General features: G+C 31.5%; 7 protein-coding genes across 7 annotated transcripts in view; 5 read left to right on the plus strand and 2 right to left on the minus strand.

Moving 5' to 3' along the window:
* Positions 1-290, plus strand: part of LOC122601631 — a 717-nt gene extending 427 nt beyond the window's left edge. The window contains exon 2 of the mRNA XM_043774378.1: positions 1-290. This exon is cut by the window's left edge and continues 247 nt beyond it. Within this exon, the coding sequence (XP_043630313.1) occupies positions 1-290 (290 nt within the window).
* A 26,613-nt stretch (positions 291-26,903) lies between these two features.
* LOC122600104 (probable protein phosphatase 2C 66) lies at positions 26,904-29,912 on the minus strand. The gene is made up of 5 exons (XM_043772764.1): positions 29,495-29,912; positions 28,471-28,833; positions 28,114-28,231; positions 27,805-28,028; positions 26,904-27,636 (listed from the first exon to the last, which is right to left on the minus strand). The coding sequence occupies exons 1-5, from the start codon at positions 29,771-29,773 to the stop codon at positions 27,112-27,114; spliced, it is 1,509 nt and encodes a 502-aa protein (XP_043628699.1). The 5' UTR covers positions 29,774-29,912; the 3' UTR covers positions 26,904-27,111.
* Positions 29,913-31,143: 1,231 nt separating this feature from the next.
* On the plus strand, positions 31,144-31,782 carry LOC122601632. Its single transcript, XM_043774379.1, has 2 exons — positions 31,144-31,416; positions 31,525-31,782. The coding sequence occupies exons 1-2, from the start codon at positions 31,144-31,146 to the stop codon at positions 31,780-31,782; spliced, it is 531 nt and encodes a 176-aa protein (XP_043630314.1).
* Positions 31,783-31,815: 33 nt separating this feature from the next.
* Positions 31,816-32,388, plus strand: LOC122601633. Its single transcript, XM_043774380.1, has 2 exons — positions 31,816-31,950; positions 32,038-32,388. The coding sequence occupies exons 1-2, from the start codon at positions 31,816-31,818 to the stop codon at positions 32,386-32,388; spliced, it is 486 nt and encodes a 161-aa protein (XP_043630315.1).
* Positions 32,389-37,129: 4,741 nt separating this feature from the next.
* LOC122599275 (50S ribosomal protein L12, chloroplastic-like) lies at positions 37,130-37,948 on the plus strand. Its single transcript, XM_043771759.1, has one exon. The coding sequence runs from the start codon at positions 37,237-37,239 to the stop codon at positions 37,798-37,800; it is 564 nt and encodes a 187-aa protein (XP_043627694.1). The 5' UTR covers positions 37,130-37,236; the 3' UTR covers positions 37,801-37,948.
* A 1,943-nt stretch (positions 37,949-39,891) lies between these two features.
* LOC122598863 lies at positions 39,892-45,501 on the minus strand. Its single transcript, XM_043771343.1, has 8 exons — positions 44,806-45,501; positions 42,956-43,675; positions 42,487-42,567; positions 42,292-42,390; positions 42,091-42,204; positions 41,932-42,015; positions 41,741-41,812; positions 39,892-40,383 (listed from the first exon to the last, which is right to left on the minus strand). The coding sequence occupies exons 1-8, from the start codon at positions 45,127-45,129 to the stop codon at positions 40,117-40,119; spliced, it is 1,761 nt and encodes a 586-aa protein (XP_043627278.1). The 5' UTR covers positions 45,130-45,501; the 3' UTR covers positions 39,892-40,116.
* Positions 45,502-55,401: 9,900 nt separating this feature from the next.
* LOC122600291 (renalase) lies at positions 55,402-60,583 on the plus strand. The gene is made up of 9 exons (XM_043772994.1): positions 55,402-55,489; positions 55,627-55,726; positions 56,519-56,699; positions 57,245-57,317; positions 57,406-57,585; positions 58,479-58,576; positions 58,729-58,817; positions 58,928-59,101; positions 60,229-60,583. Exons 1-9 carry the CDS (start codon positions 55,447-55,449, stop codon positions 60,398-60,400), a joined length of 1,110 nt encoding a protein of 369 aa, XP_043628929.1. The 5' UTR covers positions 55,402-55,446; the 3' UTR covers positions 60,401-60,583.
* The last annotated feature ends 11,506 nt before the right edge of the window (positions 60,584-72,089 follow it).

Consider the following 72,089-nt stretch of genomic DNA (forward strand, 5'->3'; position numbering starts at 1 on the left):
TTGAAGCCGTTGCTTCACAAGAAATGTGGATTTGGCATGCTTTTTTTGGTCCTCCAGGGTCGCTCAACGATATCAACGTTTTGAATCAATCGACATTGTATATGAGGGAACGAAATTCGACGGCTCCTGACTTGTCTTTTACCGTAAACAGTCGTCACTACAAATGCGGACACTATCTTACCTATGGAATCTATCCTAGGTGGTTGACTCGTGTCAAAGCAATGTCATATCCGATTGAAACAAATGTCAAGAAGTTCAAGAAAGTCAATAATCAGCAAGAAAGGATGTAGAACGAGCTTTTGGTGTTCTTAAAGGATAATGGGGATTTTTGAGTCGGTCAATGCATGCGATGACGGTCGACAAGATTACTAACATCGTGCACGCATGTATTATATTGCACAACATGATTATAAAGGATGATGGAAGGACAATATCACCGGTTCATATTGTGGATACAAGAATTCAAGTGGTTTATAACCACGATGCAGTGGATGAGATACAATTTGAAGATGTCCTTCGATATGATCTTGCAGAGCACGTTGGGAGACAAAATTTAGCCCATCTCGACGACCCGATGGTTCAACCAACACCGATTGCCGATTTATTTATGTAGTTTTAATGTTATTTTATGTTTTCTATCTTTAAATTTTTAATCGCTAATAAAATGTATGTGTTTTTATGTTTTGTATCTTTAATTTTTTAATCGCTAATAAAATGTATGTGTTTTTCTTTATATATTTGTTGAGTTCTAATTAAAAGGGTGATACGTCCCACAGTGTATCAATATACCAAAGTATATTGTACACATGATAGTTGTAGAGGGAGGGGTGAATACAACTTTTCTTGAACTTTACAAACTTTTAAATCAATCTTTTAAATAACTTTAATTCAAAAATAAAGAAAGTAAAGAAAGTAAAGAACAAGAATTAATAAAACAGTAAAGCAGAAATAAGACATTCTTGAACACAGATTGTGGTTTTCAAATGTAATCCTTTATTAAGAAATAATCTTTACAATGAATTACAGGGTTGTTGCGGAATAAAGATAGCCTACAGATAGCTAAACAACCCTATGGAATAACAAACAACAATCAATAAGTTCTAGCTTAAGAGAATCAGCCCAAGCTGATCTCGTACAGACTAAGTTGTGTGTAAGAGTAGAGAAACTTGTGTGAAAAATGATTCTCAGGAATGCCACACATATGCATACAAGGAGTGTAGCTTTTATAGGCGAAAGCTCCTTCTTCTCTTGGTATCTAATTCAGCCATGTATTCTTCTATTGTTGGACGATCAAGGAATAATCAATCGTGCCTTCATCGTACTTGTGGTCCCTCACGTACAGCTGCACATTCTTCATCGTCCAATAAGAGTATGGACACGCATATGTATATCTAACCACCAACCCGGATCCTAGGATTTTTCCTAGTCATGTCATTTATCCTTATCTTCAATTCAGATTGTTATCTTCACTTGATTGTCAGACACAGATTGGGCTGTTTGTCAAAGCACCAATTTGCCTAAGTGTTCCAAGCTGACTGCTAGTCCCAAGCTACCTTCCACTACCAGTTTGGTTCTCTATCTTCAATCCTCCTCTTCGATTTGGATTGAATGCTATGTACTTGTTGATGCAGCTTGAAAAACACTTGCTTCCATAACATATTACAATACAACGTATAAAGCAAGATCTGGGTCAGTTATAGATCGCAAGTTGTGTCAGCTTAGTCTGACACTCTGACCCAGATCAGATTACAAGAACCAAAAGATTACTAAGTGTTTATAGGTCAGATTTATCATCATTAAATTTACATTTGTCATTGGGACTCAACAAATTAAAGGGTTAATTACGTAAAGTTTATAAATGTTAAAGATAAATTATTAAAATGTGAAGAAATTGTTGGAAGTGATGGTTGCCACTAAAAAAGGTTGAAAAAGATTAAAGGGTTGAAATAAAAGACTGTTAGTGAAGTTTAAACAAACTCCCTCCACCCTAATTTGGAGGGATGAAGAGTAATGACTCCCTCCACCCTAATTTGGAGATAACATAAAAGACTGTTAGTGAAGTTTAAACAAACTCATTTATATATATACTAAAAACCAACTGGTTTTTTATAAGTTTTTATGCACATGATACAACTATACATGCATGCAACTTTGAACTTTTTACCTTTTAACCCCTTAAAGATTTTACCTTTTACATTTAAGCCCATCACCTTTACTACTTTACATTTTAACTCCCTAAAGTTTTCTCTTTACTTTTTAACCCCCAAAGTTTTTTCCTTTTATAGTTTAGCCTATCAACTTTTACGTCTTTACCTTTTAACCCCCTAAAGTTTTTATCTTTTACATTTTAGCCTATCAATAAAATGCATTATTGTTACAATGTCAAATAAATGTTTTTTGGTGACTTTATCAAATTTGTACCAAAACATTGTCATCTGAAAAGGTAATCTACTTGAGTCTCGCCGCAAGGTGTGTAATATAATCTGTGGCAGCGTGTTTAAGTTTAATGAATCATTGTCCACGACGTTACTATAAAAGTTCTGCGACAACGCGCAGGTGTTTATTTCTAGTTGACTACTAAATAATAAAGTGGTCTTGTACGTTTATTTTATTTTATTTTTTATTATTATTTTTTTTTTGTGGTCTTGTACGTACGAGTTTACTTTATGTGGGCCTCATATTCTTTTGGTGCCTTGAATTTTTATTATTATTATTATTTTTTTCCGCAGTTCGCAAAATGATATTTTGAACTACAACAATTGCTTGGGTTTCTTTAGATAAAAAACGAAGTAGCTGACGCGAATTGAGCTGGATGGATTGGACAGTAATGGCTCAAGGGTAAAGCAAGTGAAGTAAGGGCTTTAGGCTCCAGATATCCGAAAGTCTCATATTTTTCTAGTTATGCATATGATTATGTAGTAATGAGAATTAGATAACTTAAGTTTTATCAATTAGGTGATAGTTGTTTCGACGGATACAAATTTTTAAAAGTTCAACTTATGCGAAAGATTAAATGAAATAACAATTCTATCGATTAGGAGTAATTTATTATTTTAAATTAGTGTTTGAAATAAACTCTATTTAGAATATCAATAGTTTTGTCACTTGAAAAAGGCCCCAATAATAAAAACTTGATTTAGGTCTCCGATTTAATTGAGTTACCGAAATTGGAAGAATTTTAGCATTCACTTGTTCACTTCGATGTGGGACACGTACAAATATAATTAGTGAATGGAATAGTTCTGAAACCCAAATGGGGATATGGAAGCAGGATTGGAGTGGATTGAGGAACGTGTCCAGAGTGTTTGTGAACTATACAATTTATTTTTACTTGATTTAAAACAAGTATAATTCGAGCCCGTGTTACAGGTCATCAATATTTGTTTTAAAATGGTTGTGTTATTTTTAATTATTTGTGCTCAAAACGGTTGTGTTATTTTTAATTATTTGTGCTGAAACTTCGATTGCTTAATTAAAATCATTTTATCAATAGTTTATTTAATATATATATATATACACATTTAATGACAAAACCACATTAACTTTCATCTGAGTGTTGCGGAATTTAGTTATTGCGAGATTACATTTTGTTACTTATAATGTATCGATATATATGTTAGTTTAAAACCATCTAAAAGTTTATAGTATCGAACTAGATTTTAGACTCGTTCCAACACTGGACACGGAATTTATGATATTATCAATATTAGATCTTCATACATTTAAATCATAAAAGCTTATAATTTTGAAGATATATGGTTTTAAGTGTTACACTTTGCAACTTGTAGTACAATAATCAAATGTTCGTCACTGTCATTATTAGCTGAGACATATTGATGAAATTGTTTGTCGTATTCATTCCACAAGACACATGTTATAATAATTTCTCTATTATATAACTTTTTGAAACCAGTTGTACTCATAATGTGCTATTATTATAAAAGATAATTAAGAATTTAAATTATAAACATACTTTTGATCATGTATTTGACATTTGATGCGTGTTTTTATTCTTGTCTTTAAATTTATGTTGTACAAGTAACTATCTAACCTAAACACACGTAACGAGCAGAGAACCCGGTCAATGTAATATAGCCTAGTGGTAAGTTACATGATCGTTCGCAGGGACGCGTTGCTTTACCTAATCTAGTAGTACGTGTAAGTCTAATTTGTTTGGGGGTTTGTCACTGACTCCTAATAAACTATTACCAAACAATATCTATCTGGTGTTACCGGGGCAGGCCATGTCAGAAGACACAACGTAAATCAGATTAAAATGAGGAAACGCAAATAATAGTAATAAAATTAAAATACTTGTTTGGCATCTTCGATCTCATGGTACGACCAAATACTATCCTACTGGTTTGTTAGTCTGTTGGAAACTTAATCACGGTTCAGATTCTCGTTAGATTCACTTTACCTAAGTAGTATTGCTGTCGCTAGACTCACACTACCCTTTAAAACAAATTCTCGCTAGATTCATTGTTTTAAGCATTAATGACCTAAAGTTTGTTTTACTAATTCATCTTTTAATTATCTGGCTCTTAAACCATGACCAGATATAATTCCCTCCGGTGACCACAGTGCTCGGTTACAAGTTAAAGAATCGCGTCTGACATTGTTAAGCTTCATGTTCAATTCATCCTAGTTACTATGGTTCTAGATCCCTCGGCTACAAGTGAATCACTTTTTACTTCTAGTTATAGACCGACTAGTCGTTTTCTGTCCAAGCATATTAGTCCTAGTGTATGATCATAGACAACCATTAGAATTAAACTAATACGTTCAGATATAAATCCAATAGTAACATGAATTACTAATAAATATGGATCTACGATAAACAGTAAAGCACATTCCAACAAAATCTAAACAAACACAGTAAAACAATAAACGTCTACATGATCACATCGATCCAAACAAGTATTCAGCCTACTAGCCTAGCATTATTAAAGAAATAACAAAGTCTGTCAAGATAAAAGACATTGTTTGATAAATAAAGTAAATAAAGATGAAAGATCTACACCAAGAATGAAGATCGAAAGGTGTTAAAAGCTCCAAAACCTCCATGGAATCTGCAAAGTCGATCTAGGGTTGTTGCTGGGCGGCTATGGTTGCTGAATCGGCTCTCTCTTAAGGTTTTGAGGGTTTATCGGTTGCTGAACTAGGCTGACCAGCGGCGCTGGTGGGCCGACCAACGGCTCTGATCCTGGGATTGAGTAGGCTAGCGGCGTTAGTGACTAAGGGAGTGGCGCTCGTGGATGGCCAGCGACACTGGTGGCTCCTGCTGCAGCTTTCGCTTATTCGTTTAGCTCTCGAATCACTTCCTTGTGTCTTGTAACTTTATAGGCTTCCTTCTTGAGTCTCTTGATGTCATTTACCCTCTTTTGCATCTTTGTGAACCTGGACAAACACATTATTCATTAAGTACCAATAGTTCCGGAATAATAACTTATTTAAGTATAGAAATGAAGCCTTTCATTAGGGGTTTTTTATCACAAAATGGACGCTCATCAACATTCAACTATATGTATGTCATATGATAATTAGATGACAATTAAGATTGTTTTCATACTCTTTGATAACAATTAGATTTCTTCATTTGAGTGACAATTGTAACTTTAAACATTAATACGCAAACCTAATATACAAAAAAAAAAGAAAATTATGTACCTTTTTGATTTGAGAGATGCAATGAATCTTGAATAGAGTTCATATTGACTTCGATTTAGTATTCAAGTAATCATGCGTTGTAAATCGTGTTTTGTTCAGTGATTGTCTTATGTTTTGTGATTCCTATTGTGTTTAGGATAAGAATGTTGTATATCGTCATTTGTTATTATGTTTTGGATATGTATCTATAGTTCAAATTGTGTTTATATTATATGTTAAACTAAATATTAATATTTATAATATATAAAAATTTAATCTAATATTTGTTAATAAGTCATTAGGTCTTAAAATAATTTTTTGTAGACAATATTTAATATATTGAAAATTTTTCTTAACTAATTAAATGATTATAAAATTTCTCAAGTTTATGGTTAAAAATAAATATAAATTAAGTATTCGGGGCTAAAAAGTGTCAATTATTAATGGAAAATAAAAAAGTGTAAATTAATAAGACTTTTTCAACAAAATAATATTAATACTAATATAATAATATATTTGGATAATGATTATTAGGATTTTTAATTTATAGTTAATCTAAATGATGACATAAGCAAAAGTTAATTTGATGAAATTGAGCGATTTAATTGGTTAATAAGTCATTAGTTCAAATGTCTTACAATATATATTAAGATATATATATATATATGGGGAAGTGAGTATGGGGTTGTCCCCCATCTAAGCTTAAATGGGGAACCCCTCACATTTGGTTTTTATAATCATAAAAATCATGGGGGGTCATGTATTTATTTAAAATTCAAACAAATATTAATATATTTGTATGTGAGGGGTTCCCCATCTAAGCTTAGATGGGGGGGCAACCCCATACTCACTTTTCTATATATATATATATATGGGAAAAGGGAGTACAAGGCTATCCCACACCTAAGATTAAGTGTGAAACCCCTCACATACTAATATTTTGTTATATCTTCTTTAATGAATAAATTTTTGGGCCCCCATGATTTTTATAGTTTAAAAAATTAAAATGTGAGTGTTCCACACCTAAGCTTAGATACCCGACAACCTTATATTACCATCCCTATATATATATATATAACACTTTTAAAATAAGAACGGTGAGAACACTTAAAAACATCATTTTGATGCATTAAAAGTCCATAAAACTAACATAGTGCTTAACTAATTATCATTATTTAAGTGTTTAACAATACATTGATTCGTCAAAATCAGAAAAATCACGTTTTTTTTGTGCATCCATCTTAGATGCATATTAATCAATATGATGCATCCAACAAAAAACAAGATTTTTTCGATTTTGACGGATCAATGTGTTGTTAAACACTTAAATAATGATAATTAGTTATGCACTATGTCAGTTTTAAGGATTTTTAATGCATCAAAATGTAGTTTTTAAGTGTTCTCATTTGTTCTTATTTTAATTTCGTTCTCATTTTATAGCCACCCTATATATAGGTGTATATATATATATATAACTAGATTAAACCTGCACGTTGTGCAGGGCTTAATGAGAATATAAATAAAAAATACAATAATTGATAGTTACATTCATAATCTATAATAATATAAAAAAAACTGTCAAATTACAACTTATGCAAACAATAAAGTTAGAGCTCATGAATATATGATATACGTCGAATATGTTAAAGCATGACTAATGAAACATAAATATTTATAAATCATAAAATATTTTTAATGATATATATTTGCTAAATATAATATAATAAATATTTTCCAAAAAAGATAAACATCTATATCTATATATATAATAAAACAAGATTGTTTCCTATAATTATTTTTAAAAAAATTTTGATGTGGCAAATCCATATTTCACCTTAAATTTTTATTTATTTAATTATGATGTCATATATATATATATATATAGATAAAATAGAAATAGTACTTTACATGTTTAATAAAAGCATTAATCATTTATTTAAAGGAAAAAACATCTCTCTTATATAATATTACAAACAAAATGTCTTTTTTTATTTACTTAATGTGGTAGTCATTTCTATTTTAATTTTTTTTATTGTGTTAGTTGACTTTTTAACTATATAATGATTGTGTTAGTTGAATTACTAGATTTATATCAAGTTATAATGTTTTAATAACAAACATTATATATATTTTAATATATTTTATAATTTTAAATTTTAATTAACAAGCCCGGGTTAAACCCGGGTTGATAAACTAGTAATATAATAAACAATCTCATTTGAAAAATTTTTATCATTAAATTAATAGAAAAATAGTATAATGTATAAAAACATCTTTGTACACATATAAAAAAAATTAATATTAATGGTTAGGATTATGATTGATAATTTGGATTAGATTTGATGATTAAGATCATAAATGACAACATAAATATAACAATATGATGATTAAGATCATTAAAGTTCCAATGTGACAAAAAACTAAAAATATCACATAGGAAAAAAATATGTCATCTCTTAATTATATAGAAAGATAATAATAAATAAATATAAATAAATATTATATATATAGAGAGGCAGGTTATTTTGAGTCAAATTTGAATCCATATAACTTACACATGTGTAAGTCGTGGTGGTGGTGGTCGTTGTCGCCGGAAAATCATGGTGGTTGTCGGAGATGATGGTGGTGGTGCTTACACATGTGTAAGTTGTAGAACTTACACATGCGTAAGTCGTGGTGGCGGTGGTCGCCGTCGCCAAAAAATCATGGTGGTGATCGGAGATGATAGTGGTGGTGGTAGGAGGTGGTTGAGATTTGTGGAGATTGAAGAAAATCAATGGACTCAAAATAAGATAGAATCAAATTAAAAATAAATTTTATGTGTAAAGATAAATATATAGTTAATTATACATCAAAAATAAAATATCTTTATTTTGCTTAGTATATCTATAAGAATGGATAGAAATAGATATATCAACAAGTATTTAAAAACTTCATTAGATCACGTTTTTAACTTTAAATATTAAGTACACAATATTAATACTAAATATTAAATTTAGTATAAGATATTAAACTAAATTTTTTTTAAAAAAAAACAAAAAATTTATCATTGTGACAAATAAGCAAAAATCTCACTTGTCATCTAAAAGAAGATGTCACATAGGATATTTTATATCCTCTCTTAGTTATATAGAGAGATATGCATATTAACCAAAAAAACGAAAGAAAAAAAAATCGTGAAAGTTTTCAATATATTAGTTGAAACCTCAAAGAAGAAAGTGAGAAAAAAACCAAATAAGCGTACATAATAATACGAGATATGACCATAACAAAATTGTAATATATTGTTTGGAAACCCAAACAGACAAAAAAAAAAAAGAAGTGTTAAACAACTCAATAAATACCCCGTAGTAGAAAGCTGGAACTGGATACGATTTGGCATATAAAAGTGTGACAAAATCCGAATAATAGTAATGGTACGCGATATAGGCATATAAAAGGTTTCAATATATTGTCTGAGAACCCAAAAGGAAGAAGAGTTTGCAAAAAACCAATAAATTTCCCGTAATAAAAAGATGGAACGGGATACGATTTGGCAAAATTCGAATAATATTTCGGGATGTTACGTGGACAAATAGTATCTTGCCACGTAGGCGAGTTACTATTCATGTGTTCAATCCTCTTTATATTATACTAGTAAATTTCCAGCCCCGTGTTGCAGGGCCTTAATTTTCATTCTGAATTGTCTGAGTTGTTTTAGTATACTTGCGTTAAACCTTTAACAGTCTAATTGAAATATATATTTATGAAAAGGTAAAATCACATTTTCATCCTTCTATGCGTTGAGGAGTTTCAATTATTGTGATTAAATTTTGTTATTTGTGATGTATCGCTATTTTATGTTAGTTTGAATTTTTGGCATATGAAATAAATATTTATTTAATACAATACGACAAACGCTTCTAAAGCTTTATAGTATGGACTATATATATTTATTATGTGGAATAGACCAAAAATAAAAAACGGAAGAAAAAAAGTTGAGAAAAACTTTTACATATATTGTTGAAAACCCTGAAGAGAAAGCGTAAAAATATATTGTTTGAAAACTCAAAAGGAAGAAAAATTTGCAAAACCAATAAGTAAACCGTAATAAAAAAAACACGAACGGGATGCGATATGGCAATATCTGAATAATGTTACCGGTGTTACGTGGATAGTAACGCACGACGCATGCGAGTTACTATTAGTGAATTATTGTTTGAGAACCCAAAAGAAAACAAATGTGTGAAAAACCAATAAATAACCCGTAATAAAAAACTCAAACGGGATGCGATACGGCAGTGCCGGCTTGATAGTAATATTGGGTAAGGAACGGGCCTAAGGCCCACCATCTTCTAAGGCCCGCAAAAGTTAATCTATGACTAATTGACTATACGGATCACGAATGTATTTTTGAAAGGTTAATAATTTAAGGGGACTAATAAAACTAGATTAATACCCGGTCGGTGACCGGGTAAAAAGATAAATTGATATATGAACCGATCGGGTAAAAAGATAAATTGATATATGCATCATACATTGCAAAAAATATACATCAAATTATTAGAAAATTTATTGTGAAAGAGAGGGGAAAAAAAGCATATAGTTTAATTGTAAAGATTGTTCTATTGATATTTTTATGAGTCTTATGATATTAGTATTTTTTTTTTGGCATGTTTATTGATATATGAAGTTTAATATGATAGATTGAATATAAAGTTCAGATAAAATTTTACACACGTGTAATTTTGGGTATATCATGTTAAGGTTGTCAATAGTCAATATAACCCGATACTCAATTTGAAGAAAAAATTGTTTTAGGTCAAGTATCTCAATCTGCCAACCCAACAACTTGATTTTTTTCAGGTTTATTCGGGTTGGCTCTTTTGGTTGTCAGGTCTACCCAGTGGTGTACAAAAACGGTTTTTTACTCAATTCGACCCGATTTTTTTGTCAATGAGGCCAAAACCGGATTTGACCCAACCCAACCCGGTTTGATACCGGTTTTTGGTCAAACTTTGACTGGGTATTGACAAGGTTTTACCAAAACTCGTGCCAGACCCGATCTCAACCCGATATAAAAACAAAAACCCAAACCGGTTAGTAACCGCCGGGTTGGGTCAGACCCGATTATTGACCAGTTTTGGGTTCAAGTTCGGGTTTCAACACGGTTTTTTGTACACCTCTAGGTCCACCTCCCAACCTGAAATATTTTTATATTAATTTGTTTATAATTAATACTGATCCGTTTGACAAAAACCACACATTTGACATTTCAACCCGTCAACCAATTTGTTTAGAAAACAACTAATTTGACTAAATTGATCCAATAACAACCGATTTAACCTAATAACCCACAAACCTACAGGTTGACGCAAGTTGGGTCTTGGTTGTAATTTATGATATGAACTTTAGTGGGTCTTGGTTGGTATGTTTACAACAAACCACCCGGGTTCGGGTTTCAACCCGGTTTTTTGTACACCTCTAGGTCCACCTCCCAACCTGAAATGCTTTTATATAAATTTGTTTATAATTAATACTGATCCGTTTGACAAAAAACCACACATTTGACATTTCAACCCGTCAACCAATTTGTCTAGAAAACAACTAATTAGACTAAATTGATCCAATAACAACCCATTTAACCTAATAACCCACAAACCTACAGGTTGACGTAAGTTGGGTCTTGGTTATAATTTATGATATGAAACTTTAGAAGGTCTGATTAAGGTTAAAGATTTATAACCTGTCATCCCAATTGGGGTGTATCTAACCGATAAACGTATATCATATATAAAACTTTCTATGAATCTTTATGTAGGCTAAAAAAAACTCTTATTGCTAAAAAAATTTAATTATAAATTTGAGAAAAATTATACACTATAAATAGTTATAATTCTTGCATGAACAATAATGGTGGAATACATAATCCCACTTCTTTTAAACGAACTTTAAAAAATCACATGTTTAAAAATATATAGTAATAATGTTGATAAGCTATTATTTCTCATTATGTTTCACAATTGTGTTCTAGTTATATAGACTGTAGTCAATTTACCAACCCATATATTAATTTGGTTTTTATTATGTTCAAATTAAATTAAAAATAAATAAAAACTATTATACTCCGTATTTTTTTAAAATAATTTGTTTGTATCTAGTATTAAGCATTTTCTTTAAATTCCAAATATAATTACTAATATATTTGTTTTATATTTAACTTCACTAATGAAAAGATTCTTTTTAAATAAATTTTAAATCATTTCTAAAAATAAACTCAACCAATCAAAACACAAAAAAATAAAACCATCACCAATCAGAAGCTAGAGAATTCAATCTTTTTTTTTCTCACAGCTTTACCGGCAATATATATATATATATATATAATTATAACAAGTTTTTGTCATATACAACAATGCACGCTTTATACAGTTGTACATTGTACAGTATAATATGTACATTTGTTGTAGATGACAAAAAATTGATGTAGATTTATCATTCCCTATAATTTAATAGTTAATCTAAAAAAACTAGCAGCCTCTAATATCTACAAACATGAACCTCACTCTTTTCTTGAAAATTAAAGTTTTATTAATGACATAGAGAAATTCAAAGAGTGGTTGTCAGCTTACCATGATTGTGGCATCAAGTTTATAAAAGGTATTTTGATTATCCCTTATTTTTTAATTTTACATCTCTTAATTTCTCTAAACTTTAAGCTCTCTCGATCTTTAATCTCTTCAAGTTTAAGTTTATAAAAAGTATTATCATTATACTTTGTCCTTAAGGTGATATAAACTTAAATTGAAAGGATGGTAACAATATAAGGTAGAAGGTATCAATGCAAGAAAACACTATTCCACAATGAAAAGAAGCACATCGCCAAGCTGTAGACACCACACCAGCAACATTCACACTACTTTTGTATATCTGCGATGAGGCAGTTACCTTTCTTTTTCGTTTTCTTCATTTATGTTTATTTTTAACTAGGCCCCCACAAATTGATCTCGCTTAAGGCCCTAAAAAAATTTAAGCCGGCACTGAATACGACAAAATTTGAAAAATAGTACTCTACCTGTTATTAAGTAGACGAATAGTAACTCGCCATGTAGGTGAGTTACTATTCATCACCTCATTCCCTTTATATTTTATATAATTCTGTATTTTAATCTTTTGTACGATTTTTTTTTCTTTTTAAAACTCTTTTAATATAATGATGAAAGGAATTTTTTTCATACATCCCCCTTGTCAATGCCAATTTAGAAGGATCGGATTGCAAACATGCTTGTACACTGATTTTATCAAGAATACAAATGGATATCGGATAATAACCAACATTGGATAATGTTAATTTAGACCATTCGGTATGAAGCTAATTTTTGGGCGTCCTCCCCACTAAACACCTGACAAGCGCAATGAACATCGTCATTTGAGGCGTTTTGACCTTTTTTTTAATCTACGGTTGGGCCCAACCATTGACCCACTTCTTCATTTCTCGATTTTTTTTTTCTTTTTTCTCATAAAACTTCATATTAATTGACAACTCATATTTTGCCACATGTTAAAAGACCCTCACCCATTAAAGTTGTCTCACCCACACTTTTCTACAAGACGCCAAATATGCTGACATGGCTCTGAATGGCAAAAGACACCCCTCTCATGGAATACCTCATATCTTTTAGTCTTACCTGTTTACAAATCTTGTATCATAAATTTACAATGATTATACAAAATTAAACTAAAGAAAGGGCATCTGTTTTGAAAATGTCTCAGCCATGCATATTCGTTAAACAAGTTGTTTCTTTTACATTTTGTATCGAGTAAAAATAAAAATGAGGCATGTTGTTAACAATATATATTAGGGCTCTCAGAGTGGCCCGACGAGGAAATGAGCACCTATAGGTACTTAAGGGAAACATCACGCCGCTCTATAGGTATCTAAAAGGTTATAAGCAAAATGATGATGGTTGTTGTTTAGTTTTCTTTTCACCATCTAATTTTATTTGTCTCTTGTCTTTTTTTTACAGTGTTTTTTTTTTCTTTGTCTATTTTTAAGTGAATGGATATAGTAAGTAGTAAGACATTCTTTGCAAGTGAGGGTGCACGGAGTGCCCCGAGGAGGGAATAGGTACCGGATAGGTACCTATTTGAACACCATTCCGCGCAGCAGGTACCTAAAGGGTGGGGAGGGATTTAGAGACTATGGTGCCGATTCCCTTGCCTATTTTTTGACCGTTAAATGCTTTTCTCTTTTTTTTTTGTCTTTTCTTTCTTCTTCTTTCTTATTTTATATATGTTTATAAATAAAATAAAAAAGGGTGGGAAGAGGAGGGGAGGGCCGGAGGGGTGGTGAGACATTCCTAGCATTAGGGGAGGGGAGGAGAAGCAAAATCGGGGAGGGGCGGCGAGACGCTCTCCCCACCATGAGGAGAGGAAGAGTGTCGAGACACTCATTCCATCCTTACTCTATGTTTTTGAGTATTTTTAAAGAAAGGAATAGAAATAATTTTAAATGATTTTAAAATAAGTTGTATTTTTGAGTTTTAACAATGGAAAGAAAATAAATTAATATGATTTCAAAGAATTCTTTACTTGTTTTTAGTCAAAAAATCTTCCACATGTATTCAAAATGATTTAATTCCTTCCGTTCTCATCTCATCACTTCGTTTTTTTTTAATTTAAAATAAAACTATAGATGAGTTAATTTCATAAATATTTTAAAAGAAAAATATATCCTATACATCTAATAAATTTCCATAATCATGAAAAAAAAAAAAAAAAGTTGTTAGCAACACCCAATCTAACTACGTGTTTGCTAGCAATATCGAATCCTCAATTCCTCATCTTATAATTCTAAAATGTATTGGGGAAAGCTGGACACTTTTCCAAAAGAGTAAACCAAATACACGCAAAGCTTTAAATGCAACATGCCCACTCCTTTCCTTAATCATATGGAGTGTCATATTTATTTAAGGGTCGCAATTGTTCTTGTTTGGATTGATGGCGCAAAGGTTGTCGTATCGACGGGTTCATACATTTTAATTCAAATTTAATACATTGAATAATCATATTAAAAATTTGAATTCAAACTAAATCCACCCAATATACTAATTATGTCATGTCAAGTGATCAAAACATACGTGATATATATGAAAAGTTGAGATTTCCGGTAAGAGAGATCCACACTACATGTAAGATTTACAATAATGTATAGATAATAAAAGTAACTAAGTAACTCTTAATATTGCTTTCTGTTTTTAATGGTATATAAAAGAGGTTGAGATATAAATAACTTTACTTCTACTTAACGTGAAAATACTACTTTTAGACTTATCGCAGAAAAGAACCTCTAGTCTTAATAGGTGTAAAGATCATATTTTTAACTTTTATTTTTAGAAAGAGACAATGATGTTGAGGGGGGGGGGGGGGGGGGGGGAGTGGAGGAGGGAGATGGGCAAGATCCAGCTGCCACCTACGCGAGCTCGACAGCGAGATGGGGGAGCGAGCTTTGAGCTCGGAGAGGGTTGGGGAAGAAGGGGCTGAAAGTGTAAATCTTTCTGACCATTGCAGGGACTAGCCGTTTAAGTTTTCACATACCAGGGACCAAAAGTGTAAACTGCGCAAAAAGTTTCTTTTCTTTTCTATTTTTTAGCTGCGTCTTAAGTCAAAAAAGGTAAAATTGTTGGGCCAACAATTTTTTTTTCCTTTTTTCTCCATCCTTTTAGATGTTTTTTTTTTTAACAAAACTTCCAAAAACACAATTAAAACAAAATATTAATTCTTAAAATGCCATTTTATTTGTTTGAAAAGTACATTACAACATAATTAAAACTACTTGAATCATCATAAACTAATTAAAAGTATTTAAAATTACAACTTAATTTAAAAACATAAGAACATAATTTAGAAACATTACAACATATGATCAATGTCGTTGGACCAATCAAAAATAAAACTAATTACCACTAATTAGCTAGGGTAAGTCAAGTATCGTATCCACAGGGAATCAAGGGAAAGTGTTAAATAATTTTACAAAATTAATTAAACTAGGCATAAACATAAAACGATTGATTGATTGATTTGATTAAAACTGAAATTAATCATAAACTTAACAAAATACTTCAATTAAACAAAAGTGATCATTCTCATGCTTCAAATTATGTTTTCTTATATGTAACCTAACTTATATTCGTTGGAAATCACATAGACATGATTCGTTATAATGTTTGGAATGACTGAACTTAAGAACTAAAGTAATCAGTTGTGATGATTCACAATAATGAAAAACCGAGGAATTGACACAACTAGAATTTCAATTCATTAAAATAGAATTACAAGTTCATGAGAGATTCTTTCAATAATCCATGATTAACAATAATTTGGAACCAAAAGATGGATGAATTTCATTCAAAGTCATAAACATGTAATCATTCATTCAAATCCAAACAACATTAGATGCAAAACACAATTAAGAATTAAACATCTAATCCAACATGAATATGAGAAAGATTGAACATAAAAGTCTTACATAATTGTTCACATGAGAATGATCAAAGAAAACCTAGCCTATAATCTTCATCATTGATTCTTCAATTAAGGCTTTGATCTCTATGAAAATATGAATTGATGATGAAATTGGGGTATTGTGTGTGTTAGAAAACTGCCCAGGGATGAGAAAATATGAAGTGGTTACTTCCAAATTCGTGTATGAAGGTTATATAAACTGAAAATTAATAAAACCCTTTAAATTTGGAATTTTGATGCAGCTATGGCCGTCCCAGATGGTCACCAGGGCGTCCCAGACTGCCCTCCAGAAATGGCAGTTTTCCAGATTTTTGCCTTGACACTTCTTGACTTGATTCTTGACTTTGCTTAACTTCTTAATGATCCAATTAACTTCAATTTGTCACCAAAGACCTGAAACACTTAAACAAACATAAAAACGCCCTAATCGTCTATTAACATTCACAAAACATGTTCGTTTTCATACTTTAAGATTAGACGAATTAGGCGTTTATCAACATATTAAACACTCATTACAACATATATTGTATATTATGATTTGTATTTCATTCATAAAAGAAAACAACATTACATGATCTTAAAAATTAAAATTCAAATGTAATAATAATTTGTATTTTTTATTATAAAGGTCAAATTCAAAAAAACGACAAAATATGTGTAACGAAATTGAAAATCAAAGAGTGAAAAGGGGTTAGATGTGTAAAGTTTATTATGTTAAGGATAAATTATGAAAATTTAAAAAAAAGATTAAAAGGGATGGTTGCCACTAAAAAACCGTTAAAAAGGTTAAAAAAAGGTTGGAGAATTGAAATGAGTTTGAGTATTTTGATTGGATAAATTTGAGGGATGAGAGAGATGAGCCATTCGACTCCATCCCCTAACTTATTGTACAGTAAACTTTTTGATCAACCTTACTTGTTTTATAATGTTTTATAATGTAATCATTAATTGTTCATCAATAAAATATCATGTACATGTTTCATAAAATTATGAAAAAGAATAGGGTAGGAATCAAAGTAGTACCATTAAAGGTAATGTGAATTAATTGTTACTTCTTCAACTCAACATTGCTCGATAAAGTCCGAACTATCTCCAAATCATATTATTGCCTATACATCCGTGATCGAAATTGTACTATTTCATGCACTTTGACATTGAAAAAAGAAGTATGGTTTGTGTATTACCCATTAACCTACAAAAATGTAGAAAAGAATATCTTGAGAATGACATGCTAGCCTAAAATAGAAATAAAAACAAAAATAAAATAAACAACAATCATCATAACCTTGATTAGTCAAACATTATCATTATCTATATCTATATTGTTTTATAATTGTAAAGCATTCAAGAATATTTAAAACTTTTGAACATTAGAAAATTCTAACATTTTCCACTTAAAACAAACACTTAAAGTTGTTCAGGTTTTTACCCACAGATTTTGAATTTAACTTTTTGTAGTGATAAATTTGTGAGATTTTTTGTCTGAATTCTTTAGTTGGGTCCTTTCTTAGTCCATAACCAAATCAAACGTTAAAGGAAAACTTTAAAACAAAGTTTATAATCTTATTATAGTTATCTCTTTAATAACCTCTTATATTCAATAACTAAATTATACCTGTTCGATGCACAATATGATTTTCTTATCTATCATAATGACCACACGACATATATGAGCTCAAATTACAAAATAAGCGTATTATGAAACTATGTTCTTAATTATATAATAATTTATCAAGCATATATATATATATATATATATATTAGCTTAAGGACTCAGATAACTACCCGGGTAGTATTATGATAACTAATTATAATAAAAACAATTGTGATGTAATGTTAAACGTGAAAACACGAATACATCAACAGTCTAGAAATATCATATGATTATATCGTACATATACATCTAGGGATGACAAAAATATCCGTACACAATGGGAATCCGATATCCGAACCCAATTTGACCGGGGATGGGGACGGGTATGGGATGTAATTCTATTCCTCAATGGAGATGGTGACGGGGATGAAAAACTATTAATCCCCGACCCTCATACCCGAATCCGAAAACACTAAATATATTTATTAGAATTAGTTTAAGTTTTTTCTATATATTAAAATAATTTTAAGTTTTGTTTAATACTTTTTATGTTCCAAAAAAAGGAACACAAATAAGCTAACGTGGATTCAAACTCTTTTATTAACAAACCTTCTTTAAACCAATATTGACTAATTTGAAAAACCCTTTTTATCGCAACAATATATGCTATCTTGACGAGATGTATGTAGTTTGTTTATAACATCTTGGAGTGAATATCATACATCCCTTCCTTAAATTCTAAAATAACATATCGTGAAGGAGTGTATGTAGTTTCGTTAAAACATCTTGGAGTGAATATCATATATCTGCTCCTTAAATCCTAGAAACATATTTACCCAACTAAAGATGATAATAACTCACATGTAAAAAAAAAAAAAAAACAGGGTAATTGGATAGAAATCCTCTGATCTCATGTACCATTTGGTACCTACTAATCCACCTAGTGCTTAGGCGATTCTCGACCACTTAATAATCCACTGTTTATCTCAAATTTAGCTTTGGCAAGATTCGAACCCATGACCTCTCTTGGAATGTGATGACCGGTAGCCATTGAGTTATTACCTAATGGTTATAATAACTCACATGTATCCATTGTATTAAATCAATTTAATAGACTAATTCTGTCCATTACACCCTTTCCCAAATCATTTTTATAGAACCAGTTTACACTAATTTCGATAATATAAACGATCGATACGTTCAACAAAATTGTTCTAGCCCCTCCTCCCATTTATGATTACGTTTTTAAGTGTGATGTATAGTTCATAGCCAATTAAAATTATAAATAAAATTATTAATACTAATATCCATTACAGAGTAATTCTATTTTTTATTATTATTATTTTTTTTTTGTAAAATTCTCAATATACATTTGTATTTAAATTAGGATGTATTGATTTATAACATGTCAGATTTACTATTAGATTATGTGATAAACTAATGGGAAGAAAACATTAAAACAACCTAACTTGTTGTAACATAGTTCAAATACCTCTTAAATGAATTTTTAGTCCAAATAAATTTATGTTTAAGAAGAATACAATTTTATGTTATTTGATCAAATGGTTGTATTCATGATTTTGTGGATATAATAAAAAAATCTTTTAAATTGAATATCTCTTCCCAAATGAGATGAACGTACATGTTTTTATATAATTTAATTAATTGATAATTGTTAATATTATTAATAAGTAATCAGTAGTGTTTACGTTATCAATGATTTCTTTTAATTAAATTTAATGAATGAAAGGGTTAGGTTGTGCCAACTAAGCTATTTTTTAGCAAAATTTTAGAAGTGGACTCCATCTTTATATATAGAAAAGAAAAGATTTATATTATACTAGGTTTTTTACCCGCACGATGTGCGATAGTTATATTAATTTTTAAAACTTTTAATATTGACATTAATAAATTTACAATGAGCTACATTTAAATACCAAAATACTGAAATAGTATGTAATTTTAATCTAATACTTAAGTCATTTTCGATAGTCGGATCCATAAAAAAAACATGCTTGGATGAATTGACAAAGAGCATATTATATTAGATACAAAATGAATAGCTAAAACAAATGAAAAAAAAATCGAAAGTTTAAATATATTTTCTTTTTTGTAAATATTATAATAATAATATATAATTTATAATTAAAATGCATTAAGATGAGCATTGAAAGAATCATTAAACAATGAAAATCGATAGTATACATTTAATGAAACGCTTAATATGTAAACGAATGAGTTAATGGAATGGATCAAAACAAAAGAAGAAAGATATTATATTAACCATTATCATAAAATTCAAAAAAAGATAAAAAAAATTAAACCAAAAATTGTACATCATTTTTTTTAGTAATATGAACGAAAGAATTAACATAACTCTTTCAGAAAGTTATGATATTATACAAAGCTCTTAACTCATATAAGATGAATATAATTTAGTGGTGATAAAAAAGCTTATAAACTTTAAATATTGCCACTAATGAGAATTCCAACTAACCAACGGCCTGAGCAAACTTTCATATAATCACCATTAAAAAAACGAAAGGAACCTCATATAAATGTTGAATAAAAAAGATAATAAAATATCATTAGGTATAGACGTGATTTTTTAAACTAAAGAGAATATATCATTTATCTAACGAGAAGATCTTAGATTCTTACAATATATTTATTTATTTATTTTAACATATATACCTTTATTTGTTTTCTAAATATATAGTTTATTTAAAGAAAAATATGGAGTTGACACATAAGATAAAATCTTATGTGGCAATTTTTTAAATTAGTTTTAGATTGCAAGAGGGCTTTAAAGTGGGTTAACTATTGTTTTATAAGTGTTATATATATACTAGTGTTCAGGCACGTTCATTGGACGGGTATGCATAAAATATATTAATCGAAGTTAAAAAATTGAAATTCAAGTATATTAAATCTCTATGACCAATATCACAGATTAATCAATACGCGACGAAAACTAAAAAAATGAACATATTAAAATTAACTCCATATAAATATTGATTCCAGTTTACCTTTTTTTTTTCAACGTTAGTTAAATAAAAAATTTACAGTTTGTTATATCTAAATTTACTACAAACACAAACAACAATTTTATACTAAACGATTTAGAGTTAATCTCAACAAAAAGAGAAACAAAAAGTGTATTTAAAAAAATACATACCCTTACATCAACAAAGACCATATCAAACATTTTGATATTCTAAATAAAAGTTTGAAACATAGAGTTGTACTGAAACTTACCCACAGGAATTTATAATGAAGTTTGACCGAGAATTAGTTTGTAGGATACTAAGTTAAAGTGATGGAATTTAATTCATGGGTACGCCGATAAACATGACTTAAATATTTCAAAAAAAAGTATAGTACTCTTTCCTAATAAATTTAGGATTAATTAACAAATAATATCGATATAGGTGATCAGGTAATTTTTTTGTATGAAATTAATTATTGGGATTAATTTGTGTAAAAAATATATAAAAATAGAAGATTAATAAGGAGTTAGTATTAGGCTAAAGGAGCAGGATTAGAGGTGTCAAGTGTATCCAAACCCCTCTTTTACTTATATTATATATATATATATATATATATATATATATAATAAGAAGATAAAAAGAAACCATTCCAATTCTAATTAAGGAATTAAAAAATACCGTTCAAGAAAATAAAAAAGATTGGTGAATAAATTTGTATTAAAAAGGAAGAATAAACACAACTAACTATCCATAAATATAGGATGGGAAAACCGATTGTTATCATTTTTTTTTATAAACTTTTTAGATTTTTTATTATAAGAATAATTTTTAAAAAAATGTATAAATTAGGAAATTAATGTAAGTACGACACAAATGAAAAAATCCCACATAGTATTCTTTCATATGTAACTTATTTGAATAACCGATTTTAAGTTATAAACACCACTAACATATGATTCATCAAATGAGATAATTAATTAACTTATGTATATAACTAATTTTAAGTTATAAACACCACTAACATTAATATTATTCTGTAGCTGCTAATTAAAAGCTCCAAGCCGGTTAATTTAAGTCTTTAGATACATATTGTTGATGAACTTTTACTCCATAGCTTCTCATGTTTTGATCAAAACAAAAAAAAAAAAACTTTAGTGGGAGAATGGATTAGATGGTGGAATGTCCTTTTCTTTTCTCGATATTTATATTTATCATTTGGAGTGCAAGCATTAAAAAGCTGCCTTGGTTCTTGGATTTTCACTAACTTTCTGCCTTTCTTGATGTGACTTGCTTGTGTTTAAATTCCATCATTTTCCTATTTTAAGAGAATCTTCCGTCCTTCGTGTAGTTATTTTCGATTTTTCCCTAATGTTATATACATCATCTAAGTTAAGATGATTAAGCTAGACGATGTTCTTCTCACAAACCATAAAATTTATAAGGGCTTTTTGACATGTGTAAAAAATGATTTGAGTTTTTGTGAGTGTAACATCATGATGTTAACATCATATAACATTTTCCCATGGTATATATGAAATATTACACTCAGCCCCTCATCTTCTTAACCTTAATAATTACCATTCATCCTTCAAGGACTAGTCTTTGTCAACGTCACATCAGTAAAAACACTTCAATGACTAATCCCCCAAAAACATACCCAATACACTCATCCTTCAAATATTAATCTTGGACCCACCAATTATTTAATTTACTAGTTTATCTAAATTTTACACTTTGAACCCTCTAAATTTATAACAAAACTATAACATACACAAATTAAAAATACTTCATTAATAATACTAAACATTACATTAGTTCATTAAAAAAAAACATTACACAATTTGTTTTAAAAAATTACAATACTTGATTAAAAAAAACACACATTAAAAACAAGGTTATTAAAAACTATTCACGGGAGGCGCCATATATGCTCCGTAAGATTATGACGAAGAGCATGATGCACATGTCGATCTCGAAGCTCCTTGCCGGTTCATTGCTGAAGTGTCATTTTTCCTCGAAAGTACGTTCAGGTATACCTGAATCATTGTCGTCTCCTTCCTCGAGTGAGCCTATGGCGTATCTCGCGTTTTCAACCTTCATGTTATGCAATATACACACGAGTACATTGTTCGACAAATCTGATTCACACTTTTCGATCTTGCTGGTTGAGTTAGAATGTGCCATGAATTTTGAAGCCTTCCAAAGGCACGCTCGACATCTTTTCGGGCACTTTCTTGATACTTTTTAAATTTCTTCCGCTTGTCATCTTGAGAGCATGAATACGACTTCACAAAAGTTGACCATTCTGGATAAATTCCGTCGGCGAGATAGTAAACTTTTTGTAGTGGGTGCCGTTAACAGTGAACGAACTATCAGGGGCACGATATTCAATGATTTCCCTAAATTAAATTAAATTTTAAGACAATAAAATATGAACATTTTCGTGATCTGCAATAAACTAAATTGAAACTTACCTAAATAAAGGCGATTGGTTGAGCACATTTTTATCGTTTTTCGAACCAACGGTGCCGAAAAAAATGCCAAATCCATAAATCGTATGAAGTTACCGCTTCAAGCATGATGGTTGGATGACCGTGATCACCACGCGTAAATTGACCTTGCCATGCCTTGGGTCAATTTCACCAAGGCCAGTGCATGCAATCCATGCTACCAAGCATGTCCAGGAAACCATGAAGCTCCTCGTGTCGAGCATACAAGCGTTGTATGTCCTCCGGTGTTAGTCTACGCAAGTACTCATCCCTGTAAAGTTCAAACACACATTTGCAGTAATAGTCTAGGTAACATCTGCTTGTTTCTTCACCCATCTGTAGATACTCGTCAAGCAAGTCGAGATTGTAGCCATGCCAACCGACGTATGACGCATACACACTTTTGGATTGTACTGAAACCAATCCTTCCCCGAGAATCGACGAGCTTGTCTTGCATTCTTTGAAAATGAAAGGGGACGTCTCATGGATGTCGAGATGGGTATGAAATTATATCGTTCACAATGCGCATGAACAAAGGCCCCGACATACAAAATTGTCGCCTAAAGCTCTTCAATGAATACTTTGGGTTTTCGCTAAAATAAGCTTCTATTAGGCGTCGTTCAGCACCATATCAATCTCTCTGAACGGGCATATGCGGTATGAATGGTCTTGATGATTTACCTTCTTCAAGCAAATCAACGTATTCGACCATGATGCCCATAAGCTCATATCGTCGGAGTCATTAGGAAACAAATCCGGTCTCGTGTACGTTGGTACACTCGAATGAAACATGTTCGTTCATGATAATTTGTGTATATAAAAGTGTGTTTTGGTATAATATATCTGAATATATCTGAATATATGAAAGAGTGGTGTGATTTGGTGGTTCAATTGAAGTGTATATATAGGATTTTACAAAAACTTGCCGCTAGGGACTAAAAGTGTCATTTTTTTGAACTGATTTTGGTCATAACAGCCGTTATAGGGGCCTGTTTCTGAAAGTTGTGTTTTGTCTCCTTCCTTAGCCTACTAGCCGTTACATTCAAACAAAATTAAAAAAAAAAAGAAAAACGCAAGTAACTTTCGTCCCTGGAAGAACGAAAAGGAGAGACGAGTGATGGGAACGGACATGGGATGAGTCTCACCCAATGGTGTGGACTCGTTCGTCCACTCGAACAAACCATGAACGGGTGTACTAGGGAGCCTCTAACATAACATTTGATATGTCATATATCCGTGTTAAACTTTGATTTTATATTTTAGCTTACCAAATTAATGACAATTATAATTTTCAAGTCCCTTGTACAATTTTAAATTAACTTTATTGGGATATACTACAAAAACCAATCAAAATATAAAGATACCATAAAATCAATGTTTTCTCCGACTCATCATAAGTATCGGTATCTTTTTCTGTTCAAAAAAAAGTTATCGGTATTTTTTTGTTTTTATTTATTCCAAAATTGAATATTCACTTTCATGTTTTAAGTATCTAAGTGTATCCAAAGCATAACTCTGACAGCTTATTAATTGTAACTTTTCTAAAGGTGTACGCCAATTTTATAACGAATATTTACAGAGTTAATGACCAAGAGGGTGTATTTGGAAAACTTAATTACCAAAATGGTGTATTCTTAAAAGTATTTATCAAAGTGGTGTTCTCTATAAGAGAATATCTATAAAAATGGTGTCTTGTTTATTTTTTTTAAACTTTTCTTTCTTTCCATCAATTTCAAAATATATTGCAAACGTGATTAGTATAAGCGAAAAAAAATATTACATGAGTAAAACAACAATATATTTGTTATTGTTAACATATATGTAGTTTTGAATATTCTTAGCATAAACTAAGAATTTATCAAAATGAAACCACAAACCTTCATGGCTATCATTTCATTGTGTAATATATCTTAGTAAAACAACAATATATCTGTAAAAATGGTGTTTTTTTCTTTGAAGGCATAAGTTTTTCTATGAAGAAATTGATTTTGTTATAACGTACTAATTGGTTTAAATTAATTCGTTATTTACTATTGATGATTCACGGATATTTTGTCCTTAGCCAAACAAAGTTCCAGCCCAAACATCATTACTTTTGTTGACATCGATCATTACTTGAAAGTCGTTAGTATATTATAGAGTGCAATGATATGAGCCACTATAAAATCATAAATGTGTACTACAAAAAGGAATTCAAACCCTAATTTATGATCATATCTTTCTCTTTTGATCTTTTCAATCTTATTATAGATTTTAAAGAGGATTATTGCAACGTAAGTACTAGGCGGTTGGCTTGCCAGGAAATTTACAAGGATGATTATTGAACAACATAGGATACAACTACAAGTAATCACGAGAATTGATATTTTTATTAAAAAATGACCAAAAAAGTTTTTTTAGCCATATTTTTGTTTCATAAAGATACAGAAAAAATATAGTTTATGCTAAAAATATTCAAAACTACATATAAACAATAACAAATATATTGTTGTTTTACTCATGTAATATTTTTTTTGCTTGTACTAATCACATTTGCAATATATTTTGAAAATGATGAAAAGAAAGAGAAGTTTAAAAAAAATAGACAAAGACACCATTTTTATAAATATTCTCTTATAAAGAATACCACTTTGGTAAATACTTTTGAGAATACACCATTTTAGTAAAAAAGTTTTCCAAATACACCATTTTAGTCATTATATTTTGTGACTAAAAAACAATCTTACAAATGTATCATATTGCCTACTGTTGTCCAAATTAATTGGTACTTGGTGTTCTCTCATAATATGTTATGTTTTTTAATGTTTGTGTTCTCACTTCTTGTTGCATTATATATATTTTACCAATTTTAGTTAAGTAAATATATGAGTATATAGGATGGCACTATGGCAGTAGTTTTCTTGTGCAAGTTGGAGTTGTCAGTAAAATTGAAAAGGGCAATTGGTAATAAGATTGTGACATTACATAAATGAAAAAAAAAAAAAATTTGTCACTGTTTATATAGTCCAAAATATAGTACTACAAAAAGAAACCCCTTTAAATTGATGGAAATTTTAAATTTTAAATACATGAATCAAAATGATCTTATTTTTTTGTGCAAATGATTGAGGAGAATTTTGTATCACATCAAATTAAAGTTATATATATTTTCTCTAATAAGATTTTTAACTCCATATTGTTATTTCTGTAACTTGCAGATCATATGATGGTCCAGTGGGTTCCAAATTCTTCAAGCGACAAAACCCAACATAACAATTTTACAAGGCCCAAGATAGACACCATAAAAAAAACAATGCAAAGAAAAACATTGTATTTGTCTAATGGGAATATGGGATTAATCACTAAAAGATCAGGTACTTTTCATTTTATACATATAGTTGCCCAACAAATTAGAATATTGATATATATCACCCACAAACTTGTAAACTTTGTACATGGTTGATCAAAACGACCTGCTATAGCCGGTTACACTCTATTGAACTGATGTGACAGCTTAGCTGGTCATGACCCACGTCACGTCATGACCAGCTAAGCTGTCACATCAGTTCAATAGAGTGTAACCGGCTATGGAAGGTAGTTTTGGCTAACCATGTACAAAATTTACAAGTTTGTAGGTGATACACCAATTGGGAGGTACTGCCCAAGGAAAGGAAAAGGTGACTTCCGGATCAGGGATAATAAATAAAATAGAAACAAGATTTCTAGTTTATTGGGCAACCATGTACAAAACGAAAAGTACATTTGGTCTTCCGGTGATTAATCCCTTGTCCAATTCTTGTTCTAGGACTAGCATTAACAACAAAATTTAGAGTTTTTTCGTATGTTCAACACAAAATAAAGACCCTAATTCGACGGGGTTCAACACAAACTAGAGTTGTTTAAAAATTTAAGTCTTGGGAGCCCGTTTTCTCCAACTTGCTGATCTTAATTTATCAACTGAAAAAAACCTTGGAATGCTTAGTAAACTATTGGCCCTAGTAACGCCTTCAAGAGCTGACCATTCATGTTCAGAGGTTGATATGCATTCGGCTAGGCTCCTTTTAGACTCTCCAATGCTCTTTTCGGGTAGCTTTTCTTTAACTGAGTCGATACCAGCCACAATCTCACTACTACATTCTCTAACCGTACCCGAATGCTCAAGAGTAGGTTGATCAATGTTATCTTCTTGATTAGTTACATTATGGTCATAATTTGGTTTTTGCACTTCCTTCTCGAGAGTTTCTGGTGCAACGGGCATTGGCTTTTGATCAAGAAATAGGCAAACAACAGCACAATCATCGGTTTTGGAAGTTGGAAATTTGAGCTTCCATGCTTTTGTAGCACAGTCGACAAGAGCTCTTGCAGCAGTCGATCGGCTAGGTGCTGCAGCCACAATGTCCACTGCTTCCTTGTTAGATAGAACATCCCATACCTGATACAAAATTAACATTATCTGGACCTATGATACTCAGAATTATGTATGTACATGTCACAAAGTTATTAAAAGTTTATACTAATGCCACCCATATATTCAAAGGGTTACGCTCGGACCCTTAAAGTTAGCCTATGTAGCAGAAAAGTTGCAGAGAAAAGAAGGTACCCCATCAGTCGCAAGAATTACAAACTCATCTTTCTCAATTATACGGTGGTAAAAGACATCTGGAACAGAAATTAAGCCATAATCCTTTAGACAGAAATCACCAAACGCTCTAGCCATGGCTAGACCAGGTGTATCACTGTGGGGCAACCATACACGAGAAACCTCTGGCTCATCTTGTAATGCAAACACCCTTCCATTGTATTCCTGGATCCTGGCCGCTTCTCCTAAAATCAAACAATATAACTATGTGAGTATTTACAAGTTCTTGGATTTACGCTTTAGTTTACAAAAACATAAAATCAAAGTTACTTGGGAGATTCGGTTTCAAGTCAATAGTCAACTGGCAAGCAGTCAATGAATTATTTTCGTCTCTGGTTGCCAGCACTGCTCTTGAGTCACCCACATTTCCAATAACAAGATCTTGACCCTGAATAGAAAAACCATAAACTACATGAAATTCAAATCACAAAAGATGCTTCTTGTTGGCAAATGATTAAACAATCAATGAAATTAACAAGGTTTTATATAGTTTTTAAACGATTAGGTACGACTGTAAGCATCAATATCACATTCTAATATATTATAATCATTTAACAATGTAGCATTACCTCACCTTAACAACAACTAATGTACATAAACTAAGTTCTAAAACAACGAAAAAGATACCTGCTTGATCAAAGCGACCGTGGTTGTTCCACTGCAGAAACAATCGATTAAAGGATTGTTCTTCAGTTCTTTATCAATCAACTTAAAAGATTTCAATATAGACTTTTTAAGTGGCAAATACTTGTCAGGGATCATATTTGTCTCTTCAACATCTGATTGTCCACACCAATATTCTTCTAATAATTCTTCTTCAACGCTACTCTTTTCGTTTTCACAATTCTGATCAATGTTATCGGTATTCATCCATTGTGTTGATAAGAAAACAGGAAGTGAGTCGCGAACTTTCCTAGCAACCATATGACCATAAGGACCATGCCCATCAAATACTCCACAAAACATTGCATCACCCTTTGAGTTGAATTTCTGATTTAAAAAAAAAAAAAAACAATCATACCAATATCCTCATAATTACGAACTAACTCAAAACACATGTAGTTTTCTTATGCTAGAAAGACAAATATTCATACATACACACATTTGCAATTTGTCCATCATTAGACCACAACTCATATTGATGGTCAACTTGAATATGCTACCTTAAAGAACATTTTGGACCAGAATATTCCACAAATCACATGTAGATTGCTAAACACATAGTCATAGTTTGCATTACAACACATATATAAATGTAACAAAACTTTCATCATTCCAAATTATATATTCATGTAATCATGTTCTATACTAATTATATACTATCAAAGTATCAATCTCTCTAACTTTCTATAGTGATACTAGTAGCTAGCCATATCCTTTTAGCACAATGTCAATCAAAAAGGCTAAAATTCCTAGAAAAAGTTAAAACGTTATCTTTTGTTCTTACAGTGACCGACACCCGCGTTGATGCATACCAGAGTCAACGCGGGTGTGGTTCGGTTTTAAGAAGAAATAAATTTCATTTTCTATTCTTTGTACTATCTTAATTTAGTCTTTTTATTTGATCATGTCTCAATTTTATATTCTAAACATAAATGAAATAATCTATGTATATATATAAGTATGAACAAAATTAAGAAAACTAACTAACCTCCCAAACGATCATGGCATCTTGGTTAGTTCCTTTTTTGCCTTGTTGAGTATGCAAACTTGCCGTAGTACAACAACCATTACTATAAAGTCTACCAGGAACATGGACGAGCAACCGCTCTTCCGTCCCGCTGCCGGCGCCGGAAAATATGAACTTAGAGCCACGTTTGGAGCTGCTCCACCATTTATGACCATCATCTTCATCTTCATCATCAAAATCAAAATTACTTTCAGTATCTTGTTTGTCTCTAGCAGCAGTTGTTGAATAACAAGCACCCATATGTATATATATAAAAATTAAAGTTTAAGAGAATATTATAAAACAATGAGAAAAATGAAAACTTTGGTTATAAAAAACCAAGAGAGTTTGATAGAAGAATGTGATGGACAAATTGAAGTTTTGAACAGCTAACGTCCAAAAAAAAAACAACTTTTTCCAACCTTGTTGTATATGTATAATGAATACAGATCAACTACCAGAAAGAGAAGGTGTATCATGTGTATGTAAATAACTAAAATACTATCATTTTTTATTATATATATTTTGCAAAATTAAACCGTTATGATCATTATTGTTTTGCTATCATTTTGTAGTAATAGTATTGTATTAAACAACCATGGTCTACAAACAACTATGGTAGTTGGTAAGAAGTAAGAATTGACACCCAACTTGGGTATTAAGATTATATTTCTGAGTAAATGACAAAACAAATATTTAATATGGTTTTATCTTATTAGAAAAAAAAAATTCATATTATTATAGCATATGTTAGTATGAAATATATGTCATATATTTAAATCTTACTCTATGTTCTTTTAACATGGGATGCAGATCAACTACTAGAAACTGCTTGGAACTATTTCGCAAAAACAAATTGTTATTTGTAGCAAATCATCAGTAAACAATCATGCATGGTGTAGAATTCTATAATGAGTCGGGAATTTATGTTAATGAATGGAGATTAGCGTGTCTTGTCATGTTGCATGTATTTTACTTTTGAATGGATTAATGTGCATATAATAAAATAAAATTTTAATTCTTGAGAGGATGATAGTTCGTGCAATGTTTTGTTGGTTGTGTTAGTTGATAAGTAGAACGAAAGTAAACTTGATATATCATGTAGTTTATTAGCGTAACAACAAACCGTACGTTGAATTTTCATGAAATCTGTGGTTAATGTAAGCTACATATGGTAGCCGATTTAGCTTAGTTAGGCCTGTGCTTATAGCCCATTTTCCGTGCGTCTCTTGAACGTCCGACGCCGTGCCGGGCCTAGACGCTGGTAGCACGGCTGCGTCTAGGCCGGCGTCTCCTTGGTGGCGTCTAGAATCGATCGCACGTCTGGTGTGTGTGTGGGATCCGATCAATGGCTCCTTTGATGAAAATAAAAAAGAAAAACATTTTTTTCAAAATTTTTTAAAAGGTAACAGCTAGTTTGATGGGTTTTTTTTTGTTTTTTTTTCTCTTCTCCTATACATACCACTATTACACAACCATTTTATATCACACTATCAAACATACATACTTTACTCATTTTCAAAGCATTTCATTCACACAAAAAATGTATAATTTATCAGCATCCTAGCTCCTCTTCTAGCTCTGATTACGAAGCAACCGAATACGAATCAATCAATCGAGCTGTTTCACAGATGAATGCAATTTTCAATCCCGAGGCAATAAGCGTTTGTTTTAACGTTATCTTTGACAAAGAAGAAAACGAGAGCCAAGCAGCTTCAAGTTCTTCAGCACCCAAGTTAACTAGAAGGGTGATCAATCGAGATCACCTTGGTGCTGCAAAACTTTTATACGCTCATTACTTTGCGCCTAACTGCACCTACCCACCCAACATGTTTCGTAGAAAGTTTAGAATGCGAAAGGAAATGTTTCTTCGCATAGCGCGAGATATACACTCCTTTAACAGCGTTCAATCGCTACCCAAACACTTTCAGTTTTTCCACAAAGCGCCGACGGATGCTTCTAGTCGTCCTGGTTTTAACATTTTTCAGAAATGTATTTCTGCAATACGCTAGTTAGCGTATAGCTATAAGGCTGATGCTTTGGACGAGTACTTGCAAATGGCGCAAGATACTGGGTACCAGTGTTTAGACGCTTTCTGCAAGTGTGTGATACACATGTATCAAGAAGAGTACTTGAGAAGGCCAACAGAAGTAGATATCCAACGGATAACTACTAAACATGAGCAGGTTCATGGTTTTCCGGGCATGCTTGGTAGCATAGATTGCATGCATTGGGGGTGGAGGAGCTGTCCGGTGGAATGGCAAGGGTAGTACACGCAAGGCGACAAGGGGAATCCCACAATCATGCTTGAAGCGGTTGCTTCATATGATTTGTGGATCTGGCATGCTTACTTTGGCCCTGCTGCTTCGAACAACAACATCAACGTCCTCAACGAGTCAGATTTGTTCGACGATTTACTTCACGACAGGGCTCCAAAAGTAGAGTTTTAGGTGAATGGCTGCCAGTTTGGAAAGGGATTTTACCTAGCAGATGGTATTTATCCTGAATGGGTCACGCTTGTGAAGTCTTTCAATTGCCCAATGGACCCGACAACCTCCAAGTTCAAGAGGTACCAAGAAGCTGTAAGGAAGGATGTCGAGCAAGCATTCGGGGTTCTTCAAGGTCGTTGGCAGATTGTTGAGCAACAAGCCCGGGCCTATAGTGTGAACAAGATAAAACGTATCATGTTATATTGTGTGATTCTGCACAACATGATCGTTGAAGATAACGGGCGCGCAATCACAGCGTTTGAAGAAGAGTTGATAGCTAATACTGTGCTCCCAACTCGCACGTGGGATGAAAGGTGTTCAACACAGCTTCGTATGTACGGGAGTTGCGTGATAGAAGGAGTCATCATGAACTCCGCAATGCTCTGATTGAACATGTTTGGAACCTCCCGGAACGCGGCCGTCAACGTTGATGCGTAGTTCTTTATTTCCTAATAATGTGATTTTGCACAATTTATGTTTTTTAGTTTAATTTTTAAGTTTTAAAATAAATGTAATGTGTTTTATGTTTTTTTTTATTATTGTAATGTGTTTTTTAATAATATAATGTGTTTTAATTATAATAAAATATGTTTGTTTTAGTTTTGTGAAAAATGAAAATGAAATAATAAAATAATGGATTAATAGTGTTAGAAGTGGGTTAGAAGTAGGGGTAATAAGTAGGAGTGTGTCTTGGTATGTCTAGAAGAGAGAGAAAAACTGATGAATAGTGTTAAACATGGGTTAGACGTGGTTCCTTATAAGGAGAGGCCTTATAATGTTTTTAGCTTAGTTATAATGTATAAGTGGGTTATTTTGAGAACTCATAAAAAAAAAAAAAAAAATCTGGACCACACATTCTTTCACTCTTCAAATAAATATGGAAATTCATCCAAATCATTCAAAATGTTTTATCTCACAAACCTTAAATCGTTAGACGAAACAAAAAATATGGGTAGTCTTAAAATTTCGTTATCTTTTATTAGAAATCTAATTCGATATACTTTTGACGACTTTTTAATTTTCGATTTCTTTTTGGTACTTACACATGTGTAGGTTGAACAAAAGTTATGATTCGGAGCGGGCTTCACCCTTAAAGATATTCATAAACCAAAACTGGTGGGGGTGATAGGTCATTGAGGGTGATAGGTCATAGGAGCTGACCGGTGATGGGTGATCTACCTAACGGGCTCCGTCCTTAGACGCTATGACTCTACCATGGACTGACGGGCTCCGCCCTTGGCCACCATGGCTCCGCCATGGATTAACGGGCGTTGTCCTTTACCTTCATTGTTGTTTACATATGTTCATTTACTAATTTGCATGTGAAAACAATGATCCTACACATGTATAGGTACACAAGTACAAGGGGAAAAAAACAAAAATTAAAAAGTCGTCGAAAGTATATCGACCTGGATCTCTAATTAAAGATGACGAAATTTTAATACTACCCATACTTTTGTTTCGTCTAACGATTTACGATTTGGAAGATAAAACATTTTGAATGATTTAGATGAATTTTATTATTTAATTGAAGAGAGAGAATATGTGGTCCAGAATGGTTTTTGAGTTCTTTTTTTTATGAGTTTTTAAATAACTCTTCCTCTATAATGTATATCTCAACTATGATGGAATAAGATGAATACTTTTTCTGTGAAGGGATCAAGTGAAAACCACTAAAAAACATCTCTAAGGGCACCCTTAAAGTTAAGGGCCACCATCTCTTGGATCGTCGCTCATCAAATTCATATCATTCTCATATGCGTCCGGTGACACCCCCTTTAGAACGGATGAGGGCAACGTCTGTACCGTATCCATACATTTTCAACACATATACCATATGATTTTTTTATTTTTTATTTTTGAAGGGGTTTTTATTAAAAAAATTATAAAATTAAAAAAACAATCAAAAATTAAAAAACCACACCAAAAAGGAAAAAGAAGGAGGAAAACTAATGGTTCTCACATTAACCCTACTCTACTTGTTCTCTAGATGTTTTGGTTTTGACCATCAAGCTTATTGCAGACAGGGAAGGGGTTAGTCGGGTCACATAAATGTTAAGATTGGCAAAATCCTGTACCGGTCAGAATGGGTTGAGTTGGCCCAAATCATTGTGTATATCTTCCTGCTAACTTGTTATTTATACACAAAGAATCTCTATTGGTGTCAAAATTACATGTTCTATATATGGGTTGCTTATATGTTGAAGGGTTTTTTTTTTGTGGGTAAAAGACTATTTAAACGCGGTAAAATTTTGTTAGACCTTTATGTGATTCTAGATTTCCAGCTGGTCGGGGAAACATTAGTTAGTTTTGATCAATATACATATATAGCATCTTAGTGTGACCAACGCCAATGTGCTTGGAGTTTCAAAAGTCCATGCTTTCATGTGTAATAATAAGGGTGGCAAAGTGGGTGGGTCTTGCTGTTTGGGTAACATTGTTTATAAACGCCTTCTTGGACAATTTGCGGGAAAAAAAAAAACAAAATATGGTGCTTGAAGAAAGAAATTAAAATTAAAGCCACGTATAACGTACGAATATGTCTTAAAACAACAAATAATTAAGGAGATCGATGGTTCTATGTACATTTGTACTATCTAATAAAACAAAGCACCCATTTTAGGCGCTTAATAAATATATTAGTAATTGGTACGTGTTCATTGTTGGATTCACAGGTCCTTACTCACACACAAGACACACTCAATGTATGTATGAATTTTAGACTACTGTAAATAAAAAGAAGAATGAAATATGCTTTGAATTGAAAAGTCTACTGTATATGCATCATATGATATGTATATATCATGCATATAATAGCAATAATCCCATGCTTCGAAGCTTGTCACATTCAGGAGGAGGAGTTGGATGAGGGTCTGTAGTAGTAGTAGTGTTGTTTGTAGTTGAATTGCCGTCGCCGCCGCAAGCTTTTAATGCTTTTTTTATGTAGTCATTGACAATAGCAATCTCGATTTTGTCTCGTTCCGGAGTTCCTTGAGGAAACCATTCATTCATTAAACATATGTCAGCGGGTCTAACATAAAACTCAATCCCATATGCCCGAGTCTTCATCTCTATCACATACTTGTCTAGCTTGTTTTTCAAGATGATACGGAGACGTATCAGGATCCTTATATATATGCTTGATAAATATGATAATAAACATACCCAATAAATAACAAAATAAAAGGGAACGAACACAAAGGGAAAAGCGTCACATGATGATTTTTTGCAACCGTCGGGCTTCTCGATCTCATCATTATTAATCTCCAACACTACATGATGATTTTTCCAACACCTTCTTCTTGATCATGTGTTGATGTTGTTGTATCACGATTCAACATATTGGAATAATATTTAGTGAGATTAAAAAACCCGGACAAAAAACTATAATTAAAAAAGAAACCTCACGAATACGAAAATTAATCAAGTAAAAACAGAAATATATATGGGTAATTTGTGGAATTAATATTTCTCGTATTAATCTCTCCAACAAATTAAAGGCCTTGATATAACATCTATCGGTGATGTGCCCACTGTGTTTGAATGAAGTTGAAACTACACATCATATTTTCTCCACATGCTATATTGCAAGTAAATTGTGGAGACTTGTCACGGCTTGATATATCTTTTGGTGCATTGGATAATCTGAGTGACATCCTTCAGCAAGTCGATAATATGCATATTAAACTAACCAAGAAGATGTACATTGAAGGAATAATTTTTTGTTGGCTTGGGCTATTTGGAAGCATCATAATGAGAAAGTTTTCTCTCAAACACATAAGCGCTCAGAATTTTTGTTTGATTTTATCGTGACCCAATCTCACTTATCTTGATGTGTCGTAGGATGAGTGGTTTAAAAACCCTCTTCTTTTCTTGTAAGTGTTCGTTCCTTGTAATTGTAATTGCAACACTGTTTGGGATTTAGTGCTTTGCTAGATGTCTTTTTATTTATAATATATAAGCCGTTCAAAAAATAAAAAGAATTAGTTAATTCGTTTGAGTTTTTCAATTCGGATGTTCTTACATGCGTGTCACCTTCTCTGTATATATAAATCCTAGTTTCCTTACAATTACTAACCAATGACGTAATATTTGATCGACACGTGTCCTTTTAATTTATTTATTTTATTAATTAGTTTTTATAATTGTATTATATAAAATTAGCTTTTTAATTGTATACTGATTTATTTTTCTTATTAGATTTAGAATTAAACTTTAACTTTTGGCTTATATATACAAAACATATTGTAACCTTATTTGATTGATTGTTTTCTCATTCATAAAATTGTCTTTTCTTTCTCAATTCTTCAACTCTTATTATTTATATAACTTATAATAAATTATTAACCTAAAAACTTAATAAAATAAAAAAGCATTAAAACCTATATCTCAAAATCGGTTGAAATGGGGATTAGAACCTAAGACTTATAAGTCACCATAGAAATTTCAACAAAATAGAAAAAGTTTTTTGTATCCTTACAAAATCTTTAAAAAGTTTTAAAAGGTACGAATAGTTAGTTGTGAGTTCGGTAAAACAATATAGTGAAAAATAACTAGAAAGCTAAAAGAGAAGAAAATAAGGTTTTTACGTTATCTAATACCCCTTTATAAAGAGGATTGATTAAGACATTAAGTATAATTTTATTCCCAAAATACCCCCACTTTATCTCTATTGTTCTAAACTTACCATTCCACACAAAAAAAACACACACATCCTAGAAACACATATCCACACAAACTAAAAAAATCCACCGGTGTCTTTCTTTATTTTTCTTCTGATTCCGCCGACGCCGGAGTCAGATTCCCACCAGTGTTTTTGTTTTTTGTTTTTCTTGCATGTTTTGTATGTGATCACCGTAAAGCCGCCACAACGTGCGGGCACCAGGCTAGTAAGTTAGAAAACATATTATCAGTTCATAAGGTAATTTTCGTAATTGATTTTGGAAAAATCACAATATAACATGTTTTAGTTATATATATTCCTTATATATACGAGAAATCTTGTTAATTAAACATTACTTTTGAAGATCAAACATCCATAATCAAGGTCACTTTTTTCTTTGGTAAAAAAAACAATGAAAAATATGGAGTATATTAAACTCTTTTTTCACTATATATCTTAACAAAAATCAACCAAACCTTTCCCCAATCCATCCCCTTATCCTATCTTCTCCATTTCACCCCCTCATCCAAAAACCCACACACAAAATCTCAAATTTTCATTTCATTTCATCAATGGCGTCTTCAACTCTTTCAACAATCACTCTCCGCACTTTCACCTCCTCACCACCACACCAATCCCCACTCTTTTCCCCAAAACAAACCACCGTCGATTTCCCCCTCATCCGTCCAACAACCACCACAAAGCTCTCCACCCGTTTCCGCCCAATCTCCGCCGTCGCGACCGACGAAACCGTCACTAAACTAGGCGACGACATCTCCAACCTAACCCTAGCTCAAGCCCAAACGCTAGTGGAATACCTTCAAGAGAAACTAGGCGTCACCGCCGCTTCCTTCGCTCCCGCCGCTCCTGTTGCCGCTCCTGGTGGTGCGGGCGCTGACGTGGCGGAAGTTGTTGAAGAGAAAACTGAATTTGATGTCGTCATTGATGACGTCCCTAGCAATGCTAGGATTGCCACTATTAAAGCAGTTAGGGCTTTGACTAGTTTGGCTTTGAAAGAAGCTAAAGAGCTGATTGAAGGCCTTCCTAAAAAGTTTAAAGAAGGCGTGTCGAAAGACGAAGCCGAAGAGGCTAAAAAACAACTTGAAGAAGCCGGTGCTAAGGTCTCCATTGTTTAGAATTTCCGTCTTTTACTTTTTTGTTTAATTATAATATGGATGGATTAATATCGAGAATTCGGAGTTAAATCACTTTTGCTTTGTTTCATACTTTTGATTAAGCCTTAATGCAATGCAATGCAATGTGATGTTGTTATTATTTAGTTTATTATCTTGTCTTTCGGTTTTGTAGTTGAAGCTTATGAATTGTACGAATTCGTGCTAATTAAAGTATGTTTGTTTCGTAATATCTAAATGACATTTTGATAGCTCTTGTTAGGGATTAGCTTTGTTGAGCCGTTAATAGAACGCAATTGGACAACAAGCTGAGCTGTTAATACATTTTGCTTAGCGTATTCAAATTTCATAAACTCACTTTCTTATAAGAGTTTGAACTTATAGGATTAGATAAACAATAGGGTCATAAGCCGGTAGAAATGAGCTTGTTGGCGTTTTGAAATTGCGATAAGCTTGAAGATAAGGTAAGTGAAAAAACAGAACACTCCCTTTGGTTTGGCTGAACCCAAAAGAGGGACAAGTAGGCGGTAGAGCATCATAAGCTTTAATCGTGTTTGTTTCACCGAATTTACTGGAATCTGATGGAATTGATTCCAATTCCATTCCTTAGTGCGTTTGGTCCTTCAAAGAAGGAGGAATCTCATTTTGTAGGAATGTAAACATTCCATCATTTGATGGAATCTCCATTCCTTAGGGATAGAGGAAGGAATTTGATTCCTTCAGTCACTTGAATTCTTAAAAAATCAAAAACATTCCGTCAAATTCCGTTCCTTCAAATTCCAATTCTTTCGAAAGATTCCATTCATTCCAAAACATTTTGTGAACCAAACGCGGTATCAACTACATATCTTTACTGATATACTTCACTTCAGTTGGGTTGAAAGAACACACTTTGAGTTTTTCAAACATGTATGTTGGTTGTTTTATGAATCCATCAATCCCGACAACATATAAACTGGAAGGGTCAGCTAATTGAAGATGAACGACTCATAAGGAATGATGCAAGAATTGAGTCATTATATCCACTTTTACTACACACACTCGATTAATGGTTGCGAGATAGCAAAATAAAAACTTCCATTGTGTCTACAAATACAATCTCAACTGGTTTTGATAACCTTACAATTTACCAGGATAAGCTACATTTGGCAACGCCAACGCCAGGGAAGATACCAAAAACTTCCAGTATGTCTACAAATAGAAATGAACTAACGAGTAACTAAACGAATGAATTTTTTGTGTTCATGCCCGTTTAGTTAACAAAAGAAACAAACATAAATGAACTTTTTATGGAACGATTCATGAACTGTTTGCTGAATGTTCAATCTTGTTATTCTAATAAAAATATACACGTCAAAAATTAATTGGAGTCATAAGCCACAAGAATGAGCTTTTAGTGATTTGAAATTCTGATAAGCTTGAAGATAACGTAAATAAAACACTCCCTTTGGTTTGGCTGAACCAAAAAGAGGCACAAGTAGGCTTAGAGCATCATAAGCTGTAGCGTGTGTATGTATATCTAATCATTAACATTCGAGCATTTTATTAGAGATAGAAGGCAAACGAGCAGCAGGCTATACTCAATCCCAACAACATATAAACTGTACAGGGTAAGTTAATTAAGATTAAAATCTCATAAGCAATAATGCAAGAATTGGGCATAATGATATCCACTTTTACTACACACACACTCGATTAATGGTTGCAACTTGCAAGATAGCAAAAGAAAAACTTCCATTACATCTACGAAAAAAACTAATCTTGTTTTGAGAACCTTACAATTTGCCCCGATTAAGTCTCCAATCTTCATTCCTACAAATAACGAGTGTACAGATACAAACAATACAAGAAAGCTGCATTCGGCAATGCCAAGTCGATAAAGGACCTATGATATGATGTAATTCCTCATATTATCGTTTAAAATCTATGTAGAAGATAGAATTGATGTACTGGATATAATTAAAGAGAGATGATACCAGTACCATGTTTTTTTTATTAATCTATCACACGTTATTATTAAAAGTAGAGAATGAATGAAAGCATTTATGTGAAATCAATTATAAATGGGAGAACACCAACAATTCAAGTATTGGGTGCATTTTAAAAGTCTATTTAAATTAGAACAAGAGGTGTGATGTTCACTGTACCATGAAATAAATTTATTAACATACATTCATGATCTTCACATCAATCTAATGCACATGAGCCACATTAGGCCACTAAACTTATATGTACAACAAAAGGATCATCTACAACTCCAATCCCATTCCGATGCCCTATTCCGGGGTTTTGCATTGGTACGGTAGAGTGTGTACAAAATCACTGAGACATTCTATTCGATTGTTTCTTTTCTTTCTTTTGAGGTAACTTGAAGGGTCCCCAACTTTTTCTACGTTTTGAGGTTTCACTAAATAAACCAGATGCCACTGCTTGCTTAAGCCATAACTCAAATTCCTCTTCTTCATCCGCCATTTTGGCGTCCAAATCCCAAGGATACCTGCTTGAGTTGGATCTCTCGGGTCTTTCTAATCCAACCATGTTCACATGAAATGTTGGCCGATGTGTATTTGGCCTGCAACCCATTCCCTGTACCATATGATTTTTTGGCGATGGTCAACATGTATGTTCTCATAACTAGGAGCCATGACAAGTATACGCAAATTTCTGAACCAACAGTCCAACCATACCAAATGTATTGTAAAGCAATGTCATTGAAATTTTATATTCGTGTGCGCATATAATAGAGTAGACCTACAGACAGTCCAGTGTACATGGACCATGGTATACAAACAAGACATCATGTCACTTTTTTAAAATACTTAGTGGTTCTTTTCAATGCAAGAAATGTCATCTTTTGGCACAGCCAGATGATCATTCTATGTAGATGGTTGTTTTGACCCTCAAGACCATGCCTATTCCTATTGTTATCAGCTCATTCATGTTCGACAGTTAAATAGGGGTTGCATACATCAATGATGATCTGGTATAGGTCATATGTTGCACCAGTTATTGTACTTTTGCAGCATAATGTACTATATTCACTTTGCATCAACCATGATTTACACATATTTTGATCAAAGGTCGTATCTTGAATATTTTTATACTTGTCCATATTATGAATTTCTTGTAAATGACATTACCAGAATTTCTCTAATGTCATTTCTTTGGAACTTCAAAATGTTAACTTATTTTGTAAAATGTCATTACCCGATTATTATTCTTATGGGTTTGCGATATTTCTAGGTTTATGTAACTTGGGTTCATTACTAATGATTTTTGAGGGTGGTGTTAGTAAGAATACAATATATGGTACCACAAAACTACAAAACTTTTATACTATGACTAACAGCAAATGCCCTATAGTTGGACAACTATTGCTGCATTAGCATTGAGCCCATGAAATCACGCAAGTCTACTAGGTGATTAGTTTATGCTGTGCTACACTGCTATGCGAGTCATGTTTCTTGCTGCAAACTTCATGGGAAATGATTCAAAAAGTCAGAAGTTGCTGTGACCTGCTATTTTATAATATCCCAAGTGCTCTAAATTTCTTATAATCTCAAGACATTTTTCATTCTGTTTGCACCATTTTAAGACTAATACTGTGCATTTTTAAGATGGCATTTACTTGTAAATATTATATTTTAAACCGAACACATTCTGCATACTTTCATGCATAATGGGTCATGGGTGCTAATCGTCTTTTCGTATTCACCAATTCCATGTCTATTCTATATGTGTTATTTTGTTTGTAATAGAATATAGGTAGACTAGTATCTTCGGTTTTGTTGTGTTTGCTTTGGTTACATATATGTAGAAATGGCACATATGTGAATTAATGTGATACCTAAACCATGCTACTTGTAACAAAAGTTTTGATTTTTGTTATAATACAAAGTCATCGGGGTAAGTCTTTACCCAAAAATAAAAACTTAGAACATACCTGGCAAATGGCCCATTCTGAAACATCAAAGATCTTGCTCTCGGCACAAACAAAAGCTCGTGGTATTTCCACCTGAATCAAAGGATACCACAATTACCAAAACAGATAAACTGAACAAATTATTCTACAGCATAACCAACTTTTTTTATGTGAAACCATGGCAAAATTCTATTTCTTGAAAAATCACAAACCTTATTAGGCCGGTCAAAGCTCAGGGAGCCTTTGTATTCAACCCATCCGTCCCCATCCTTGGCTTGATGATATTGACAGCAATCCTGCAACACTTACATAAGTCTAATTGAAGGGAATTATACTTATTATCTTTTTTCCTTTTGAAACAAAGTCCCCACCTGACACCATCTTGCCTTCGACTTTAACCTATTGGTGCATATCCATATATGCGAATGCCCACATTTTGTGCACTGTATACGCCTTGATTCGCCAGAGCAATAATCAGTACTCTCCTGCATTATCATGAAAGTAGTATTAAGCCACCTCAAAAATGCCATGTACATTTAATCACATCAATTTCAGATATATATGTGTTCTACCTGATGGGAAGTACTAGGAGACTTGTGAGACAGAGTTTTCGATTCTTTCTTTCTCAAATGCTCATCATAGTCCCTTTTTTTTAATGAATCGGAAAGAACCTAAAAATCATCGAAAAGATATCAGTTGCAGACATTCATAAATCAAGGAATAAAAAACATCCAGCAAATCCTGCATTTGAATTAAAAAAAAAATACCTCATATGCACATTGAACCTTTTTAAACGATTCACTGGCCATCGGACTTCCCATGTTTTTATCCGGGTGCACAAGCATGGCCTAAGACAAAAGACATCAAACCTACGCCAATGGATAAAAATATAACAGGCAAGACTTGCATGACTGCATCCATACTCCATGCTAGATATGGCAGAATGGGTGGGTTAGGTAACAGCTCATTTATTATAACAGGTCACATTGGGACGAGAAAGGCTGGGGTTGACCCAGAATCATATATTTTCTCATTTTTAATGAAAAAAACTGTGGTGTTAATTATCATTCTGATAATAGTCATATTTTTGAATAAAAATAAACATGATGTGGGGGGGTTGCATAAACAGCCGACTTTGGGCAACTCTTAACCCATTTGACCCTGATTTTGGGTATATACTAGTATCTCAAGGGTAACAATGAAGCGATTCATGAAACTAGAGCAAAACCAGCCTACCTTTTTTCTATATTCCTTTTTTAAAAGCACGGCATCAATCTTCTTGTAACGAGACAAACCCAATGCTTCATAATGATCCACACATGCAAGAATTCTTTTCATCTCGTTAACTGCATTCACATCATCTTTCACCACAGCAATGGATGCTATCTCCTTTTGTTTGTTCACAATAATAGTTGTAGAAGCTGGTTCACTTGAAGATTTACATGATTGTACCTTCTCTGTTTTTGTTTCATCACTACGTTGCACCTTCTCTGTTTCTGTTTCACTAGTAGGTTGCACCTTTTCTGTTTCCACTTCATCGGTAGGTTGCATCTTCTCGGCTTCATCAGCAGGAACAAAAAACTCACTTTCTGCTACAAATTCATCTTCAACAAATGAATTTGGAAAATTTTGCTCTTCAAATTGTGTCTTTTCACTCATTTTGTCACACCATTGGAGGATGCCGTTTAATGCATCATTAGATATGAAGGCAAGGTTAAGTGATACCAAAACTCCTGGCCATCCAACTTGAAGTTTTACACAATGCAGAGCATATAAGGTTGCAACTAAAACCACCAACCTTGCATGTTTCCGAGAAAACAAGTAACCTCCGACTATAAATAATGTGCCAGCGATCCAAAAGTTACCATACATCCACATGACCAAAATTGCAATTAAACCTACTATAAATAAACCGGGAGTGTGGCCTAAGTAATGGATAGCACAAGCAGCAACGCCCTATGAAGATCAATGAGATTGTCAACACCATGAATTTCCACAAATATAAGATGCTTATGAAACAAAAGTAACCTTTAGCTTCTAATAAAGCAGGATCATCCTATGGATTTTATGTGTATCTTACTTGTCATTTTACACATTCACTTCAGCTACAACTACAGTTACTTTTGCCAAACATGACCACCACTTATATACAACAGAACACTACCTCAGCACCTAATTTTTCCAAACACGCCCTATGACAATTGAAGATATTAAAACTTGTAATACTACCTTATAAACTTATGTACCTTTATGATTCTAACTTCTCTATAAAGATCAAAGAGACACTTAATGCAGGAACATTACTTCACAATTTGCCATCAACTTCAACATAAATTAAGATATTTAACAAAAGAGTCCTTGAAATTATCTTCCATAACAAATGGGAGCTTTTGAAAGCAAAATTACCCTGTCAATTACAAATTGTTACCATTACGGTTTTTATGGGTCTGTCCTGCAGTTAACTGTCATTTTATAGTTTTCAGCAACAACTACACTTCTTTTGCCAAACACCACATATCTACAACTGACAGTTGCAGCTCGCTCATACTTACATTTTCTGAACATATTCTAAGTAAACAAAGATGCTGAAATTTTCACCTTATGTACCCTCTATGATTCTGATTGGCCTATCAGGCTAATGCCTAAAAGAAAAGCGGTAGACATTTCACGCTTTTATGAAAACAAAAGTCAACTACTTGCAGCTAATTTTGCCAAACATACCCTAAATCAGCTAAAGATGCCTAAACTTGTAACACTACCTAATGTAATACTTATAATTTATCAAGTGCCAACATAACAAATTAACTAGAATAAGCCAATATCCAATTCTAATCCGCTATTAGACAATTTCTTGATGAATCTATGAAAAACGATATGTATGCCTAATTGCTAAACCTAATAAGTAGACCGAGGCACATAGCAAGATCAATGGCAAATACTAAAAAAGATAACATATGTATGTCATGAGTCATATATACTTAAATACAACAACAAAACTCGACGAGGTATGGGGGAGGTATCATATAGAATAAAAGTAGCATTATATACGCAAATATTGCAAAAGAGTAAAGGAAATACAAACTTACCATACTCAAAACAACACAAACAAGGCAAGACATTGAAGTCAAACTGAGAAAACAACACCATATAATAACAAGAAGTGCAGCAGTTCCCAAACCGAAAAACGATCTAGATCCACGGACAAAACAACCTTTCCATTGAACCAAAAACCAACAAACCAACTTTACCAATCTTGAACACACACAACACACACTAGGCCAATGTCTAGCTATCGAAATCGCAACTTTTTTACTAAAACAACAACCCATCTTCACTAAAGCTACAAAACAACAATGGCTTTCTAATAATAACCATTTCCAACTTTGTTTAAATAACACAATGTCTTCCATTATTCCAACTAAACCGGATAAAGACACTGAGGTTTTTACTGTTCAGTTACCCAAAACTAGTAACTTTAAGTATAAAAAGGTGGAAACTTTCTTATTCAAGAAGACGAATCCTTGACTAAGGCAGCCGTAAAACCTTAAAAATCATTAACTATGCTTACATTTCAATGTTTTTTTGTTGGGTTTTTTGGTGGGTATATTTAAAAGGTCGGATCTTGGGATAATAAAAGTGAAATTTATAACATTTAATAGATAAATGGTGCGTCCGTGAAAGAAGAAGTATTGGACTTTTGGGTGTAACTTTTTTTTTTCTTTTTGTGTTGGCTTTCGGGCAAAATGCTTGTGAAATGAAAAAAAGGGGGTCCGTGAAAAGAAGAAAGAAAAAAGTGGGGGAAGAGAGTATTTTGCAGGTGAACCAAAAACTGGACAAAGATGAAAGTCTAGTCTAAAGATGGGGTGAGTAAAGGGGGCCATTTTATTGATTAGTATTGATTATTGAATTATTCCTTTTGAGGTGCTTTCTAACTACCAATTTCTACATACATGATGATACATAAGTATACGTATATAACATAACATAAGTTTCAGGTAAAATAAAAAAATTATTAATGTAAAATAAATAAAACAATATGTTTATTTTCACTGAAAATCATCGTACATCATGAAATTCATCGGGCAGCGATTGATTCATAAATCATCATGTATCAATTTAACCATTATCTAATAATCTCTTATCTAATTTATTTTACCTTAATATTTATTTATTTTATATTATATATAATGGTGAAGTTTGTGGGTGAGTAGTGGTTACTATCTTATGAAGTACAGTAGATAATACAAAGTGTATATTTTAACAAAAGTCAATTTGGAACCTTTTTCTAACTTCTTTGGAAATTTAGTTGATCCAAATATAGGTTTTGTTATATAAATACTTTTACTACTTTTGTTAGTTTATGAAAGTTCGAAATTGAAATCTCCTGTAATGACACACCAATGTTCGATCATTATATGATCATGGTGGTTCGGAAAACATATCAAGATATGTTTATCTTAGTCAAAGATTATTCCTATTTCAGAAAACTGTGATGATTGTTATTTTGAATTTGTTATCAAACAAGATCTATACAAATTATTTTAAGAATATTTTTTGTGCAATTTAGAAAATTAGTTTTGCCAAACTATACAACTTGGGATTGATCTACTAGGCCTAACGAAATGATAGGTTGGGTTCATACATCTCTATATCCTTTTAAGTTTAAACGTTACTTAGAAACTACTTGTTTCGTTTGGTAGTGGTCATTTTAGAAGTTCATCGGGCTAATGAGGAAATGTGTAATGATGTTTTCCTATACATATAGGTTGGGTTCATACATCTCTATATCCTTCAAAGTTTAAGCGTTACTTAAAAGCTACTTGTTTCGTTTGGTGGTGGTCATTTTGGAAGTTCACCGGGCTAGTGAGGAAACGTGTAATGATGTTTTCCTATACATAGTTTCTTATTCTTATTTATGGATTTCTAGTAAGGATAAGAAAGCTAGTATATCTTGACCAATGTGGTCAATGAGTCTGTCTCTTTCTATTGTAATTGCATTTATGTCTTTTTTATTCGGCGTTTTACCGAAGCATAGTATTAATCAGCAGTTAAAAAAATTACATAAAATTTGAACAGTAATTTATAAAATCTATGGAAACTATGTGTATTTCCTATGTGATGTGTCATTGTTAACAAAAGTATACGCTTATTACGGAGTTCTATAGGGATAAGAAAGAAAGAAATAAATAAATTGCTCAGTGTCGTCTTTTGCGGGTTTTGGACCCCAATACCTCGATGGTGTATGGGGAGGTTAAGGTGTAGGCAAACCTTACCTTTACCTAAGTAAAAAGACTGTTTTCATTATTTACCTAAATGGTAGAAAAGACCCTCCAACATTTGTATAAATGTTTGATAACAATTATATAAGCTTTTACATATATATGTTGCAATTTTTTAGATTTTTGTCATTACTATTAAGATTACAAACCTAACAAATTTCATTTCATATATATTATACAAGTGGTGTGTTGAAACATTCTATGGCTTGGTCATCAGCTTACTTCAAAGTTCCAACCATTTGTTCGTATGACATCCAATGTGGTTTACTTTTCTTAGATATGATGTCACTGTAACTTTTCCAGCCACCATTATATACGAATTTTAGTTGATTCAGTTAGATATTGTTATGCAACTTGAGGTAAACAAGATTTTAGATACCCACACGTCGCGCATTGTGCTTTGCGATTATTAATCTAAAATTATCGAATCAATCCATATTAAATTATGTATCGCACTTGTTCAAGATATTAATATTCTTTAAAGTTTTATTAAAAATTATCTACTATTATAAAGCAAGTAAAGTTGAAAGACATAGATTAAAATTAAATTAAATTAAATTAAAATAGAATACAAATATAATATAATATTAGACAACAGTCATGATAAAAAATCAAAACCCAAATAAAATGGTTAAATGTAAGTAAAAAAAATAACAATAATTATAAGTTATAATAAAAATTTGGGTTACTAAACAATATTTAATAATTAAAAAAAAGTTAGTCTTAATAATTTAAAAACGATGTGTTTCAAGTCACCTCGACAACTCAATGTAGACTAAATCAACCATCAACTTGAGAGGATTTTTTTTAAAATTTTCTAAAAAAAATTACAAAAAAATATTTATATTTATATTTAATTTTTTTAAAGTTACAAATGTCACTCAAATCAAGAGTCCTAATTGTTATCAAAGAAAGTGAAAACAATCATAATTGTTATCTAATTATCATAACACAGGTGATTGAAAATGAGTCTGCATCATGACCACATACATATACTTGAATGACAAGTACAAGATCACAAGTATAGTTATATTTTAATTCCTAATTATATTTACATAATAATACTATATTATGAGTATAACTGGTTTTAAAAACTTCTATGATAGGAAAATTATTGTAGCATGTGCCTTGTGGAATGACTATGTCAAACAATTCCATCAATATGTCTCAGCTAATAATGACAGTGACGAACACGCGATTATTGTACTACAACTTGCACATTATAACACTTAGAACCGTATATCTTCAAAATTATAAGATTTTATAAATTAAATGTATGAAGATCTAATATTGATAATATCGTAAACCCCGTGTCCAGTGTTGGATACGGGTCTAAAATCTAGTTGTAGACTAAATCATCTTAATTGTGAAAATAAAAATGACAATTTATCAACTTTGGTGTGGATCAATTGTTCGCAAAATGGGATCTAGCTTACGTTGTCTTAACCGGGTCCGTGTTAGAGAGCCCCTTCACCCTCAATACCTAGTAGGAAGAGAAACTCCCAACTAAACCGTCCGAAGACACTACATTTAATTGAGATAAAACTCTGCCCGCTCTGCGGGACTCAAACTTGCTTCACTAGATGACTTTATTTATGAAATACCTTAGAATGTTCTTCTCATGTCTCGAACTCGAAACCTCCATCATAAAAAACTGATGTCCAACTATTGAGCTATAAGAGAAAGTACACAATTAAAATGATCTACTAACGAGACATTATAATGTCCTTATAATGAGTCGCACATTTAAACTTCAAAGATAACATTTTGAGATGGCCAAAAAAGACTAGGAAAAAAACAAGAAAATTATCCTATTTGATCGCGTATATCTAAATTATTAAGGAATAAGGACACATCTCTCACTCTCTCAGATGGTCTCGCCTCATATAAAAAAAAAAAGTAAATGGGCAGGAACCTCTGGTCTCATGCACTATTTTGGTAACCAAAGCGCACATCGCATAAAATTCATGTCCGGTAAGTCATCATTGTCACACATGATGTATTATTATTATTAGGATAAATTACAAAAATCATACCTGATGTTTGTTCAAAACTACACTGATCATACCTACAATTTAAAAATTACGCGAGACATACCCATCGTTGTCAAAAACTTACACTGGCCATACCTCTCACTAACAGTCGTCTATTTTGGCCGTTAAGTCAAGTCATGTGTTGTGCATGTGAGGTATCAAAATCATAATTTTGTGTATACTTCAGGTATCATCTGTGTAAGTTACCCTAATAAAAAATTATTAAGATATTTATATTTATATTTCATTTATTAAAGTGGGTAGATATTGTATATTAAATTCACACACACACACACATATATATATATATTAAAAAACCTATTTCAAAATAAAAAATTTATAAAAAAAATGTCATCAAATGGGTTTAGGCTTAGGAATTTTAAGGTTAGACTAACAGCAAACCCTGAAATTGAAACCCAAAATTACATATTAGACTAACAGCTAACCCAGGATTGCTAATTTGAGATATATTCTAAAACGGTGACGAGTCTTCGACTTTGATTTACCCCTCTAATATGAGATGGATGTCATCAAACCATACAAGAAAATTATATTGCTTTTTTATATTTTTCTTTTTCTTTTGTATCAATAAGGTTCTATTAAAAACAATAAATCATAAAAAATAAAATATAATAATATAATAATATAAAAGTGAAAATTTTAGTGGTTTTTATAATTTTCATCCTTATTATATTCACTTTACACGTATAACAAAATAATAATGACATATATAATAATAAACTAGATTTTAGACCTGTGTCAAATACACGAGTTTACATTGTTATAAAGATTAGATAATATTACAATTAGTTTTAAAAAACTTATATCAGTTATTATTCATTATCTATTATATTAGATTTAATGGTGAAAAGTATAAACTTGTGATTGAAAACAAAAAAGTGTAGATTAAAATAATTAAAAATTAAGTATTTACTGAGGGTAAAAAATGCAAGTTATTGAAAACAAAAAAGTGTATATTAGTGATATTTTTTTTACAAACATTAAAGTGTAAAGTATAATATTTTAATATATTTGGATAACAATTATTAGGATTTTTAATTTATAATTAGATTAATAATGACATCATCAATTTCCAATTTGATAAAAGCGAGAGCTATGATTGATTAATAAGCTATTAGGTCAGTTGTCTTTTAGTATAGATAAAGATACATTCTTGCATCAACTATTTTTCCTGATATATTTTTCATTAAAAAAACTATTTTTATTTTCATAATAAATTTCATATTTACCAAACTTAATAATTGAAGTATAAATAAAACTCTAAAGTTCTTAATAATTATTTTTATGATGAGTTACAAGGATGATACCTGAAGTATGTACGAAATTACGGTTTTCATACCTCACATGCATGACACGTGACTTCACTTAACGGCGAAATAGACGACTGTCAGCGAAAGGTATGGTTAGTGTAAGTTTTTGGCAACGATGGGTATATCTCGCGTAATTTTTAAATTGTAGGTATGACCGGTATAGTTTTAAACAAACCTCATGTATGATTTTTGTAATTTACCCTTATTATTATTATTTTATTTTTTTTATAACATCACTTTTATTGAAACTTCAAAAAATTTACACGAAATTAGTGGAGAGCCGCGATACTATCTGTCCCCACTCCTCTAGCTATAGCAAAACCAATCTTTGAAATAAATAAATTTTGTCTGTACATCACCGTTCTATAACTCTACCCACTTTTATCATATTGAGACGACAGTACGACACATTATTTATCGTTAATGTATGTATTTAATATGAAGTAACTTATTGGATTGGATTACAATGGGGTGTGATTGTGTGAATGGCGAATAGCAACAGATTTTCCTCATGAATATGACCCGAAAATGATTGGTATTTTCTTTAATTATTAATTAAAATTTTCGATTGATCTTATATGTAGTACTGTAGTGATGAGATGATCAACTCTCTCTAGAATTGCCTATTTTTTATAACTAGTTAATTATCCCGGGTTAAACCCGGATATTTCTAAACAAGTTTCGTAAATACATGTTTATTATCATAATGAAATATAAAAAAAAACCGTAAGTAAAAATGTCTATATTTTAAAGGCAAGTAAGCAATGTTATTATACATTAGGTTTATTTTACATTAGGCTTAAAAGATTTAAAAACTTTTAAATGAAGGGACTAAAAATTTAAATTCAAAAAATGATGTCATAAATTAATTATATAAAAAATAAATAATTAACAAGAAAAAGTCTAATGATGTCAAATAAGATTTTTTTAAAAACATATTATGTCATCACAATCTTACTTTATTTATATATGAGATTTTTTGAGTAAATAAACTTTATGAAAGGATTAACTATACTTGAAAGCGATCACATGTTCATATATGGATATACGAGTAGTAAATAAATAGAATGAATTTGTTATATATCTTCTTCACAATAAAACAAAGGCTGAACACAAAACTAGAATGAGAAAACACTCAAAAAGTTACACACACAAACAAAAATAAAAATGCATGGAGTGATATTAAACTATAATGAACATGCCCATTCGAAAATGTTAATAGTTTGTTTTCTTTCATAGATTTCAAAATGATTAAAGATAACAAAGAAAGTTAAAACTCCATTTTATGCACATATAATCAATTTGGCATGGAAATTACCATTGGGACATTGATCCTTACATAAAAAAAAAAAAACAACAACAAGGTTGGATAATTGATTAACCCCAATGTTTTTTAAGACAGATGTCGGGGATTTTGTCCCCATATCTTGCAATGTCGGAGGTCTTATTCTATTTTGGATAGAACTTGGAAGCAGTCTCTCTACATCATTACGGCATGGGCAAGATTGTCTACATCTTAACTTCTCTTATACACTGTCGAAGTATTGAGATCCAAAACTCATAAAAAATGACATTGGGTGTTTATTTACTACATTGATCCGGACATCACATTGGAGCGGGGAGTTACAAATTTGTTTGAGTCTTGGTTATTACATCACACAGAAGACATTCATTCATTCACTCAAAACTGATGCATGTTTGAATATTTGACAACGTGTGGTGCGTGAATGGGATTTTCAATTTTTGTATTTATGTCTGTGTTTAATCTCCTACAATTAAAAATAAGTTCAATATAATAAGTTCGATATATTGATAATGTGATGCTAGTGTTGTGGCTTAACAATATTATTACGGTGTAATAGAGTTGCCACAAAATTTTGATCCAAATAGAATAAAGGAATTGTTTGTTAGAAATGTTAGTTACAAAGGTAATGGAGGGAACCCTAGTCTTGGTACTAATATGAAGAAATTATATGATTTATGATATTATAAGATGAAATAAAAAAAAGGGTCAATTTCATATATGTCCATTTTAAAAACATAATTTCATATATATACAAAGCATGCTTTAAAAGTATTGTATTTATGCATTAAAAATATGCACTCAAGACATATATGAAATTATGTTTTTAAAATAAGACATATATGAAATTTTCCATTATGAAAAGTATATCATATAAAACGAAAATGGTAGTAATTTATAATGAAATCACATTTTTATGTAATGAATTATTACATTCTGACAAGACAAACAAACATGCTTTTTTTCGTTTTATTAGCAGTAGACTATTTTTTCCGCATTTCATTATAACATTTCAGGCAACATCAACCATATCTAATCCCCAAGTGACAATATATGAGTGAACATACGCGATACACTACCTTAGCCATCATAACAATTTTGATTTATTTTGATCATTAATCGTCTCAAAGATTACACCATTTGCTTCTTTTGAATAAGATATTACTATCATTGTAATGTAATTTGAGTGTAGTTTGAATTTGAATATGTTTAAGTTGATTCAAGTTAGGACTTCCTTGTATATTATTAAGGGTTAAGTAAATTAAGTCAATATAATTATTTTTTTATTAAATAAGAAAATATTTTTATTTTGTTTTAATTTAATGGATTATTAATGACATTATATTATATATCTCTATTAAGTGGAATGGAATGATGAATAGTGAGACAGGTTGGCAGTAAGTTAAGCTGCCTGCTAGCATGCTTATTATTATTTTTTAAAACCTATATATTTAATATGTCAGATTTTTAAAAACCTTTATATTGTTTTTATTTGAGTTTTTTTAGATTTTGTTTATCTTTATTTTTGATTTGGCTCATCCCTATTTTATATAATGGTTTTATTTGCTTTGTTTTTTAGATTTTTTTAAAAAATAAATTTATGTATTTAATATGACAAAATTTAAGTATGGATATTTTATTGTTTTTTATGGTTTTCTTTTACATTTCATTTTTGCGTCTCACCCCGTATTACTTTTTGAATTTTACCATGTCACAACCTATTTGGTTTTCTTGCGTATCTGCCTCAAAGTCTGCTTTTCTTTTTATTTAAATTAAATAAAACATATGTGTTTAATATGCAAACTTTTAAGCAGGTTTATCATATTTATTTATGTCAAAGGTAGACATATATATATTTATATTTTTTTTATGTTTTTAGTTGTTAGTCAGTCTGCTTGGTTTTTTTATTTTATATCACAAACATCTGATCGTAATTATGCACATAAACACGATAGTTGAAGTCCGTGCTAAATAAAACTTAATGGAAAGAGAAAAATAAAAAAGAAGTCATTGTGCTCCTCACTTATCATGCAACAAAATATATAATAATCTTTACATGACTTAAAAAAATTAATAATAAACATATCAAAAATGAAAAACTTTTTATATATAGTATATTGTTATTGTTATCTATATCTATATCTATAGGGGAATAATATTCCTACAATAATATCTAACCATCTACGACAATAACAACATTATACAGTTGTACATTGTATAATAAAATTTTATACCACTGTTGTAGATGGCTAATTATTGTTGTAGCAATATCATTACCCATATCTATCTCTACTATCTCTACTACATTATACGTCTAACTCTACTATCTCTACTACATTATAAAGCATTTATTCCCGTCAAATTTTTTCAACTTTTCAACTTGATAATCCGAAAATACTAATGTCACTTATTCATAATACCCTTAGAAGAAATCTCAACCACCCATTTTTCTCTCTTCTCCATAAATTATTTTATACCTATAATTCATTCAAAATCTTATATATCAAAAACCGTAAATCGATAAATTAATAAAATTATATGGGTGTTTTTAAAATTCCATGATTTTTCATTAGAGATCTCATTCAATATACTTTCGACAAATTTTTAAATCCGAGGGAGGAGCACGTACGACTAAGGCATTTGGTTATCACACTCTATGACCTATCACACTCCATGGCCTATCACCCCCACCATCTCACCGTCGCAACGCGCGAGTACTTTCTCTCGTACTATATTTTAAAGTAAATAGGGTTTTAAGATCTATCTTTATAGGAACCCACTTCTAACCTACGTCTAATACTATTCATCAGTTTCTCTCTTTTCTAGACGCACCCCTCCTTATAACCCCCACTTCTTCCCCACTTCTTACACTCACAAAATAAAAACGGACCCACACACAGCCTTAGATGCGGGTCCAAGTTTAGAAGAAACCTCTTAGACGCCATTGTAGACGCGACCGTGCTAATAGTGTCTACACCAACTCGTGTGTCGGAAGCATACAAGACGCAGAGACGATTTACTATAAGGATCGACCTAAGTTTTAAGTTTCAACTTTCAACAATGTACATATACTAATGCATAATGTACAATACATTTATATACCCCAAAATACCGTTAGAAGAAATCTCAACCACTCATTTTTCTCTCTCATCGAATCTCAACCACTCATTTTTGCTCTCCTTCATAAATCATTTTATTCCTCTAATTCATTCAAAATCTTTTATCTCAAAAATCGTATATCGGTAAATATAAAAATTATATAGGTGTTCTTAAATTTCATGTTCATTCATTAGGAGTGTCATTTGATATACTTTCGTCGAATTTTTAAATCCGCAGGCGGGACCTTTACGGCTAAGACATTGGCTATGACACTTTATGAGCCTATGACATATAAACTTTTGTAACCTATCATACTCTATGACCTATCAGCCCACCATCTCACCAACTTGGCGCACAATTCTTTTTATGGTTTAATATTACGAGAGAATATTAGAAATGTACAGCAACAACAACAACAACAACAGGACTCAATCCCTGCGCGGGGTATGGGGAGGTAAGCTGTAGACAGTCTTACCTTTACACAAAGGTAGAGAGACTGCTTCCATAGGGACCTCCGGCCACAAAGAAGTGCAAGACAGAAAATGAGAAATGTTTAGAAAATCATACATGTCTGCCGAGAATATTAGAAATGTATAAAATAAAAAATAAAATAAATATTGTGTAAAGTAACAAAAGAGATGATATGAAGATGGGGGCAATTGGCGGGTGAAATCGTTACACAATGAACCCCATTGCTACCAAAGTCGCCGTGATCGGTACCGGAAGTAATTACAAATTAACCATCTTTCCCTTACTGTTTTTCTTTCTTGACATATCATACATATCTATATGCATATTGTATCTATATATCTGTTAGCTTGATCTAATACTCGTACATTCCTTTTGTAAAATGTGGGTTCAGTTTCAGGAGCTGTATGCGCTTCCACTTTAGCCAAAAATGGCTTTTCGGTCACTGTCTTTGAATCCGGTCGAGGCCCGGGTGGTCGTATGTCTCGAAGAAGGTATCTTTATTGTATTTATGTAACCCCTTTTAATTCAATCCCATTATATTTGGGAATTTTGCTTATTTAAGTGTTTTTTGTGCTTATTTTACTACAAATTACCAATAACAAACACTCTTTGAGAAACTGTTTATCTGGTTATTTTTTAAGAGATAGATAATAAAAAGTTATGAAATTTAGGCTAAAAGCTTGAACTTGGCTTAAATATTATATCAAATAAATGATATTTGGTCATTATGTTTATTGAAAATTTTTATATATAAATCATTTTAGATAATAAATAACCTCATTTACGGGCAACACAGTGTGATCACATGGATCACACCAAAGGAGTTGCAGATAGGAAACCACATTGAACCACTTTTTACTCGTTGTGGACCACACTGATATTTTACTAGTTAAAAAAAAGAAACATATGTGACGTGAAGATCGCCACGGTGCTGTCGACCATGCCAAGACCATGCTGAGGCTGGAGTGGCACCACCGCATCACACTGTGATTGCCTCTATCATGGCACGGTTTAAGTACTCATGCTATGTGGCTTGAGTAGGGGAAATGACATGTGCTTCTAGCAGCATGGATCTATCGTGTTACCAAGGGCGGAAAAGTGCAATTATGTTAGAAACTTGCCGCTAGAAGTGCAAATCATTTACCCTTTCATATCTATAAAAGGTTACAACAAAACTAATCGAAAGTCAAAAGCCATTTTAGTTAAGTCTAACAAAAAAATATAGTATATATAACCTACATATTGACCAGTTATTTAAATATTTGACTCTGCATAATTTGTAGAGAAATTGCTGAAGATGGGAGGGAATTGTATTTTGACCATGGGGCACCTTATTTTTCAACAACTAACGCTGATGTGGAGGAGATGATAAGAGGTTGGGAAGCAAGAGGTTTTGTTGCTGAGTGGAAACAGAATTTCGGGTCATTTGATTTCATTACTAAAAGATTTGTCGACTTCGAAAAGGTTTACTTATTTTTGTCAATCATAATTTAATAGTACAATTTGCCCACCTTGGTGATTAGAATTTTGAAGTACAGATTTTAGTTTTTAAATATGTAGATTAGCTGGCGCTGCTTGAAGTATTATATGCATCATGATGCTTGTCTGGATTATTCTTTTGTATATATCTTCATCCACATGCTTTAAGAATAATGTGCCAAATCTACTATAATCCTTACCTATTATGCATGCATTTAAAGGTGGAGAAAACTTTAACCGATATTATAATACGGTTATTTGCACATGACATGATTTGCCCTTTATTTCTATGTTGACCTGTTCATAGATTGATTAAATTAACTAAAGATCAAATCTTATATGCATATCTATTGTTATAAGTAATGTGCATAAAGTTATATTGGATTTTGTTTAGCATTATTATATAATACTTAACCATGGTGCGTTATAATATTCATTGAATAAACAAGAAATCTTACATGCATATCCAGATGTCTGTGCTACTCTGCGCTTGTTTGAGACTTTTTGTACTGAATTACTATTTGTTTTAGGAAGGATTAAACAAGAAATATGTGGGCATCCCCGGAATGAATTCTATATGCAGGGCTCTATGCCAAGAACATGGTAGGCTGGTACTGAAATTTTTTGTTAAATTGTATTATCGAGTCGTGGACTTCGCTTAGAATGATGTCTCACTTTCCCACTGGATCAGGTATTGAAAGTAAGTTTGGGGTCACGGTTGGGAGTTTGGAATGGTTACAGAATAATGATTCATGGTCCTTAAAAGATTCCAATGGACAAGATCTTGGCCAGTTCAACGGAGTGGTGGCATCAGACAAAAGTACATTCTCTCAAAGGTTTACACAAATGACTAGGAAACCGCCTCCTCTTGGTATGACTTCGGCAGAGTATTCATATGTCTATTTTTTTCCCGAAAATCATTTATGTTGCTATCATTAGTTGGTTCAACTGTTGATTAAAGGTTTTAATTTCCTTGAATTTAAACCAATCAACATAGTAATGTGACCTAATGGCCAGTTGTTCAATTGTATGTAAGTGTAAAACCTCTAAGAAGCACACTGCCCTATTTTATTGTGCTCCTAAGTCACATATGATAGGTACAAGTTTGCTGACCATCAAATAGTGAGGATGTGTAATTACCAATGGCTTCTAGGCTTCTAGCCCATCAGTACCAGCAGTACTTTGTAGTATTGATGTTGGGGGTTCAGACCTAGTCATAGTTTCAGTTTATTAGTAGTTGTTTTGACTGTTTCAGAAAAAGCGAGGATATATAAACATGATGTCTTATTATGAAAGGTTTTGCATTAGCAGCGTTACTTGTGCTTGTCTGAACAAACTGGTTTTCTTGTCATTGAGGGAACACATATTGTTTCCGATATTTTATATATTAGCTCCCTTCTTGCCCTTTGCATAATTTTCCCTTTTTTTTCATTGTAACTAATTAGTAAAAAATTTCAGAAAAACTCATATTTTTTTTTGTGAATTTATCTATGCTGAATATTTTTAGGATTTTTTTTATTCTTTAACATAATTATATGCATTATTTTCTTCACATTTTTCTTTTCTTTGTTATCTTGTTGGGTTCAAGATCAATCAAATACTAGCGTAAATTTGTTTCTATCTCATATGTGCAGGATTTTAGTTTTTCCTTTTTTTTTTTCTTTCATTTTGTCAGTGTTTACTTGACATGTTTATGTATGTATCCACTTTGAAACTATCACATGCTGTATCATACCCTATTACTTTTTCATTGTTCAATTATAGACCTGAAGCTGATTCCCGGGCTGGCTAACATGAATAAAGAAGTTCCTGTAAGACCATGTTTTGCTCTTATGCTGGCATTTGAAAATCCTTTGTCTTCGGTAAGATATTCATTGTACGTTTCTGAGATATTCAGTCGATTATAATTTTCTGCTAATGCAAATCTCATGTTTTACGCTATAAGTTGTTAATTTTAAGCTTACTTAATATTTTGATTTCATTATTATTAGTTTCTTTTGTATTCCTGCTTCAGATACCTGTTAGAGGCTTCTCATTTGAAAATTCAAATGTACTTAGCAGGGCATTCTGTGAGAGCAGTAAGCCAGGACGTTCCACATCCAGGTCTTCCTTTTTCTGTTTTTTCTATTTTTGCAGTTTTTAAGAGCGAGATATATAATTTTGTATTATCATTTCTTTATCTAATATGTTTGTTTGTTTCTTTATTGCCATAGTGAACGATGGGTATTGCATTCAACAGAACAGTATGCTGAAAGTATAATTGCTCGAGCTGGACTTCAGAAACCTTCAGATGAAGCACTATCAGAAATTGCCGAGGAACTATTTCGAGAATTTCAGAAGACCGGACTTGATGTCTATGTGCCTTTTTTCAAGAGAGCCCATCGATGGTTAGTGTGACCGTCTCCTCTGATGTGCTTGGCATATACCCCAGATTAAGTTAACTTATGGTGGCTTGAAAACGTTCTTTATGTGGTTGCTTTGCTAATGCATCAGTATCAAACATTCTGCTGAATCGTATATTCAGTCGGTATCTGGTTTGTTGCATTTATTTATTCTCATTGTTAGTGTTCAAGTGGTTAGGGTTATTTCTCGTGTGAGATGGTATGTTATATCGGAAGGTAGGATAGTTGTAAAGGTTTAAAAGAGACATGATGATTTTTCAAAAAAAAAAGGGGGTCGCGCGGGAAGAAGGAGAACATGAAAAGATTAAGCTTCTCAAATAGATTTCCAGGAAAACTAGAGTCAGGAAGGTTTTGTTAGTATATGACATATTTTGCATTTTAATGTACATTCCATATCAGTAGTATCAAAGGAATACAAGAATGCGACTACTAGTAGTCTTTTCTCATGAAATAATATGAGATTGGAGATCTTAGTTGCGAAAAAAGTTGTGACATTAGTCATGACTGTTGAGAAATTGAGTGTCTTTATATTTGTAGTTTTGAAACCTGCCAGTGAGATTTTTTTGTGAAGTGGGATTTAGTAACCAAACCACTAGATCTTGGTATGTCATTTTCTTATATATGTTTAGGTGATGACTGCTTATTATTGTGTTGAACGTTTCTTGTGATGTCCGATTCGAACACTTTCTGGGTGATGATTTTTTTGCTTGCTAATATATACCCAATTCCCATGTAGTTTTAACTTGTTACCACTTACCAGTACTAGTTTCTTGATAAACCCATCTGTATGTTAATGTCTTCCCCTGGCCTTTCACGGATATATCAAGTTGTGTGTAGCATCTGCACATTAAAGCCTTGGCATCAACATCGCAATGTCAATATGCATACGGTGTCTAGTTTTTTAAACTGTTGGAAAAAGAAATATGGAACTTAGGATTATTCCGTTGTGCTGTATATAGAAATATCAAAACTGTTACAATTTACTCTATCATAGTTTGCTATCTTTATGATTCAAGAAACTTTTTAGTTGCCTGTCACATTCTTCCTCTTATGTTTAGATGTTTATACTCACTTGCGAGTTATTACATGATTGTTATATTCGTTTGATGCAGGGGAAGTGCTTTTCCTGCGGCAAGTATAGCAGGAGATGAAAAATGCATATGGGACGGAACAAAAAAACTTGCCATCTGTGGGGACTTTTGTGTGAGTCCAAATGTTGAAGGTGCAATCCTAAGCGGATTAACTGCCGCCTCGATATTTTCTGAAACCTTCAGTCGTTTATAGGTGATAATAATCAACTAGGTTAAACTTAAGCCTACGAAATTCGTGATTGGGATCTTATTTTCCTTAAGCTGAGATATACTAATGTGTTAAATTACAAAGAAAAATTACCCAGACAGGCAATAAACATGTGAAGTGTGGATAATAATTTCCATAAAGAATCTTGAAAAAATGGATTTCTTGTAATTCTTCTATGAATCATCACCCATTATCTGGTTGGCAGACAATCATATTCTCCTTGTCTTTTAAAGCACTTCAGTGACAACTTTCACTATCAACTGATCAATTGGTAGACACATGTAGTAGTTTATCAGCAAAGTGGCTTAGTGATTAGCATTTAGCAGGGTGACTTAGTGGTTAGGTGTTTCCATAAGAAGTACTCGTATCAGGTTTGAACCTTTCTAATTAAGTACACGGACTGTACATCAAAGATTCGCCTTCTTTGATTAACCCAAATAGAGAAAACCTCATCTATTTACCCATGTATGTAATAATTTAATTTAGATATGTCAGATTAATTTACATATCAAATGGGTAACACCTGAAACTCGTACATGTAGTAAAGTCATCCGGCAAGATATATTTAACTCCTATAGCTTTTTTTGAGTAAATTGTGCTGTTTAGTGCAGACAAAGATTATCAAGAAAAAGAAAGGTATGGGAAATATCATCTCTTAACTTTTAAGACGTTAGCTAATCATATAAATTTAATATTCGACGGTAAATTGCTAACGGGGCGACCCAGTTAATGAGAACTTATAATTTTGACGCGTTACTTAACCCGTAGGACCCCGCCAATTTGTCTCTGGTGAATCAAAAACTTGGCCTGTATAGACAAGGTTCTGGTTGATGCACATATATGTGCAGGGCTTTGGGGTCTGGGCAGAAAATGTGAAGCTAAACATGTGCAATGGCTGAATGGCATGCAGTGTGCTGTGGTGGTGTTTCCACTACTTTCTGCCTCACATATAAAGTTTCTTTTCATAAATGACTTGTCAAATATGGTTTATTGGTTTTTGCCATAGAAGAAATTCAGAATTTCAAATTGGAAAACGATTAATCCTCTTAAATATTAGTCTAAAAATCCACTTAAAACTATAAGAAGGTGAAATGTGTTATCCACTAATTCTCTTTACTAATTTTGACCACTGATTTTTCCACATATCATCATCTCGTGGTTAGGAGGATTTTAGGCTGTTTCGTTAGAAGGATTAATCATTTCTCTTTCAAATTATATAAGAAACAAGTGGATGTTTTTAAAAAATAATAATAAATTTAATCTAACAAGGCTATTTGCACAAATTCTAGGGTTAAAAAAAAGAAAGAAAAAAAAAAGTTTGAAAAAATTAAATTTTAACACCAACCCAATCTTATACGACTAATAAAAGTTATTCATGTTTTGTGGTTTTTTTTAGAGTTAATTGTAAGATTGGTCCCTGTGCTTTGTGCATTTTAGCAAGGGGGTATTCGAGAATCGTTGTAATGGGGGTCCCTATTTTGAGAATCGTTGCAATGGGCGTCCGTTAAAGGTGGTCGTCAAGTATGCAAGTTTGCAACACGTGTGGGGGATTTATGTACATTTCACCCCACAAAAACCCCCATTGCTAAAATGAAAAAAAACCATAGTGACTAATCTTGTAACTAACTCTTTTTTATATATAATAAAAGACTATTGGCCTAACCATTTTTTAGAAAATTAAAAACTCTTAGTTAATCTAAAATTAAATTTACAGGTATCATAATTAAAATTATAAATCAAAAAGTATGAAACTAAAAACCTTTTAATTATTAATTATATTAATAGTTATAAAATAAAGTTTAATTAACTTACAATTTTTAAAAATCCATAACTAAGTAATACTTTGTTCCATAAAGAAATAAACTTTATTAAATAAATAACTTAAATAAAAATTTTAACACTTTCTAGCTTTTCATGATTATTTATAGTAAAATTACTAAAAACATATTTTCATTAAAAAATTTAAAACTTATAAATACTTCAATTGATGAATAAACTCCAATTCACATAATAACTTATATCTACATTTTAAGAATATATCAAAGATTTTGTTTTTTAAGGCAAATATCAAATTACTAGTTTGATTTTTCTTATATTTGTAAATTAGAATTTATAAGTTTTTTTATTTGCATTTATTTAATAACTAGTTAATCAACCTGGGTTTAACCTGAACATTTTAAATAATATATTAAATGGAAATAAAATGTAAGAAAATTATATGTAATTTTTGTTATTTAATATATTATAACTTGGTTTTGAGATATCAAATTGACTAATATAATATTTATATATAAATACTTATTGCATTAATAAAACATAAATAGACATTTTCAATCAAAAATAGAAACTTAAAATAAGTATTTAATGGGCTATTTATCTTTAAAAATGTTCAATACTAAATATGACATCATAAATAAAATAAAAACCTTTTGAAAAGAAATATAGACATGCCACATAATATTTTTACTGAAGATAATTTTAGAAGACAATTTTCTTTTATTATATACTATATTAAACCCATGCGTTGCATGGAAAATAATCCTTACAAAAATTTGTTAAAAATAAATAATGAATCTTTCAAATTTAAAATCAAAGACTGTAATATTGTAGCAACAATGTATTCAAATATAAACTTATTTGTTAAACATATAATCAATGGACTTGTTCTTTTAATAATGTCTACATAATGCAATCATTTAACAACAAATGAAATCAAAGAATAAAACATATAAAATATACTTCATAAATGAATCATCAACATAAGATAAATTTCAATGCATAAAAAAAAACTAAAAGGGTTAATTTCAAAAAATGAATAATTTATTAAATTTGAGTAATATACCAAAAATATATAAACAACACATAGGTTTTTTTTAATGATAAATAAAACATAACTTTTGTTAATAAATGAGAGGTAAAAATGTATAAAATAATGAACATCTATTATTAATATTAAATACTTAAAAAGATATATATATATATATATATATATATATATATATAATTATAACGGATTGAATATCTATTGTTAATATTAAATGTTAAAAGAAATTGTATATAAACTTTGCCTAGCTAACTATATCTCTGCCTATAGTTTATCTCTTAAAATCTTATCTTATAGAAAAATATATAACTGTATAACTTTAAAAAATAACATAATAGATATTTAACATTAATGTAAAATATTAAATTAGTAACACCAAAATAAGTTAAAATTTTAACAATTTGACACATAAGTAAAAATCTTACTTGTCATCTAAAAAAGATTGCCACATAAGCATTTTCATATCCTCTCTTAGTTATATAGAGAGATAGAGATTTATTTTATTTCAGAAATTGTTGTTGACTTTTTTTTTATTTGACACGACATTAGATAACTAAAATACCATACATGACATTTATATTATTCAAACAGATTTGTTTTTCTCTTTTTAATAAATATCAAATTCTTAACATATAAGCTTTTTTTAAGCTTATATATCAACAAAAGTTTATATATAAATCAGTTTTCACAAATAAAAATGTTTATATCAGGTGTATCTCCATTATTAAAACTTTAAATTGTACATAAATTTACTATTAGAGACATAACAAGCAGATATTTGTACGTTACAATCTTTTGAATTAAATCAAAAAATATATTATGGTGTTAGTTGCAAGATTAGTCCCTATGTTTTTTCCATTTTAGCAATGAGAGTCCCTGAGGAGTGCAAAGTACATAAATACCCCCAAACGTGCAGACTTGACGACCACCTTTAAAAGATCCGTCAAAATTGGACCAATTTTGCAAAAAGTTCTCAAAATAGGAACCCTCATTGCAACGATTCTCGAATAGGGACCCCCTTGCTAAAATGCACAAACCACATGGACCAATCTTACAATTAACTCTTTTTTTCATTTATCAAATTTCTTGTAAAAAAAGGAAATTCAATTAAGGTGAAATTAAGTTATTAGAATCAACTTATCTATTAGAAAATGTTCATCAGTTGCAAAAAAAAAAAATACAAATCTAAAAATCATGAGTTATTAAACCACGTTTAAAATCATGAGCTTATACAACAATAAGTTTTGCAAGTCGCATTTCGATGCATTCATGGCTATTCGCCTATTTGGGACTCCCTTGTTTGATTAACTTGGCAATGGTAGAAGCACATTGGTCATGCAAGAGATAGTGATAAAAAGGCTATTAGGGCAGCTACGGTTCTCTTCCAACGCCACAATCAATTCCTTCTCGCGTGGTGAACTTCGCCACAAACCTGTCAAACCCCACACCACTGCCGGCTTAAGTATAGTAATAGGTTAGGCATGGGCCTAAGCTCTCAAAATATAAAGGCCTCCAATTTTATAATTTAAGTTTCATATTTTAATTAGACTTTAAATTTGTAAGCTAGATATTAGTGTTATATAAACTGCAATTCACAATAAACTACGAACTAGCAATACCAACACATCGGCATGTATACCACCACCGGGTCCAATGGCGTTCGTACCACTAGGTTCACTGCTTGTGACATCCGTCACCAAAACTGGTAATTTATTATAGTCTCTAACTTACATTCCAAATTTCTTGACTAGTCAATATGCCTATATAGTATAACAAGCATAGAAATGTGGTGATCATTTCCAATATGGGATTTCTATTACTTGAATTTCAATAGTTTAGGATTGAGATATTTGATCTTTCTAAACGTAGATGACTATAACTATCCCCGTAATTTCTAGACTTGTAGTTGTTAGTCATATTTATTTATAGACATTGATAAATTAGTATACGCTGTTTAGTGGTGAACAAAATCAATAATTATAAAAATAATATATAATCAGTATAAGTAATAAGATGGTAATAGTAATAGTAAAATATCATATGTTTAGTAAAAAAAAAATTCGTTCATATATATATTTTAACAATTTACGGTAAGCAAGGAATTTTAATACCATTAGAATTCTTATGATGCATTAAGTCTAATCATAAACTAACTAAAACACTTATCTCCATATATATATATAATAACTATACCCTAAATAAAAATAAAGAAAAAAAACAAAACCCTTTTTGATTCTTTTTTTCTCTTTTGTCGATCAACAACCAAAACATCACAACATCAAATATATATTTTTTTTATTATTAATCATCTCATTGTCAAAGCAAACTTTGGTAAGTTTAATTATAATTCTATTGAATCTTGATTTAAATTACAATTAATAATAAAATTCTTAAAGATTATATTCTATTCTTTTTTTTAGGTATCTAAGAAGAAGATCATCAATCTTGGGGTAAAATCACTTGTCTTCTCTTTTCATATATATTAGTCTTTTTATTTATAAATATATATATATAAGCATATCTTTTTATTTATTAATCTTTATTTATAAGTAACCTATTTGATGAATATATATTATGGAAAATTTATAATAATGAATGAAAGGGGTTTTTTTTAGGGTTAAACCAAAAGCTTGAAGTATAAATTATATTAATGTTAAAAGTTTACGTATTTATTGTAGCATAATAATTAATGTAATTAAAGAAATTCAATTATGAAGGCATGGAAATCATAATAACAGATGTAAATAGGTGTTGGAAAGATTTGAAAGTTTATATATGAATATTAGTTGTAGTAGTCTTTAAAACAGTAAGTTTGGGTTATTTCTGAATTTGGACAGATTCGGTTTGTTAACTTTGAAAGGTCGTATCTTGGTCATGGAAGATGGTTAAGTCACGTTTTTTGTGTCTAAAATTAATTTCAGGAAGTCTACTTTCTGGTGGAAGTGGTTTCGTGTCAAAATATGAGGTTTAAGGTTGTCAAACGAATTTTATAACAAAACTGCGCAAAGCTGAGTTTTCCGAACAGATTTTGGTCGACTTCAAATAGTCATATCTTGGTCTATTTTATGAACTGGAAAATTATTTTTTTCCAGAAACGTTTTTAAGATGTTAAGATTGTACAGTAAAAAAATTGGATTTTTTTGAAGCTTCGAAGGCCCTTAACTTTTATAAAACTTTTCTGTGCGCAAACAGTGATTTTTCTGACTTGTCTGTAATCATTAAAATTTTAAAAATAGTTAACGTGCCAAATAAATTATGTAAAAATTCATGTAAGTATATAACACTCTAAGGTAACAGTAGTTAAAATTTGGAATCTTGAATCGTTCGTTTCATCCTAATAAAAAAATAGATAAAGTTATCAAAAATTTCAGTTAATATGAACTTGTAGAATTTAATCTTAAATCAGTAAAACAAATATTATATATTAAGTTATGTGACTTGTAACTTAATAATATATGACAAATCAGTTGTGAATATTTTGAAAGTAGCCATATGTGTATTTCATCAAATACGGGTTACAATGGACGGTTCTTGACCATGTCCATAATTGTAACTTGTTCATATTTATATGTTGTGTATATTCTAGCGACCTTGTTAGATTTGCATAACTACTTGCTTGTTGAGGTGAGTTTCGTGGCCCCTTTTTATATTATTTCTTTGGGGGAAAATGATGCTCAAAACACTTTTCATTTCTTTACTAGCTGTGTCAAAACTTGTTTGTTTTCATGTACAAATACGTGTAATTATGAAATTGTGTATGCTAGCTTGCTCGTATTGATTTTTTTGATGCAATAGATGTCTTTTGGTATCTATTGAAGACAATTGAAAAACTATCGACCAACTTTACACTCCAGCTGGTAGTTGTTGGTATTTAAAGCATGATTGAGTTGTTGGTAGGAGTGATGGGGATTGTGTTGTTGGATAACTATGATGGCATTGATTAGTATTTAGTATGCTACTACATGTTTATATTTACACTATTGTCCAAACTTAATATATCATGCACAACAAACTCATTTGTATTCCTTTAAACCCACGAACTCACCAACGTTGTGTTGACATTTTCGAGCATTCATTTTCAGGTAATAACAATGCTTAAGAAGATTGAGCTTATGGACTTTAGGAAGACCAATAAAGAGATCCTTCATGGACTCCTAGATTGCATGTGAAACATTGAACGCTATTTGCAATTGTTACTTCTTTGCTATTTGAGGCGTGTTGCCTAGACTTTCCGTTTGTGGAATTTACATTTATTTGAATTTCATTTAGTATGACTCTATTATAAAGTCCATGTGCTATTGCTATATCTTTTCGTCATATCCTACGATTCTACCTAAGGTGGAGTGTGACACTGCTCGCCTTTTTGTAATTCTTTTTTATATTTATTGTGCTAATTAATTTGTAAATTTGATTTTAATGTTAAAAAAAAATTGTATTCTAGTGAGTTAGGCCTCCAAAATTGATCTTGTTTAAGGCCTCGGAAAAGCTTGAGCCGGCACTGCCCCACACCACATTCCACACAATCGGCGGCGGTGTTATTGTGTGGCGTAGGGTGACACCGCACAATTTTCACGTTGCCAACGCCCTGAGAGCCGATGATCTATAAGTAAGGTTGCAATCAATTTCAAGAAACATGATTCAAGCAAGGAAATTAAATTGTCACAATTTCAAGGAAATTAAATTGTTAATTCCTTCGTAGAAAGATTGACATGGGAGTGTTGTAATAAAGGTTTGGCTTGGGGAGTCTAGTAATCCAGGTGCAAACTTTTTCAAGCATCAGGTTTTACCATTAATTCATCATCGTGCTTAGAGGCTTTATGCGTCTGAAATAGTTGTCAGGTTGTGTGTATTAGCAACCTATAAATGAAATACTTTTAGCCATTAAGACGTCACGTACGAAGTACCCAACATTTACTTTAGTTGGTTGTTCGAAAAAAACAGAAACTAAATTATTAGTTTTTAAGTTTTAACCATTTACAATTTTGAAATATATTTGGTCCTTAAATTTTTTCTTGCAGCACCCAAACCATATATAGTGTAAACTCTACCGATCTTTCTTATAAGCACCGATCCGAGCTTATAGAAAAAGTCGGTTGATGTTTAAGACCTTAGGCATCTTTAGCTGTTATGTCATTGGTCATATAATATCTTTAAGGATATTTAAAATTTTGATTTTACTTATAGTTTTACAAATACATTTATATATTTTTATAGGTTTTTACATCATCATACATATCGTTAATTATAAACAAAAATAAAGTATAAAGATGCTAAGGATCCTATATCATTGACTAAGGATATCTATCCATAAATTATTATTTACAAATTTACTTCAATTAATTATTTACAAATTTACTTCAATGATAAAAATATTCAAGCATGGTTTTAGGCTTCCCTTTAGAGATCGTCTAAAAGACCAGGGATAAGGATTTCGTAGCCATTTCTAATATTTTTGGGAGTTAAATGCAAGAATGGTCTTCGTGGTTTATTATTTTTTGCAACGGCAGTCCCTGTCTTGATTTTTTAGCAACCGTGGTCCTTGAAGGTATGTTTCAGTTGCAATGGTGGCCCCTCACTAACGGAACCGTTAGTTAGTATCGTTAAGTTTCCCATGTGAGTAGCACGTGAGAGGTATTAATGTCTTTACTCCTACATAAACAGAGGGTTGTTCAAAAGTATCCGTATCTAAACCATGATCCGAAAATTCGATCTTATTTTCTATTAAAAGTTGGATACAATAAATTTTGGATTCAAATTCCGATAGTGATTTTTGAAAAGTTTCAAATATTTTGGATATCTAAAAATATCTAGAATTTTTTTTTTTGTTTAGATTTCAATATCATTTTTTTTAAATTCGAAAATATCAAAAGATATAAAAAAATCCTAGTTTTAATATGCGAAAGTACCCAAAACGTTAGTCTCAATATCTAATAATACGACAATATCTATGATATTTATTTTTTTCTAAAATTCAGATACTTGATATTTTTTTTCTAGGATACTTATTTTTTTCCCCTAAAATTCAGCTATCCGAATTACGGATATTCAAAATTTCAAATAGTGGATTTGAATATCCGAACACATATCCAAAGGTTTTGGATATCCGAAATATCTAAAACTTTTAAGATAAGATACGCATAATATCTGTTTTGGATATCCGAAATTTGATTTAGAAATTTAGGAAATCCAAAAGTCGAATATCCAACTTTGGATATTCGAAAATCCGAAGTTTTCAAGAATCTTTACCTAAATCTAAATCCAAATCCGAACCGAAATTTGAATATCCGACATTCCAAATAATATCAGATTAGATTTTTAAATAACGTGTTTGGATACAAATACTTTTGAGCACCCCTATGTTTGTGTAGGTGCAAGGACATTAATACCCCTCATATGTTACTCACATGGGAAACTTAACGACCGTAATTCACGATTCTGTTAGTGAGGGGCTGCCGTTGCAACTGAAACATATCTTCAGGGACCACGATTGCTAAATTATCAAGAGAGGGACTGCCGTTGCAAAAAGCGGCAAAGATGCATTGTCACTTTAACAACTTTTGACATGTTTTTGGACCAATCAGAGCGTGTCATGTGTTCACTACATTTCTTGCCATTTATTTTTGCCAAATACTGCCAAAAGGAGCCAATGGGATTAAAAAAATAAAGTTGGCAAATTACTTGCCAACTAAAGCACCTAAAGTTCACTACAATTGACCAAATATAGCCGATACTACTTGGCAAAAGAGCCAATTGCACTTGCCACTCACTTACCAATTTAAAGAGTGCAATAAAGCTAAGAGCCGATTTATGCCAAAGGAAAAAATCGATGTATTTTGCCGACTGCACCCTTACCTCTATGATCATAGGATTAAGAACGAATTGCATTTTTGGACCCTGTGTTATCATACCAGTTGCAAGTTTCATACAAACGTGTACAAAGTGGTGTTTGTGGTCACTGTGGTATTATACAAGTTGCATCCTTGGTCTAAAACTATCTGGCCGTCTATTTTTCTCCATTAGTATGATCATGTGCCAAACATGTGAGGGGTAATTAATTATGTCAAGCCATCCCTTACTACTACTTCCACAACAAAAAACACCCAAGATCTGCTCTAAGCTTTTTCGTATTTTTATTTGCAATCTTTAATCCCCTTTTGACATATATAACATATTCATCCAATCTTTTCTATATCTATCCAAATTAACCTCACCATATCAAAATAACACCCATTATATTAATTTAAAAAAACTTATGAGTTTCCCAAGGAAAATATATATAAAAAAAAAACAAAGCAAAAGTGGGAAAAAATGGGTGAAAACCCTTTTTTTTTGTTGAGATTAGTTGCAAAGTTTGGCAATTTCTCAGAGATTGAACAGTCGTATCGTAATGAAATTTTAATTGGAGTCTCATGACACCTATACGCTCAGATCCAACGGTGCGTTTCTTACTTCAATTTCTAGAGGTCGGGTATTCAGACCCTAGAAAATTTAACTCCAAAATTAAAATTGTATGGTTGTTTTTGTTTTCCAGCGACGTAGTAGGGGTTGTCGACATTGGTGAATGTCGAAGACTAGAGAGGACAGTGAAACGATTCTATTGACAAAATATCTGCTCCAAACAGAGTTCGTTTGATAGAGATTCAAGCTTCCAAAAACCCTAGCCTCCTATTGCATAGTGGTACCGTCATCATGTGACCACATGAGCCCACAAATAAAGGTTAAAGGTCACAGGTATATACATACATACACACACACACACACATATATATATATATTTATATGTGTGTGTATGTGTCAGAGAGAGAGAGAGAGAAAGAGAGAAGTCGGGAAGGTTGAGTTCTCGATCCGTGAAATAAAGGTAGAAATATTTGGTAGGTACTGGATTAAGATGATGGTGGTGATTGATACTGTTAAGATCTGGAAAAACAAAAATTTGTTTGTTGGGAACTTTTTTTTCTTTAATTGTATAAGATAGATATAGATAAAAGAGTACGTTTATGTTTTCAATTTATGTATGAGAAATAAATTTAGGAGTGGAAAAAATCATAGATCAACAACAAATTTAGATTTGATGATCTAGATAAATACTATTTGCATGAAAATAACATAATTACCCCTCATATGTTTGGCACATGACCATACTAATAGAAAAAAATAGACGGCCAATTAGTTTTGAACCAAGGATGCAACTGGTGTGATAGCACAAGGACCACGAACACAACTTTGCTCACATTTGTATGAAACTTGCAACTGGTATGATAATACAGGGACCAAAAATGAAATTCGTTCTAAGATTAATTAAGTATTCTTGATGTTTAATAGGAATGAAAACGAGTTTATGAAATTTTAAAAGGGGGACGAATGCTCTTAAACTTTAAGCACAAAAATCTGACATGTAAAAAGAAAGGCAAAAAGACAAAAGAATCTATACTTTGTGGTTAGAAACAATGATGACCAACTTTTTCAAATTTCAAGGGTCAAAGACAAAAGAAAAGCTCACATAATACGGAGTATATACAACCAATTGCCCTCGTTTTTCCGGACTCAACGGCCTTCGAAAAACAGTGACCAACTACCCATTCATACGATTTCTACTTATCCAAATTTTAGTGATTAAGGTTTTTTCGGTTTTTTAAATTAATATGATCCTTTAAATTAAAATTTGAGCTCATCCTAACCGTATAAATTCTTCCTTTTAAAAAGGAGTTTATCTTAAAGTTTGTTGGTTACAAAAAAGCATGTGTGCATTACATTTTCAAAAAATACATTATTTTTTTTACCACCGTATTAAATCTTTCTTTTAAGGAGAGTTTGTTAGAAAGTAAAAAACATGTGCCCATTAAAAATTAT

The sequence above is a fragment of the Erigeron canadensis genome, chromosome 5 (assembly GCF_010389155.1).
Source record: "Erigeron canadensis isolate Cc75 chromosome 5, C_canadensis_v1, whole genome shotgun sequence".
Taxonomy (NCBI): domain Eukaryota; kingdom Viridiplantae; phylum Streptophyta; class Magnoliopsida; order Asterales; family Asteraceae; genus Erigeron; species Erigeron canadensis.

Coding starts and splice junctions, on each gene's coding strand:
- LOC122600104 (XM_043772764.1), bottom strand. CDS start 29,773: ATGGGTGCTTGTTATTCAACAACTGCTGCTAGAGACAAACAAGATACT. Junction 28,232..28,470: donor CGGTCGCTTTGATCAAGCAG/GTATCTTTTTCG, acceptor TTTTCTATTCAG/GGTCAAGATCTTGTTATTGG. Junction 28,029..28,113: donor CTTGAAACCGAATCTCCCAA/GTAACTTTGATT, acceptor GTTTGATTTTAG/GAGAAGCGGCCAGGATCCAG.
- LOC122601632 (XM_043774379.1), top strand. CDS start 31,144: ATGAATGCAATTTTCAATCCCGAGGCAATAAGCGTTTGTTTTAACGTT. Junction 31,417..31,524: donor ATATACACTCCTTTAACAGC/GTTCAATCGCTA, acceptor GCAATACGCTAG/TTAGCGTATAGCTATAAGGC.
- LOC122601633 (XM_043774380.1), top strand. CDS start 31,816: ATGCTTGAAGCGGTTGCTTCATATGATTTGTGGATCTGGCATGCTTAC. Junction 31,951..32,037: donor TTCACGACAGGGCTCCAAAA/GTAGAGTTTTAG, acceptor ACGCTTGTGAAG/TCTTTCAATTGCCCAATGGA.
- LOC122599275 (XM_043771759.1), top strand. CDS start 37,237: ATGGCGTCTTCAACTCTTTCAACAATCACTCTCCGCACTTTCACCTCC.
- LOC122598863 (XM_043771343.1), bottom strand. CDS start 45,129: ATGGAAGACATTGTGTTATTTAAACAAAGTTGGAAATGGTTATTATTA. Junction 42,568..42,955: donor AAAAGGAATATAGAAAAAAG/GTAGGCTGGTTT, acceptor CTTTTGTCTTAG/GCCATGCTTGTGCACCCGGA. Junction 42,391..42,486: donor AGGTTCAATGTGCATATGAG/GTATTTTTTTTT, acceptor GATGATTTTTAG/GTTCTTTCCGATTCATTAAA.
- LOC122600291 (XM_043772994.1), top strand. CDS start 55,447: ATGAACCCCATTGCTACCAAAGTCGCCGTGATCGGTACCGGAA. Junction 55,490..55,626: donor CGCCGTGATCGGTACCGGAA/GTAATTACAAAT, acceptor ATGTGGGTTCAG/TTTCAGGAGCTGTATGCGCT. Junction 58,577..58,728: donor TTGAAAATCCTTTGTCTTCG/GTAAGATATTCA, acceptor TTCCTGCTTCAG/ATACCTGTTAGAGGCTTCTC.